Source organism: Lycium barbarum, chromosome 8 (assembly GCF_019175385.1).
Source record: "Lycium barbarum isolate Lr01 chromosome 8, ASM1917538v2, whole genome shotgun sequence".
In the NCBI taxonomy this organism is placed as follows: Eukaryota; Viridiplantae; Streptophyta; class Magnoliopsida; order Solanales; family Solanaceae; genus Lycium; species Lycium barbarum.
Window position 1 is genome coordinate 131,860,939 of NC_083344.1, and position 57,438 is coordinate 131,918,376.

Consider the following 57,438-nt stretch of genomic DNA (forward strand, 5'->3'; position numbering starts at 1 on the left):
TTTATGTTGGGAAAATGACGGAAAGTTGATGACAATAGGTTCCTAATATTATTAGTTTACTGCTTTCTCCCCAAACACAATTACGTACTCAAAAGTAATTGATTATGTTGGGATTACTTAGAATTAACAAATGACTGAAATGTCAACTTTTTGGCAATAGGTTATGGCACGAAACTGGCTTTGTATGTGCTTTTCCACTTTATTATCAAATTAAATTTGGAGATAGCAGTAAACTAATAATATTAGGGTAATGTAGTAAACTAAGAAGGGAGTCTTGTATTAACTAGTAAAGTTGTTGTCATGTGACCAGGAGGTCACGGGTTCAAGCCGTTGAAACAGCCTCTTGTAGAAATGCAGGATAAGGCTGCGAGCAATGAACTCTTATGGTACGGCCCTTTCTCGGAACCCGCGCATAGCGAGAGCTTAGTGCGCCGGACTGCCCTTTTATTAGTAATGTAGGAATTATTTATGTGGCTTTTTGTAATGCATGAATATGCAGTGATTAATACTGATTGAATAGTTACGCAATAATTATTAATAAAGGGAGTATACGTTAAACAAGAACTACTTATTTTAAGAGCTCTTTCATCTTTAAATAGTCTAATCCTCACATTGCTAATACATGTAATCTTACTTCACATTTTACCGCACTGAATCATTATCTTTGATCACATAATTTGGTGACTTTTTCAGACAGAATGTGGATTTACTACTCCTTTAGGTAATAAATCACAGAAATCTATCTACATAGAAGCTAATTATCAACTGGTGGATAATTTACAATTCTTTGATGTCTTGTCTCAAAACACATTTTGCCCAACATTATCATTTGGGAACTATGAAGGTCAAGTATGCTGCAAAGTCATTAACGGAAAAAGAAACTCATTGAGCAAACTTAGCTATGAAGCAAAACTTAACACATCATGGTGCATACCCCACATGATGTGTTAATAGCCATCTTAAAGCAAGAGGATATGTTTTAATGCACAATCCATACAAAGAAAGGCACTATTCTCCTCACAGCCCACACACACATTGCTCAGATAGAAACTATATTAAATACCACTGTTTGAAAGCTCATGAGTGCCAAGATATGCAGATATAAATGGTTCAGATTACTTGTTTAAGAGCATAACATAAAGCAAATAAATGACACTATAATCAAGCTTCTGCTAGTTTTAATCGCGGGACAATGTTCATTGATTGGAGCTCCTGGATTAGGAGTTTGCATGCATAAGGCAACTTCATCGTAGATATATTTTCTCCATTCTTGCACATAGAACAAATGCCAGTCTTCAGCTTGTAGTTGTAATACCCCAATAAACCACATTTTCGGCAAACCTGAACCTCAAATGGATCACTGGAAACCATTAAGCGCTCATATATCAACATACTGGCACCATATGCAATCAAACAATCACGTTCCATTTCTCCCACACGTAAACCTCCATTTCTACTCCTCCCTTCGGTAGGTTGTCTTGTCATCATAACACGAGGCCCACTCCCGCGAGCATGCATTTTGTCTAGGACCATGTGCTTAAGCTTTTGGTAATATATTGGCCCCATGAAGATGTATGCTTGTAGTGGCATACCAGTAATACCTGAATAAATAAAATCCTTGCCGTTGTAGCTAAAACCATGCTTTACCAGAGTTTCACTGATAGCATCAACCGTGTCTGCATGACCACTGGGTTCTCCGAAAGCACTGCCGTAATGAAACCTACCACATGAAACTCCAGCTTTACTTCCAAGAAGCTCTATCATCTTTCCCACTGTCATTCGGCTAGGAAATCCATGAGGATTCATAATAAGATCAGGGCAAATGCCACGTTCAGAGAATGGAAAATCTTCCTGTTGTACAATGGTGCCACAGACTCCTTTCTGCCCGTGTCTACTGCTGAACTTGTCACCAATCTCAGGCCTGCGGGTATGACGGATCATAAATTTGATGCTTAAATTGTTGTTTTTATCAGAGTAAAGAGCCACTCTATCAACGACAGCTGTCTCCCCTTCAGGGCCTTTATAAGTTTGTCTACTTGGCTTGTATGCACTATCCGGCAAGCCCATAGGAGACGTGATTGATGTCCTCGTGACTGTAGGGGACTCCTTGTTGATATAGATATCATGAGGTCGAATAATTTCTCCTGGAGCAGCCATTCCATCATCATCCAGAATCTGCATCCTGTCAGCTTCATATCCTTGACGCTGTGGTTTAATTATTCTATCTGATGTGCCGTTCTCATACTTCTGACATATGGCTGAGTATTTTTTCATCACTATGCAACGCCCAAAACCTCGATCCAAAGAAGACTTGTTCATTACTATTGCATCCTCAATGTCATAGCCACTATAACTCATCACAGCAACAGTGGCATTCTGACCAGCCCCTAGTTTATCATATCCAACCAGCTCGATCGTTCTTGTAGTCAGTAAAGGGCGTTGAGGATACACCAAAAAGTAGAGCAAACCATCCATGCGATTCAACTGGTTATAGGCAATATTTCCCATAGCTTGCTTACCCATAGCACATTGATAGGTATTCCTAGGGGACTGATTGTGATGAGGATAAGGTATCAAACCGGCACAAACACCTAAGATTGTGAGAGGCTCAATCTCAATATGTGTTGTCTCCGGTGTAGCCTCCTTTTCGTATAGAGCAATCTGAAAAACATGCATTTCTGCAGTCAGTACTAGTGTAATTAATACTCTAATCAAAATGCATAACATAAAATGAACTTCTCATTTGCTTGACACAGACCAATGTGTTGTTCTCCTCGTTGACATCAAGATATTCTATCAAACCATCCCTTAGAAAGCTGTCGAAGTCACGCACACCATCCTTAAAAAAAAAAAAAGATCAGACATGGAACTGATATGAAAACATACAGTTCAGAAGTAAGATCCATGTAAGATGAGTACCCTCAACTCTCTCATGTGGTGCTCCTTGATCCTGGAAACACCTTTGTCAGCAATGACAAGTGGACGACATACACGCCCACCATCTGAAGCAATGTAGACACAGCGCTGCAAGATATTTCCTCCAACTTTATATAAAATCATTCAAATTTACACTAATTATTCACCAGAAAATTTCAAATGACAACAGCAAAGAGGGATAACGTAAATATTTTGCCAACAGCATCACTATGGTGGAGCAATGCTAACCAAAAACTATCAGAGATATAAGAATTGTCTATATGGCTCCTGATACAGAAGGAACAATTTTCTCAGACCTTTGAATATCTATGTTCTTGAAAATTAACAGAATTTAACCAAATCCAAAGACATCGGATCCCCTATTCTTGAAAAAAAATCAACAGTTCCTCGGTTTCAGCCTCTCAAATTTCACTTGTCCTATTTTACAGTAAAACAAGCAAATGGCACCATACTGGAAGTCTTATCATCTTTCCTTCAGCATGAAAAGTAAGACTTCATACCCGTTGGTCGAAAAGTAAAAAATATAGTTGCCATATTCCCTTCGGTTAAGTACTAGAAGACCCCAAGGAAGTCTTTGGTCCCTTGAACCAAAAGGGACTTCAACCCCGAGGTAGTTTTAACAAGAAACAAAATCAATATTAGGATGACAATGCAAAAGAACCAACTGTCAAATTACCTGCTTTTCATTCACAAAGATGCTTACAAACTCCCCAATTTTACCAGCCCTTCGTAGCTTCCTCATTGCATTAGCAAATCGCTGATTGAAAGAACAGATTATTGGTGAAAGGTGAACAACAAGCCTATCTTAGAAATATAGTTGTTCCACTTCGAACATACCTGTGGACTCTTGTGCTTGCCTAGAATAAGTCCATTTAATGTGATAAGATAGGAACTTGGCATGTGAAGTTCTTCTGCCGAAAGCTGTTCCAAGTCCTCAACACCCAAGCAGTAGCACTGTTCCACCATGTAAAATTCAGTTACATGTCACAGAAATGAAGTAGCTTAAACTAGCACAAACTGAAAAGTTGGATTTTGTTATGGCTATTTAGAGCAAATACAACAAAATAGGAAGTCAACTATGTCTTAGATCAGGACCTTTTTGGGAACTGTTCCACCAAGTACTTATGACCTCTCACCATCATACCAGGTAAGTCGGTCCATTACGGGGACCTAAGGAGATGATAGCAGTCTCACTTTCTTTGAGATCGTCCTAATTTCCAGTTTCTATTGCATTTTTAAGCAAACACTTCAGTTAACAAGCCCATTTATTCTTTTCCTTTTTCAGATAAATCAACAGACCCATTTTCACATTAAGTGCAATATGAGCAACTGAAAACACTAGCCTAATATATATGCAAATTGGCAGCAGTATGTGGTGAAAATTGTTTTTCGGATTCTCTGTATAGTATTTTGTTTGTCTATTGCTTTTCTTTACTCTTTTTTTTTTTTGGGGGGGGGGGGAGGTGGGGCAGTACCAACAACACATTCCAACATCTATTTCTTTCTGTACACCAACTATTGGATACAGTTTCGATGTCCTCAATTTGGTGGATGACGAGGTCTTTCTCCTGGATTATAACAAATTAAGGAAAATGAAGCGGAGAATAAATAGCGCCTTCAAATGCAAGAAGAATGACAAAATTGTAGTATTGGGAGAGTAATAGAAGAGCTTTTGAAAAGAAGTTAGCTTTATTTTGTACATTTCAAGAATAGCTTCGTATCATTAATATCTTGTTGGTGTACCCACGTAGTTCCTATTGTACTGAAGGATGGGTACCATTTATTTTTTAGGTTCTTTATCCTTGGTATACTTCTTGTATATTGGAGGCTTTTCCCATCATCAATGAAAATTTAACATATTTGATTTAAAAAAAAAAAAAAACAGAATGGGAAAATTGTAATAACTGTGTGAAGCAGTAGCTATTTCACTTCCTCTGCACATCAGTAAAAGTCACCCCACTAAACACACTCTGTTTGAGCCCATCAGAATGATAAAAGAACTACTTCTACCCAGAAATGATTCTCCTCATTCCTTACCATTTCAGTCCATTTAGACCTGTCACATTCCAATATTCAAGACTACAAATTCTCAACACTTTCTACTAGCATACAATTCCAAAAGTTATTAAAATCACAGTACCAAAGCAATCCCTAAATAAGATATAGGACAATGATAGATGCTGTGATACCAACAAGTTTCAACATGTTGATCCTAAGAGCAAAACAGTTTCTAAAACATACAAAGCAACGATATGGAAAAGACAAAGATATGTGAAATCATTACAGAGCAAAAGATTACAATCAGCAAACTGCATTTCGGAAATTATAACCCCATCAATTTCCGCTAGACAAATTTTCAACAAGTAACAAGCTCATAGTCACATAGAAGAAATTATCATCCGCGTTTTTTTTTTTCTTTTGATTAATTTTTTTCTTATCAGAGTAGGAAAATAATCAGGGCTAAGATAAGAAGAATTTGATTGCTATACTATGTCTAGATTGCACATGAGAATATTCCCAAAGACTGTGCCATAATTAGAAATCCTAAGGATAAAACATTTCATATTTTCATCTACAAATCCTACATAAGGAGAAGGGGAGCCTTGGCGTAACCGGTAAAGTTACTGCCATGTGACCAGAAGGTCACAGGTTCGAGCCGTGGAAACAACCTCTTACAGAAATGCAGGTAAGGCTGCGTACAATAGACCCTTGTGGTGCAATCCTTCCCCGGACCCCACGCATAGCGGGAGCTTAGTGCACCGGGCTGTCCTTAAATCCTGCATAAGGAGCTGCCTGTATGTTGTGATCAGTAGTTCAATAAGAGTTCAATCTCTTCCATTACTTTTTTTTTTTTTGATGACATGGGAACCCGCAGCCGCTACCCTTTGGGTGCGCACAACCCAGCTCCTGTGCAAAAGTTCGCAAACCACACAGGAGAGGTAACCCGCACTAGGCAAGCCCCGTGCGATGAGCTCGACCCAGAAGGCAAATCCCCTGCTGTCGTAGGCAAGGGGTTTCGAACCTGAGACCTCCACTATAAAAGCCCCATCCTCAACCAACTGAGCCACCCTTGCAGGTTTCTCTTCCATTACTTGTTCCTCCTAGGAAAAAAAAAACAACTAATACGCAACATTACACAGGTAGATTGGTTTAGTTTTAATTTTTTATGTAGTAATACAGTAAAACATTGGGATCAAAAGAGTAACAAGGGTATAAACAATCACATTCCTGTGATTCCTTGTTCCAGTGAAAGCTTGTAAACATAATCCTCGACTTTTGGTTTTAACTTTTATAATGATCATAGTCAGCTTGTGATTTTGAGATCTATGATAATCAAGTGTAAAAGCTTAGTGTAGAAAAAGAAACAAACAAAAATTCAGGATACTACCTGTCCGACTTCATTACACACTTAAATACCAAGCGGGAGAAAGATTAAAAAAATAGAAGACTGTACCAGAGACATAATAGGGCGCTCATCTTCATCTGTCGTAACATGAGTCATCAAGGCCAAGTTTTTCACCAATCCACAAGCTTCACCTTCTGGGGTATCACAAGGGCAGAGCATGCCAAACTGGCTAGGTTGCAGTGCTCTAGGACCACTAACTTTTCTAGACTTTTCGAACTGTGGTGAGATCCTTGTCATGTGACCCAATGACCCAATGTATGATAACCTAGCAACAACCTGAGTCATGCCTTTCCTGTGCATCCTAAATCGTTTAACATCCCAATTGCCTGTAGATAGGGTTCTCTCCAGGCCCACAGTTATACTATCTTTAACTATGTATTGAGAAATGTCCAAACGACTGGAGCGACTAGGCCTGGCTAGAAGCGTATCAACTGTCTTCCTAGCTTCATCATTCATCGTCTTGAACAAATCCTCAAAAAGGAGAGATAGTAGCTGACCGGAGAGCTCCAATCGTTTGTTCCCCACATAATCCTTGTCATCCATTGCATCCTTGTTTAAGATTGCTTCCATCATGCGCCTCATCATTACTGCAACATATATGCATTTTTTGCGGAAATTATGCTGATGGACGGGAACATTTGCAAGAAATATGTCACGAAGAATACTCAAAGCTCGGGCTCCCTTCGTAACTGGACCAGTAGACCATGAAGGCATTTTAAGCATCTTGTCACTCTCGAGGAACTCCAATGCTGCTTGTTGTGTATACAACTTGAGATTTGCACACTCCTCGATTGATGGCAAAAGCAGATAACTAAACCGAGGATCTCTTCCTATCATTTGCACAACCTCTTGATCACTCTCCATACCCATGGCCTTCATGACAACCATTATGGGGACCTTGGTTTTGAACATATTCAACTCTAAGTATATCTTTTCTTTCTCCATTTTTATAATTGTTTTGCTCTTCGTTTTTTCTGTGCTGCTGGTAACAGATGCTTGTACACAACCTTTTTTATCTGTATCAATGATTATCCTGTTCTTTGAGAGCTGCTCTTGAATTAAAATTACCTTCTCAGTGCCTTTGATTACAAAATATCCTCCAGGATCAAGTGGGCATTCTCCAAGTCTTGCTAGTTCGTCTTCATCTTTTCCATATAGCACACAACAACTGCTTCTTAGCATAATTGGCATCCTTCCAATGATAACATTCTTCTTTGTGGACACTGATGTCTGCCCATGACTTCCCGTTGTGTATTCGATGTTGACATAAATTGGAGCCGCGTAGGTAATGTCTGAAAGCCGGCATTTCTGTGGACATAGTTTCTCCGTTACAGCATCAAAAATCACTGATGGTTCACCAATGTGGACATCCCTGTACCTAAGATAAATATTAGGGTCCAATGTCGATCTAATCTCCTGATTCGCTCGGACAATCTTCTTTATTTCAGTTCTAACAAAATAATTGAACGAGTCCAAGTGTTGCTTCACTAATCCTCTCACCTTTAGGAATTCTGGAACAAGCTGATACTTGTCCACCATATTCTTAATGGGAGAAGCAAGGTGCTGCTTGTCAATTCCATGGCTCAAGTCGTCTGTCGTATTGGACATGGTAGAATCACAACCTATACCAGCTGCCAATCACTTTTCCAGCAGAGCAAAACCAGAAAAAATGAGATAGTAGCAGCAGCAAGGATGGGAGTCAAAACAATGCAAGATATTTCTTTTCCCCTGCCACAAAAAGGTATATAAAACGATTAACGAGGAGCTAATTCAAGAACAATTACACACAAATATACAAGTAGAAGATGCAGGTACTCACGAGGATTGAGGGGCATTTGGCTTACAAATTTATGCTTTATTACAACCACAATTTAAGCTAATAATTTCACAACTGGCCATTCCAACACAATGCCATTTATGGTGTGTTTGGTATGACGGAAAATGTATTTCTCTTTTACCTTGTTTGGTTACACTAAATATCTTGAAAAAAAATTTCCTCAAAATAGGAAAAATCCCCCAACCCACCCCCGCACTTATCCACCACCTAACCCCCCCCCCTTCCCCGTGACCCCACCACATAGTTGCACTCCGAATTCAAAAACCTCATAGAGTTTGCTTTGAATATATGCAAATGCTCTTAAAATTACATTTTCCAACTTGTGAACCAAGCACAAGAAAATGAGTAGGAAAATCACTGATTTTCTGAGAGAATATTTTCTAGGAAAACATTTTCCGTCATACCAAACACACCCTTAGAGAATCATAGAATTTCTTCTTAACAATGATAAGTAATCAGAAAATCATAGTATTTGTTGGCATCTATCCACCTTCTACCATCCAGAAATACAACATTAAGTACACAGAAGAAAAACTAAAAACAAAATTTGCCTAGCATGCATGTACTTCTACAATATACTCAATTTCTTCTCTTTATAGTTCAGCTTTTCAATTTTTTTTTCTTTCCAATTTCAACACATTCTTTTTTCTCATCTCCAACAAAATTAAAGCATTAATAAAATTGATAATCAAGAATCAAAGCTCTAAACTTTAAACAACTGAAATAAAAGGAAACTAGCTTACAATTTCAAGCCCACTTTTTTTTTCTTTGAGGGAAAGCTAATAATTTGATAATAATGATATATTTGATTCTTTCTATCACATTCTCATATGTAACAGTGAAGTTAAAGTTCTTTCAAATGGTGTAAATCAAGAATCCACAAGTACCAAAACATCAACAAATTTAAAGAATTTTTTTTTGTATATTTACATGAGAAATTTAAAACCCAAAGATTGAAACAACTGAAAATAAAGGCAAAGAGACTTACTATTTTTGCACCTCTTATTTTCAGAGCTATGTTCTAAGGGTTTAATAAAACCCAGCCAAAAAGCGAAGGCAAAAGGGTAAGGGTTTTAGGGGGAAAAAGAAAGAAAGCAAAAAAAATACTATAAGGAAGGATTAAATAATTCTTAGGCCATAAACCAGTTGAGAAAATTAAGCAGTTTACCAAAAATAAAAGCATATTTTGATATTTACATAAGTTTATTTTTGCAAATCTAATTTATTATATTACTCACAAAATATGGCAACAAGATTAAATTATTTTAGTATAGCAATCGATATATTATTTTATAAGTACCTATTATAGCATGAAATTATAATAGTTGGATTAATTGATGGAACTTTAAATTTTGCCTGTTCCTCAAATCCATCATCAATGCCGTTTAGATTTTTCTTAAAGCTTAAAAAATGAACATATATTTGAAAAATTATTCCATATATCTCATATTAGTAAAATCTGATAAAAATAATCATGCATTAAAATTCATGTATTACTAATCTATGCACTACAATCCATATATGACTTATTTCTAAACAAAACAATCTCTGAGTGTGGTATAAAAATAATACCATTATTATTGTAGAAATAATCACAAAATTGCTAATACCAAAATAAAAAATTAAATCAAATGCGAGAAAAAACAATCCCACATTTTGGCTCTGGATTATCTCCCTTGTCCTTGCAACCAAACGCCCCATGGGCTATATTTTACAAAGAGTAACTCTTTCTGTTACAGTATATATGAGAATATTTCTTATTCGTTCATATCAAAAGAATGATACCTTTTTATATTTTAAAATAAATCAATAACAATTTTACATATTAATGAAAAAATTTTATAGCCACAAAAATGTTGTGGCGTGTTTAAGACCATAAGTTTCAAAATTCTTATAGCTACGGAAACGTTAGGGGGCATTTAAGGCCACAAATTTCAAATGCCTTTCCTTTTTTTCTTTTTCTTTTTTTTTCTATTGATTCAGACTATGTCACATTATTGAACGGTACGAGTATGTAACAAAAATCCCAACTCTGACTGGAAAATCCTTGAGTCCTTAGACTTAAAAGTTCTTTGCTGGTGTGCAAAATGAAGAACAAGGTCTCAAGAGATAAAATAGAGGAAGAATTTGTATAATCCTGGAGCTTGATTTCAAACTAAAAATTTGGTTAGGTGATGAAAACTATCAGAGTTTCTACATATTAGCTAGTTTCAATACACTAATGAAAAAGTGTTGAATGGATATATTAAACTATACAACATAAGAACTCTAATAAATTGATTTAATCCATCCTCTTGGGATTGAATCTTTCTGTGAATCACAGAATAAACTTAACAAATATCTCACTCCTATAACACAGCACACAAATAACAAAAGTTCTCAAGATTTCTTAAGTTTTTTTTTTTTCATTAGTAAATTTCCTGCTCAAGACTTGCTGCACTTTTATCAAGTTGAAAAGCCTTGGCAATAACCTCAATTGCTATATCTCCGATCCGTAAACTGAATCAGCTGTGATCTCTTTTTGTGGGCACAATCATCGACCTTTAAAGCCAAGCAATCTCAAAGATCTGAGCTTAAGATTAATCCTTCTTAAGCATCTTCCGGCTCAGTATCATCCACATCATCTAAGGGTATATCTTCACTATTGTAATCAAAGGAAGGGTCCCTTGATTCTGGCATTTTATTAAGAAGATACTCAAGTTCTAGAAACTGTAAAAGGGCTTCTGTCTGAGGGTTCTTATAGAAACCATTAGCAACAGGTTGAGAATTAGGATCATTGTAGCATGGTGCATTCTGAACAAATTCAAACGGCTTCTTGGATCCTCTTGTCGACACCTTATTTCTTACAAACTGGCGGAATTGTTCTATGTCAAGATGTACAATATTATTATAGTTGGCACTCCTCTTTGTCAAGGGCCGGACAGCATTATACTTTCTTGTGATAGCCAACCATTCTTCATCAAGTTGAAGTTCATGGGGTCCTGGTCTGGACTCAATATCAATAACCTGCAAAAACTTTATACCAGGGAGACACTCATCGAGGGCAAGAAATTTCGTGCAACGACCATCCGTCTCATCATGCTGAACTAAAGCGGAAAATTTGCAGTGCAGATGTGCAGAAAACCAGTAACAAGGCCTCAACTTTCACAGTAATTTTGCAGCAGGTTTGCTTCCCAGAGTTCCTTGCCGAATCTCTTTCTCAAAATAAGGTTTTTGATGAAGAAGAGCTATCAAGTCCCCACAGTCGGTGATGCCAACAGGCCAGTCATGTGAAAGAAAGATATCAATTGGTTCTTCAATTTGCAAGAGATTGTGGACATCATACTCGCGAACGTTATATATCGATCAAATATCCCCTTCATTATAAGGCAGCTTCTCATAGTGCCGTTGATCGTAATGATGTTTGTTATAAATTCCGGAAAGGCCACCAATACGAATGTTTCCAAACTTGATTACACCAGAAAATCCAAGGAAGTATATATTATTAGGTGCTGTCCATCCTCCATAATACAGTTCCCAATGGTAATTCGATGCATCGTGGTTTCCTCCGATAAATATAGTTGGAATTAGCTCTATTTATCTCCTGAGTAATAATTCCAGAAAGAGTTCATGCTCCGGTATTTAGATGGCACATGTAAGCAAACTAGATATTTCTCATTCCTAACAGCCTGAAAGTCGCCGCAACATAAAAGGAGATCAATCGTTATATTCTCAACTTCCTGCATATGCAATAAGGTGGGATACACATTATCCAATTCTCCAGCATAAACCCGTCTACTGCTATCCTCATCTTTGTTGCTGAATACGTTTCCACAAACTTGAACGACAAGGATGGCCACCAGCTCACTAGTAAAAAGTGAAGGAAAATATTTTAACTATTAACTCAATGAATCTCTCAATTCTCTCTACAATCTCCACAATATGAAAATAACTAGCAGTAGAGCTGTACAAATCAAATTGCTAAACTACACCAAACCGACAAAACGAACCAAACCGGAAAAAAAAAGGGACCATTATAGGGTTGGTTTGGTTTTAACTAAAAAGAAGTCAAACCTAACCCAAACCGACCCAATTATATGTATACTACTTTTAAATTATTTTATACATAAAAATATTTAATAGAATGTAATTTATTAATATTTTCTTAATTTTTTTAAAAAATTTCTGATTTTCATTGTATTTAATGAAAAGCACCATACAACAACATCTGCGTGATAATTTGCAAACTTCCCCCTCAAAACTACTTGAATACCATTTGGTAGATTATGCACGTTCGACACAAATTTATACGCGTAATGTATTTTCTTCTATTTATAAAGTTGCTAGGCTAAGACCATTCCCCGGTCTATATATGCATATCACAATAGTACTTAATTCAACAAGGCATCTAGAATCCTGCTCTTCACTTGTTCTTATCAATTTTCACATAAAAATTTGAAGCAAAGCACTTTGAACACCTCAACCACGCACTAATCGCAGATCATATTGCGATAAAGAGTTAAAGAGAATGCAAAAGTTACAGAATCTAATAATACAATATCCTAGTTTTATGTCTCTAATAATTCTAGTCTGTGTCCTTTGATATACATGAAACTACCTATGATATATCCTTAATAATATGCAGTCAAAGTTATTGCAAGAGCTGCCTGAGGATGTTTTGAATATTGCAGATTCTTGTTCTGAAACTGAACCTCTTTTCTTGTGTGCATGTGCTAATTAATGTGCTGCAAAAAATTCAATGATCAAGAACCAATGTCAGTTCAGACTGTCATATGAAATTAAAGCTCAATCTGTGATTTGGATATCTTGAAAGTTGCCAACATACAGAATTAGGACAATTGCTTGGACACAGAGCCAATACAATATCAGATTACTACCACGAAGCAAGCTGCTCCATACATTTTGCATCAGATACAGAGGCACCATTGTATCTTATGCTACATTAGAACAGAAACATGGTAATCATCGTCGCATAAAACAAAAAGTGATGTTATAAATAAAGAAAAAGAAAAAATATAGGCAATCAGAACAGAGAAACCTAAGAGGAAGCAGGGTAGAAAACAAAGGTCAATTGATAAGGTGCGACAAAAAATTAACGAGAAACTAATTATACTGCTACTTTCAGAGCGGAGGCCTAAGATAAATAGGAAGCATCATACTCGAAATACATACGACACTATAGTCAAGCTTCCGCTAGTTTTAATCGCGGGACAATATTCATTGATTGGAGCTCCTGGATTAGGAGTTTGCATGCATAAGGCAACTTCATTGTAGACATATTTTCCCCATTCTTGCACATGGAACAAAATCCACTCTTCAGCTTGTAGTTGTAGTATCCCAATAAACCACATTTTCGGCAAACCTGAACCTCGAACGGATCACTTGAAATCATCAAACGCTCGTATATCAACATACTTGCACCATATGCAATCAAGCAATCACGTTCCATTTCTCCCACACGTAAACCTCCATTTCTACTCCTTCCTTCGGTAGGTTGTCTCGTCATCATAACACGAGGCCCACTCCCCCGAGCATGCATTTTATCTATGACCATGTGTTTCAGCTTTTGGTAATATATTGGTCCCATGAAGATGTATGCTTGTAGTGGCATACCAGTAATACCTGAATAAAGAAAGTCCTTGCCATTATAGCTGTAGCCATGTTTTACGAGAGTTTCACTGATAGCTTCAACCGTGTCTGCATGACCACTGGGTTCTCCGAAAGCGCTGCCGTAATGAAACCTACCACATGAAACTGCAGCTTTACTTCCAAGAAGCTCTATCATCTTTCCCACTGTCATTCGGCTTGGAAATCCATGAGGATTCATAATAAGATCAGGGCAGATGCCACGTTCAGAAAACGGAAAATCTTCCTGTTGTACAATGGTGCCACAGACTCCTTTCTGCCCATGTCTACTGCTGAACTTGTCACCAATCTCAGGTCTGCGGGTATGACGGATCATAAATTTGATGCTTAAATTGTTGTTTTCATCTGAGTGAAGAGCCACTCTATCAACGACAGCTGTCTCCCCTTCAGGGCCTTTATAAGTTTGTCTACTTGGCTTGTATGCACTATCCGGCAAGCCCATAGGAGACGTGACTGGCGTCAGCGTGACTGTAGGGGACTCCTTGTTGATATAGATATCATGAGGTCGAATAATTTCTCCTGGAGCAGCCATTCCATCATCATCCAGAATCTGCATCCTGTCAGCTTCATATCCTTGACGCTGTGGTTTAATTATTCTATCTGATGTCCCATTCTTATATTTCTGACATAAGGCTGAGTATTTTTTCATCACTATGCAACGTCCAAAACCTCGATCCAAAGAAGACTTGTTCATTACTATTGCATCCTCAATGTCATAGCCACTATAACTCATCACAGCAACAGTGGCATTCTGACCAGCCCCTAGTTTATCATACCCAACCAGCTCGATAGTTCTTGTAGTCAGTAAAGGGCGTTGAGGATACACCAAAAAGTAGAGCAAACTGTCCATGCGATTCAACTGGTTATAGGCAATGTTTCCCATTGCCTGCTTGCCCATAGCACACTGATAGGTATTCCTAGGGGACTGATTGTGATGAGGATAAGGTATCAAACCGGCACAAACACCTAATATTGTGAAAGGCTCAATCTCAATATGAGTTGTCTCTGGTGTGGCCTCCTTTTCATATAGAGCAATCAATGAGTTGTTCTCCTCGTTGACATCAAGATATTCTATCAAACCATCCCTTAGAAAGCTGTTGAAGTCACGCACACCATCCCTCAACTCTTTCATGTGCTGCTCCTTGATCCTGGAAACACCTTTGTCAGCAATTACAAGTGGACGACAGACGCGTCCACCGTCTGAAGCAATGTAGATGCAACGCTGCTTTTCATTCACAAAGATGCTTACAAACTCCCCGATTTTACCAGCCCTCCGTAGCTTCCTCATTCCATTAGCAAATCGTTGTGGATACTTGTGCTTGCCTAGAATAAGTCCATTTAATATGATGAGATAAGAACTTGGCATGTGAAGTTCTTCTGCTGAAAGTTGTTCCAAGTCCTCAACACCCAAGCAGTAGCACAAAAAACTAATAGGGCGCTCATCCTCATCGGTCGTAACATGTGTCATCAAGGCCAGGTTTTTCACCAATCCACAAGCTTCACCTTCTGGGGTATCACAAGGGCAAAGCATGCCAAACTGGCTAGGTTGCAGTGCTCTAGGACCACTAACTTTTCTAGACTTTTCGAACTGTGGTGAGATCCTCGTCATGTGGCCCAACGTTCCGATGTATGATAACCTAGCAACTACCTGAGTCATGCCTTTCCTGTGCATCCTAAATCGTTTAACATCCCAGTTGCCTGTAGATAGGGTTCTCTCCAGGCCCTCAGTAATACCCTGATATCTGCCTATAAAACTTAAAATGTCCAAAGCATTGGGGCTAGCATCAAATTCCTTCCTAACTTGATCATTCATCGTCTTGAATAAATCCTCAAAAAGGAGAGACAGTAGCTGACCGGAGAGCTCCAATCGTTTGTTCCCCACATAGTCCTTGTCATCCATTGCATCCTTGTTTAAAATTGCTTCCATCAGGCGCCTCATCATTACTGCAACATAAATGCATTTTTTGCGGAAATTATCCTGATGGACTGGAACATTTGCAAGAAATATGTCACGAAGAATACTTAAAGCTCGGGCTCCCTTCTCAACTAGACCAGCAGAATATGAAAACATTTTAAGCATCTTATCACTCTCGAGGAACTCTAATGCTTGATGTTGCGCATACACGTTCAGATTTGCACACTCCTCGATTGATGGCAAAAGCAGAGCACTAAACCGAGGATCTCTTCCTATCATTTGTAGGACCTCTTGATCGCTCTCCATACCCATGGCCTTCATGACAACCATTATGGGGACCTTGGTTTTGAACATATTCAACTCTAAGTATATCTTTTCTTTCTCCATTTTTATAATTGTTTTGCTTTTTGTTTTTTCTGTGCTGCTGATAACAGATGCTTGTACACAACCTTTTTTATCTGTATCAATTATTATCCTGTTCTTTGAGAGCTGCTCTTGAATTAAAATTACCTTCTCGGTACCTTTGATAACAAAATATCCTCCTGGATCAAGTGGGCATTCTCCAAGTTTTGCTAGTTGTTCTTCATCTTTCCCATATAGCACACAACAACAACTTCTTAGCATAATAGGCATCCTTCCAATGATAACCTTCCTTGTTGCCAATGATAACTGCCCTTTTCCTTTCGTTGTGTAGTCAACTGTGACATAAATTGGAGCCGCATAGCTAAGGTTGGATAACCTGCATTTCTGTGGACTTAGTTTCTCAGTTACACCATCATAAATCATTGACGGTTCACCAATATGGACATCCCGGTACCTAACATAAATATTGGGGTCTCGTATCGATCTAATCTCATAATTCGCGCGGACAATCTTCTTTATTTCTGTCTTAACAAAGTAATCGAAGGAAGCCAAGTGTTGCTTCACCAATCCTCTCACCTTTAGGAATTCTGGAATAAGTTGATACTTGTCCACCATATTCTTAATGGGAGAAGCAAGGTACTGCTTGTCAATTCCGTGGCTCAAGTTATTTGTTGAATTGGACATAGTAGGATCGCAACCCGAACTCATTGTCAACCAATGGTCCTGCACGACAAACCAAAAACAATAAGTTTGTGGCAGCAAAGAGGATCAGAGTCAACAATGCAACATGATATCTTTTCACCCTGCCAAAACAAGGTATAGAGCACAATGAATAGGGGGCTAATTCAAGAGCAATCACAAGCAAATCTATAAGTACAACCATTGATCATCACTAGCAGCTTGTATCGAGAAAGCAGTTATACACAAGAATCCACGATTTGAAATTTATGGGTTCTTACAACGAACTTAAGTTAATATACAATAATAAGTAAGTTCACATACAAATATTTCTAGATATTTAGTGGATATTTTAATACACATACAGGATTTGAGCAATAGTTACTGGTCCCATGAACCCGCACGTAACCCTCTGGGTCCACCCCTAACAAGCATGAGTAGCATTTTTATTTAAAAAAATTGCTTTATTACAACCTCAATTCAAGCCTAAAATTTAATAGCTGGCCAATCCAACATTGTACTATCAAGAGAATCATAGAATTTGTTGGCATCTCTACTTATTATTCTAACATCTAGAAATACAACTCAAGTACATAGCACGCATGTATTATTTTGATAAGGTACTCAATTTCTTCTCTTTGTGGGATTACACTGGGTAGTGACCAAGACTCAATTTCTTCTCTTTGTAGTTGAACTTTTAAATTTTTCTTCTTCTTCCAATTTCAAGACATTATTCTTCTCATCTCCAAAACATGGGCTGAGCTAGGGTACCACAAGGGGATTCGAAACCCCCTCATTGAAAAACTACATTATATATACGAGGTTTTTTTCTATAGATAGTAAATGTTGAATCCCTTCCCTCTTCATATCTTTATATTTGAATTCCTTTAGTAAAATTTCAACTCTGCCACTATTCCAAAATTGTGAATAAATGAAATAAAAGGAAATTAGCTTACAATTTCAAGCCCTAATTTTGCCTCCAATAGCTGGCTATGGTCTAGTGGTAAGAGCGCAACATCAAGTGCACACGTCATGGGTTCAAACCGTGCTATACACAAACATATTTAATTTTTAAAATCAGTAAGCCGATGTACGGTTCAGCTGACCAATAGTTTCAGTTCAAACCCTTATTCATATTAAGAAATTCATTAAAAAAAAAATCAGAACCCAATTAATAATACATAATGTCACTATCCTTATATTTAGAATTCTTCATAAAGTTCAAATCATGGTTTCGCCTCTGATTGAAGTTGAAGTTCTTTCTTATGAGTTATGACAATGTTGATTCATTCAACTTGCAAATCTTATGAATTTTATGTTTAGATGAGAAATAAACTGAAATTAAAGAGGAAAGAAGCTTACAATTTAAAGCGCTTTGGTCTACGTGATGATGTGAAGAGGCGCCGCATAAAAGAAGACAAAAGAAAAAGTATCAACTGGGGAATCGATCTTGGTTTCTTAGGTTAAAGAAACTTAAGATTAACCAATTGTGCTATTTAACCTTATTGAAATATTGGGCCCAAAAACTACTATTAATACTCGTTCTATAAAATATGTATATAAAATATCTAATTTTACGACAAGATCATGAGTTCACGTGCATCATATTTAAGTAAATATATCCAGTGATATATAAGACAAAGTTTATATTTAAGGGAAGAAAAAAGAGAAGACCGAGCTCTATAAGTTTGATATTTATATTTGGCCAAGCTTTTGGGAGAAAATAAGTGTTTCTTATAAGCTAAAAAAGTAGTGATTCCCCCAAAACACTTTTTTGAAAATTACTTTACAGAAAATACATTTGGAAGCAATTTTTAATAACTTGGCCAAACACTAATTGCTACTCAAAAGTATTTTTTAAATTAATTGATCAAACACAAATTATTCTCACTAAAAGTACTTTTTTATAAATAATTTAAAAATAAGTTGATTTTAAAAATTTGGCCAAACAGACTTTTAAGCAAAAGTTTGATATATAAGAGAAGAAGAATAGAAGACCGAATTCTATTAGGCATTGAATTTCCAACTCGTCCACTATTAATTTATAGTTTCAAGTCCTAATTGTGGATTGAGGCAAACATTCATGCGTTTGGAGAGAGAGAAAAAACTAAAATATGTAGTCCACTATTATTATTATTCTTTGCACATAGATTTAGTTGATTTATGCAAAAATATTTTTAGTTCACTACTCAGATTTGAGCAACTTACACAAATGATTACATTTTGGGGGGTTTTTTTTAGGCATAGCTATACTTTTGCTAATTATATTTCGTAGCTACAGTAATGTGTATTTAAATTCGGTTGTATTTCGCTATATTCAATTCAATTCAGTTGTATTCATTCGTAACTACTTTTACACTATATTCAATTTATTGTATTTAAATTCGGTTGTATTCAAACAACATAAATGCAAAAAAATACAAGGATATTCAACTATATACAAAATTCACTGTATTCATTTGTTTACAAAAAAAAAAAAAAAATCTCCTTCAAAATACAAGAGAAAAATACATAAAGAAACATTGTATTTTATACTACAAAAAAATGATGCACTCAAAATACACTCGGATTTGACATACAAGAAATAAAATACACTTCAAATTTACTATATTCATTTGTATACAAAAAGATCTCCTTCGAAATACAAGCGAAAAACACAAAATACACTTTAGATCTCTGACGAAATACAAAATACACTGTATGTATACAACAATACAGTGTATTTTCCGGTCAGATCTGGGCCTTACCGATCTAATCCTTTTTCGATTAGTGTGTGGCGGCGGCAGTTAGAACTCGGCGGAGAAGATGGAGAGAACACGATGACTCTGCCATTGATGAAGAAGACGAGGTCATATCCATTCAAATCAACACAAATCCACACAAAAATCAAATTAACTATTAACAATCCAAAACCCTAGGGTTACGAAGTGGACATGTAGATACACAATATACAACGAATATATGTGTATATATGTGTGTGTACGACGACGGAGACGGTATTTAAGGGTGGTTCGACGGCGATGACGGCGGCCATTAGACTCGCCGGAGAAGATGGAGAGGAACACAGAACCAGCCGTTAGAGAGAGAGAGAGAGAGAGAGACTAGACGATGAGGGAAGAACTAGAGTTAGAGAATGAGAGAGAGAGTTCCAGACATTAGAGAGAGACAGAGAGTGTTACACTCACTTACACCTTAGATGAATCTCATAAGAAGAGGAAGGTGAAGAATTTTAGAAGGTATAACAGAATTGTCAAATTTAACACAATTCATATGATATGTGCGCTTCCCAACGATAACATAGCTTAAAAGACAAATTAAACCGTTAAGTTTTGTTAAAGCAAGGCGCACAATGAGTATAATGAGCTTGAATCGTAATAACTACTAGGGCTGTGCATGTTAACGGTTAAACCAATAACCCGAACCGATTATTAAGTTATTGGGTTAATGGTTCGGGTTAATGGATTACCGGTTCGGGTACCGGATGGTGTTTTTGGGTTATTGGCTTATTGGGTCGGGTTGCGGGTTGACCATTTTTGTTAACGGGTTACCCGATAACCCGATAACAATTTAATTAATTACACTTCTACCCTTTCATATATATTAAGTCACTTACACTACAATTAGGGTTACTTCATTTCATTTCATAAAACGCCTCTCTTTAAGCCTCTCTTACATCTTACTCATTCATGATGATTCTCAAGCCCCTCAAGCAGATTTGCTTGTACACTGTGATCTTGGATCTAGGCTGTTTATTAGGTGAATAAAGTTACTTTCTTGATTTATTTGATTCGGTATTGCAGTGCTTCTTTCTAAATACTGAAAGGTAATTTCCCAGTTTCCATTATGACTTCCTGATTTGCCTTGCAAATTGCAATCAGTGTGATGACACTATCAGCCTTCTATTTACTCCCTTCTCTCCGTTCTTTTGTTGTGTGAAATCTTAACGGTTAAACCGATAACCGAACCGATAACATACAACAACCGATTAACCGATAACCCATTAACCGATATTTTAACGATTCTTTATCGGTTTAATATGTCTACAAACCGATAACCATTAAGTTAAACCGATAATTTTAAAATCCGAACCGAACCGAACGATATGCAGCCCTAATAACTACCACTAGTTCTATATGTTCCACGCATACTGGAATTTATCGATAATATCCATGTCATAGATATTTTCATATATACTTCCTTTTTTTCGCTTTGGTGCTACCCTGAATCTGTTGAAGAGATATATAATCTCCTGTGATTAATTATAATTTTAATATCAAAAAATAATTCTATAAAATTTGACTTAATTATTAACCGACTTTTATGTTGTTTCATGATTTTTTTTGTTTAAAAGGGTCATGACTAAAATTAAAGAGCAATAGTACTTCATAATCATTGGGTTTTTTTTTTCCAGTAACGTTAAATTGTTTATGCCACTAATCTTACTTTTAGTCCGCGTAAACTGTAATGAACTTTTCTCGCTTTAATTTAAAAGTCAATATTTTGATTGAGTAATTATTGGAATTAACTAGTTTCGACCTTGTGTTGTGTCTTTAAATTTCAAAAATCATCATCGGAAAGGTCTTTGTGCCACACTAATTTTGGCCACAATGGCCCAAATGAGGGTAGTTCAATAAATTCACATGAATATCTAGGTTAAATTAAATAATTTATGCTTGATCTATGTCATTTCTACCCTTTCCTCCCAAAGTTCATTAATTCAAAATTTGCATGGAAATTCTACAAGTAAAGATTATGATGGTCTTTATATAGGTGTGGCCAAATTTGGGCCAAATTAATGTGATAATTTAGCAGCTCTCTTTTTATTAAATTTCATGCTGATTATGTCACATAAATAATTAAGATGAACGAGGCTGTAATTAGTGTGCTAATTACAGGATGGAAAAGGCTTCTCAACTTTTTATATACTGGATAAGCAAGAATAAATTAAAAATGTTTGTATACAAAGTTACTGCTATTAATTAAGGAAAAATACATAAATTCCCCAACGTATACTCGGATTAATTATATTTATGACGCACCCAACCTTTGCAAGCGACCTATTACCCCTCCCCCCCCCCCCCCCCCCGGCCCCGGACTTATTTTTTCTGTATTTTTGTACCATTTACGACTGACGTGGCAAAAAAAAATTATGGCGAGTGAAAGCAATAAAAATATTTTTTATATTTTAATAAAAAATAATTTTTAAAAATTTATTTATATTTTATCCTCTCACCCACCTCCACCCTCCCTTTCTTCCACATTTCAATTGTTAAGTGAAATTTATTTTTCTCTTTCTTCTTCTTTCTCTTTTTTCTCTTTCTTCTTCTTTCTCCTCAACCACTGCCGCCGCCGCCCCGCCGCAGCAGCAGCAGCAACAGCACCAATATGAAAATGGGTCTGACCCATTAAAACATAATGCCATTTCGGTGGAGGAGATATTTTGGTGTTTGATTTGCCTTCAAATGAATGTGTGTGTTAATGGAGGAAAAAAATGAGTTGAATGCGTGTGTGTTAATGGAGGAAGAAAATGAGTTTTAATGGAGGAAGAAAATGGGTTGAATGTTTCTTGAAAATAAGATCTTTATGATTGATGATTAATTTTGTCTGACTTGCTTGAGGACAAGCAAAGATCCTAAGTTGGGGGTATTGATGTGCCGCGGATTTGTGCCACATTTGACGCTTTTTTACTATGAAGTTTGGTTGTTTTCAAGTAAGTCTGGTTCTTGTTAATATGTTTTGTTGTGTTTTAGGTAAACAATGGCCCAAAAGCAAAAAGCAAAGAACAACAGAAAAATCTGCCAGAAATGAGAATCGACGGTCCGTCGATCAGTCGACGAACCGTCCTTTGAATCGTCGACAAGCCTGATTTTCCAGTGATGACAAGTTGAAGACGACAAAGGACGGAGGCATCGACGAAGCGTCGAACTGATTGACATTTCGTCGTTTGTGTCGTCAAGAAGAATCTCTCAACAGAGGAGAAAAGACGGAATACTCGACGGAGCGTCGAACTGGTCGACGGCACCATCGAACGGTACACAGTGCTGAAGTTACAAAAGACAAATAAATCGACGGATCGTCGAATGATCGACGGTCCGTCGATCTTGCTATCGGGGCACTTTTGTCAGTTTTCTGTTGTGCGTTTTTTAAGCCTATTTAAAGAACTTTTTGCTTTTGGGCCATTGTTTACCTAAAACACAACAAAACATATTAACGAGAACCAGACTTACTTGAAAACAACCAAAATTCTTAGTAAAAAAACGTCAAATGTGCCACAAATCTGTGGCACATCAATTAAATTGAATGTGTGTGTTAATGGAGGAAGAAAATGGGTTGAATGTGTGTGTGTTAATGGAGGAAGAAAATGAGTTAAAAAAATGGGTTGAATGTGTGTTGTTAATGGAGGAAGAAAATAGGTTGAATGTGTGTGTATGTATATTAATGGAGGAAGAAAATGGGTTGAATGTGTGTGTGCTAATGGAGGAAGAAAATGGGTTGATGCATTTCTTGAAATGAAGAAGAAGAAGAAGGGTTTAGTGATGAAGAAGAAGAGTTTAGTAATGAAGAAGACAAAAATTAATGGTTTAATGGTTAATTAGTGTAAATATAATTAATAAAAGAAAAAATAAATGAAAACAAAAAAGGAAAAGTGGCAGTACCGTGGCATCAGCGTGGCACCAATGTGGCGGAGAGTGTGTGTCACGACCCGCCCAGTGGGCAATGACGGACACCCGGAGCTGACTACCGAGCACCACGCATCATGCTACTATCGTCTTAACCTGTACACGTATAAACTCCATAAAACATGTCCACATATATATATATACATAAGCCCTCGCGACGGCAAAAGAATAATATACAGAATGTACAATGAGGGTTACACAACATCCACTACCCACACATGAGTGTCTACGAGCCTCTAACTAAAATTCTGAAGTCATGAAGACGGGACAGGACCCCATCATATCCAAGTATGAACACAAAAGAATACATCAGAAACTGCACCTCCGGAGTATGGAAGTGCTCCGGTACAAGCTGGTCTGGCTCCTAGGAAGCTGAATCGTCTCCCTGTCTACCTGTGGGCATGAACACAACATCCAAGAAGGAAAGGGACGTCAGTACGAGCAATGTACTGAGTATGTAAGGCATGCATCATAAAATACAAGAGAACAGGAAAATAAAATAAAGATAAGAAGATAACCGGCGACTGCTTGCCTCTTAAGGCGGAGTCATGCATGCAAGCTCGTAAAAATGTCACCATATCATGTATTGCTGCGGAACGTGCAGCCCGATCCATATATCATCATATATCAATAATTTGCCGCGGAACGAACGGCCCCATCCATTACCCATATATCCCGCGTCCGGGCATCCCGCGTCCGGGATGATATCATAAGATACCAACTGATCAGGTGGTTATGCGTCTATAGCGCCTCACCTTTCCCCATATCCCCTATATAAATATACATATCATATACACATATAATATACGTAGCATGCATGAGAGCCCAAACAAAAATGCACTTTATCAGAGTGACGTAAGGTCGTGAACCTCCGATTACATTATGGCGTCGTCCTCACCGTAAGTCTCACCTTGAAAGAACTAATATTTTGAGGTGAGGCAACAAGGACAAATAGTATCAATGAAATCATAAGCATAGAAATATCTACATCATGAAGTCATCATTGTCGTATTTATCGTTATGGAACGTAACTCGTAAGAAGTTCTCAAAGTTCTTCAAACTTCATCTTTAGGGATGTAAGGTCATGGAAGTATAGGGAAGAAATTATGAAACAAGAGTCATGCCTTTGAAGGAAAGGGAATAGCCTTACATACCTTTTTCGTTTAACTAATCTATCGCTTGCTTATTCTCCTTTGATGCTCACGTTTCTACCTTCAAGAGAAGTCGTATGAACATTAGCCAATCGATTACTTAAATGTGCTTACTAAAGCTAAAGAAAATTGGGCAGCATTTCCTTTGTTTATACTACTTTCCCCATATTCTATATCAACTCCCAAACGTTCATAACAACATTCACAATATAATAGACAAAAATCATCATTCATCTACATTATCCGCATTTCACAATTCGTCTTCAATTTCTCCATAATTGTGGTTATAGTTCACTATCACGTTTTCCCATATATAATACTTATTTCATGGTCTAAATGTCATTCACAACATACTTACAACCACAACATACGAATATTCATAATTCGATCCAAACCTTTACCCAATAATGTCACTATTCACACATTCATGACCCATTTCCTATATTTTTCTACAATCCATGTGTTTTTAACTTTCACCACCTTAAACAACCAAGAATGATCATAAAACTCACCTTAGATAATGGATGAATAAACCTTGAGTGGGAATTTCTCTTTTTGTATAAAAAACCCCAGTCTACCTCCTTTGAGATTTCTTGGTGTAGATAAACTTTTATTAGGTTTCATACACTTGATTTCGTGGTTTTGGTGTAGTTGATCATGGATTTCCCTTGGTTTCTTGTGGATGAATAATGGAGAGTGTTCTAGAGGTTTCTATGACCAAAATGGTGAAAATATGATTTTTGGGTCGAGTTTGTCTATATATAGTGGTCCAGAAAATTCTGGACCGACACAACATGCGGCAAGCTTTGCTAGACGCAAAGCATGCTTTGCGAGCCGCATGTTGTGTCGCAGACCGCGCACAACACCAATTTTCATTGTCACACTTTGATGTGCAACTGCGTGGCCGCAAAGCGTATTTGCTGCTCGCATGTTGCGCCGCAAAGTGCGCCAGAATGTGATATTTTACCCAACTTCCACCGAAACTTAACTCCGATGATCCGACAAGTCTTAAACCTTCCCGAGGCTTACTAAACATGGTTTTTCTCCATTATATACCCAAGATGGACATATCTAACCCCATGGCCTCGAAAAAAAATTATCCTACTTCCCAAGGCTAGGACAATTAGCATTCGGCGAAACTCAACGTATGAAAATGAGAGGTGTAACAGTGTGCAACACTCTCCACTGTGCAACTGGGCTTCAATTTTTTTTTTTTTGCCACGTCAGTAAAAAAATTGTACAAAAATACAGAAAAAATAAGGTCAGGGGAGTAATAGGTCGCCCGCAAAGGTTAGGTGCGACATAATTAATCCGAGTATACGTTGGGGTTTTTTTTTTATGTATTTTCCCTATTAATTAACATGCATTTGTATTATTCACTTGGAAACTTTAAAAAACATACTTGACTCTTTTTATGAAATTCGTACTGTATATTCATTGTTAGAGTAAATACAAAAGTACAAGTTATCTTGTTGTGTTAAGATCATAAATTTGTGATCTTTGGAAAATCAAACAATTAGTCAAATAGGGTAATAAAAAGTGTGAACCTCAAATCTATCTTTTTAACTTAATCTTAATTTTAGTTATTTCTTTACCGCGTTATAATCATCAACAACAGTTTTATTGTCGGAAGGAACCAAGAAGGTCCACATGTTGATTTTCCTTTAATTATAGAGAACCTTTCAATACTTTATGCTAAATTGTTAAATCAAATATGGAATTTCTTTGATGTGTAAAGCTGGTTTCAGCTGAAACTTTTAATTTCAGGAAGTTGTTTCATAAAATTGATTTAACTTGAAATCAAGAAATTTGAAGAATTCTGTTAAGGTGTTACTTTATGTTGAATAGTTGTCAAATGTCTATACTACATTTGTTTTCTTGCCTTTGCTTAAGAAAAAAACAATATTGTTGGTGAATTAGTTGTAGTTGCTTCCAGTGTCACGAGAGATACAGTAGAGAAAGAAAAACATCCTGAGACCACTAATTTCCTTTTTTGATTATGACGTCTGAAACTAAGGACAAATTATAATGGCTGATTTAGAATTTCAAATTATGAGTTTTTATAGTTTTTTCAAATTAATATATAATAATAATTATAATATTTGATAGATCTCTTAACGCATATACATGATCTCGACAAAAGTTATTGAGTTCACGTTAACTAGTATGTGTCATATGCTAGCTCCCCACTATCTGAAATTGTCCATAAAAAATAAAAAAATAAAAAAATTAAGCATGCACTTTTTTTCAAAGAGTGTAATATTTATGCACTGATACTATAAAATAATTGGTACTCGTTCGTATTTAATAAGTGGACTTAATTAGTGATATGCTAAGTAAGATAGAGTATTACATGTTAAACACACTAATAATTGTCTAAGGAAAGTCAATTGATACTCCTTCCCCATAAAATTATACTGATTAAATAGATCAAAAATATTTTTTCAGTATTATATACTTATATGTGAAATCTTCTTGACACTTTGTATATATATTTCTTTACATTTTGACTCCCCTCGATAAAAATTCTGACTCTGCTACAGAATAATATGTTAAAATTACATTGATACTGTAAAAATTTACACATTTGCATTACACATAAGCTAAATCCTTTCCCTATATATTGAGTGCTTAGATCTCTAGCTAGTTATCGAACGAAGCAAAAAGTTATCTAGCTTTAAGAAAACCAAACAAAAATGTTTTCTTCTTCTTCTTCTTTTAATTTCTTAGCAGCAGTATTCTCTTTGCTTGTAGTTTTCAGCTTTTTCACCAAATCAAATGCTCAGTTGAATTCTGATTTTTATTCATGTACATGTCCAAATGTTTCCAACATTGTCCGAAGTGTACTTCAGCAAGCTTTGAAATCTGATGCACGGATTGGTGCTAGCCTCATTCGACTTCATTTCCATGATTGTTTTGTTAATGTAATGTTGCCAATATTTTCTTGTCAATTTTCTAATTCTTTCTCATTGGCAGTGACGGATAAGTAAGATATATACACATTTTAGAACTCATTCTCTAACCTGGGGCTAGAGCCATCGTTACGCAGTTACGAGTTCAGTAGAACTCAGTCGTTTTGACTCAAATTCTGCATTTATGTTTAAAAATTCATTTATATGCATTAACTCATATTCTATCCAGAAGTTAGTAAGCAAAAAAAATTATGATCCAGAACCTATAAACTAAAAATTCTAAACCTGCTTGTGCTCAAAACCCGTACGATGTTTGAATTCTGAATCCGCCACTACTTTTTATATGATCTTGAAACTTGAGCTGATTTCTAAGGAGATTAATCTTCTTTTTTTTCCCTCCTTTTTTGTTAACGAGCAGGGATGTGATGCATCAATATTGTTGGATAATAATGCAACAGCCAAAATAGTGAGTGAGAAAGATGCAGCTCCAAATGCTAATTCCCTGAGAGGTTTCAATGTTGTTGACAAAATTAAGACTGCAGTTGAGAATTGTTGCCCCGGTGTTGTCTCTTGTGCTGACATTCTTGCACTTGCTGCTGAAGCCTCAGTTTCTCTGGTAGGTGACATTATTCACTTATTAGTAATAATTTTGGATGTTTAATTTTGTCATGACATAACATGCAAATACTAAAAATCATTATTTACAAGTTGAAGTTCAGCGTGCTTTGCTTTACTATGTTATATGAACTTTTCAAAAATGTTGTTATATTCGTGACAAATTTTTCAAAAAATACACTATTTTTCCAGGATTACTATACACTTTCATCGATATTTCGGGAGAGTCCGAGCAACATCGTTTGCAGATACTGAACTTTACTATGTATTTGAAACACTAATGAAATATTAAAGAACTTGCTTGCTTAAGGACTACGGAGACGAAACTAAGGCCCCGTTTGTCCATAGATACCAAAAAAAATTCACTTTTTTTTTGGAATTTTGGAGTTGAAGTTGTGTTTGGCCATAGTTTTTGAACTTGTAGTTTTTGGTGAAATATAGTTGTAAAAAGGCGAAAAAAGTGAATTTTTTTCTGAAAAAACAAGTTTTTTGAGTTTTCATGGCCAAACGCTGATTTCGGAAAAAAGTGAAAAAAAATACAGAATAAAGTGAATAATTTTTATGGCCAAACGGGGGCTAAAATTTTGAAATTAAAAAAAGGCAGCTTACTAGTTATTGGATTCTAGATAAATAATTTATACATATTAAATGATTTTTTTAAATACAAATACAGAATCTGAACCAAAGTTACTAATTTTGGTCAAATCGGTAAACACACAGATAGTTCTGTCCCTGTTAAGGAGTTTATTTCAAGTTGAATAGTTATTTCACTTGCAAAACTTCAACTTTTATTTCCAAATAAAAGTTACAACCTAATAATGAAACAAATCTTTTTTCAACCATGTACGACCAAATATTGTCCAAACGATTATCATCTTTTTCTTTTAAAATGTTAAGAAGAGCTATAAAGTCTTTTTTTTTTTTTTTTTTTTTTAAATCTCATTATTTTAATGGGGTGCAGGCAGGTGGTCCTTCATGGAATGTGTTACTGGGAAGAAGAGACAGCAAAATTGCAAATCAAGCCGGAGCTAATACTTCTATTCCTTCTCCTTTTGAAGACATAAACAACATTACTACAAAGTTTTCTGCCGTTGGGCTTAATATTACTGATTTAGTCGCTTTATCAGGTATTACGGTTTTATAATATCAAGTTATCCAAAAAATAATTAAAATAAATGTACATAAAAAATGAGATTATAGCATAAAGCAGCTTACCAGGTACAACAAATTATAATATTATTGATACTGATAAATTAAATCAATGTATAAGGGGGTGTTCGGTGTGATGAAAGTTATCTTTTCAGGAAAATGTTCTCTGTTAGGAAATAACTTTTGGGTATTCAATTATCACAACATTTTCTATCAAAACACTCTTTAATTTGTTCAAATTCTTATCAACTTTTCCTGTATGTTTCATAAATAAATATTTTTCTGATCACTAACCAAACACCGAAAAATACTTTTTATGGAAAACATTTGACATGAAAATAACTTCCGACACACTCTCAGAATATCAACGAGCGATATTTCAGGCATTAGCAATATAGGTTGACTATATGAATCATCAACTGTATAACTACAAGAAAAAAAGTATTAATGATAATATTAGTCATTAATTTGTCGTTAAATAGTCCATAGCTAATAATTTTCGTTAATCTGCCCCCTGGATTAACTACGAACTTTTGCTATTCAGCGATAAAATTTGTATGTATTAATATACAATTTTGTTGACATTATGTTTTTCCCTGCATTAGGTGCTCACACATTTGGACGTGCAGAATGTCGTGTATTCAGTGTGCGGCTTTACAATTTCAGTGGCACTGGAAATCCTGATCCCACATTAAACAAAGCTTACTTAGCCAAATTATTGAAAATATGTCCACAAAATGGAAGTCCAACTGCTTTGGCAAATCTTGATCTTACAACTCCAAATAAATTCGACAACAATTATTTTGCAAATTTGCAGAATAACAAAGGTCTTTTGCAGTCAGATCAAGAGTTATTTTCAGCAAATGGTGCATCAGCAGTTTCCACTATTGTTATCACATTTAGCACTAACAAAAATGCCTTTTTTCAGAGCTTTGTGGAGTCAATGATTAATATGGGGAATATTAGTCCATTAACAGGGACTAATGGAGAAATTAGATCAGACTGTAAGAGAGTCAATTGAAGGAAGTTTTATTTGTTTAGATTAATTATTAGTGCATTCCGTTATTTCATCTTATTGTAACATAATTATTAATAACTATTTGAGGATTGGGATTTTAATTTGATGGGTTTGGCCTCTATGCTCTTATGAATTATGATCACTGAATTTTTACACTTTTGAAATTATGTATTAACAATTTCATATACATTGAAATTTTAGTGATTTTTGATTTATCCAAACCATTGTTTTAAAAGGCAGTGTCAGGACTCGCTCCGGGGCTCGCCTCGGGGCAGGGCAGTGGCAAAACGCCCTGGGGCTAACGTGCGGGGCTTAGTTCCTATGAGGCTTACGCCCTAAGCGCCCAATCGTACGCCCTAAACACGCCTAACGCCCAATGCCCAGGGCTCGCCTAACAGTTCTTACACAAATTATATTTTAAATTCCTTAATTAAAATCATTCACCCTCATAATTGTTTAACAAAATAATGATACTTAATAGTTTTTCATCTATAGAAATAGAAGATTGGGTGTAACTCATATAACAAGTCGTAGTATTAGATATTTACTATTTGAGAACATCGTGAGGGTGAATATCACTTAATTTAAAAAAAAAAAAAAACACATAGCGGAATTGTACATTTTCACTTGTCATTGGTCATAAGTCCTATGTATCAGAATTATCATATAATTTTATTTTTTGTTCATGAAGAAGTTATGTTTTAATTGTAATATTGATAAATTTTATTGATTATTTGCTTATAGGGAGATAAAATGAATAGTATGATAGTAATAGTGTTTTAAGAAACTGTGTTTTTTTCCGTGTTTGAAAGTTAAAATGTTAGAATTGTTTTTCATTTCATAATAGCTTCTATTTCATTGTATTGTTTATACTTGTAAAATTATGTTATATATAATTACAAGTTATAGGCGGTGTATAATGGATTGCTTTGATCATTTTTTTGTGAGGATCAAGCGCGCGCGCGCGCGCTCACACACACACACACACATACATACATACATACATATATATATATATATATATATATATATATATATATATATATCATTTATTTACAGTTTTCTTTTATTTTTTATGTAATTTTACCTATTTAAAAATATTTGTTGTAATTATATTATTTTAAGAAATACTAAAAATTAAATACCCATGGGGCTTACGTCTCGTCGAGGCGTATGTAAAACGCCCCCGCCTTTTAAAACACTGATCCAGACGTCGCGTCAAAAATGTTGGGTTTGGTTGAACCCAATAACTACGCTCTCCATCGCCACTATTTGAGGAGTCAAACATTTTATTCTTTGACAATAATCTCCTCAACTATATTATGTATCACTGAACTATTACACGTTTAGAATTATATAGTCAAAATAGGATACCATATCGAAGATATCGGGTTCGATCAAATCCTACAGTAATTACTCTCTCCGTCCGCCACTATATGTTAAGTCAAATTGTTTTTTCTCTGTAATTATTGACCAGCGCAAAACACAGTATAATTTCCTTAACCACTTCGCTAGTCAAAAATAATATAGTTTAAGATCATACATATATATATATATATCGACGTCGCGAAAATGTTGGATTTAGCTGAAGTGCTGAACCCACTAAATTTCTCAACTGGACTATGTACAACTGATCTGAAGCCCAATAATTGGGGGCTTAGCAGCTTCATGCATCTTACAATTTTCCAAGTTATTGTGCGTCAACGTCTGTACAAAACCATATGTCAAAGACTTTAGCATTGTAAATCATTATCTCTCTTGCTGACTTATAAAAGAGGGTGGATACAAGGAAATGTGATGTTTTGATTATAACTTATTTTCTTGGGAACTTTAGTTTAAATTTGACTCATCAGATTCAGTTCTTACCATAACCTTTTCTTAATCCCGTTTTTAGTAATAGCAATAACTTTAATTTTCAAATTGAGAATTAGAAATCTGAACCCTAATCTTGCCATTCATCGATAGTCTACACTATCACTGAGCTTGATACATGTCACATTCTTCTTTTGATATTATTTACACTTTGAAGAATTTTCGATATAACAAGGCTCGAGTCAATAAAAGTTTTTTTTTTTTATATCGGTCTAAAATGGCTTATGTAACATAATGTGATATCATTGGCTTTCTATCAAGTTCACCTGATTTTTTTAGAAGATCTTTTCTTTTCAACTATCAATAAGAAAATTTTATTTGCGCACCCAATAATCTCTCACTCAAAATTTTCACGTGGCCATTAAATTCATGGATCTGAAGATTCACTGTATACCACCCACTTCATCCCGAGTATTTCCCTCCATCAAAGTCCACAAACTTTTTTTTGTATGTGTCTCAAGTAAAGATAGTTATAAACTGGCTACAGACAGTCAATGACAGTAAATCGAGTCCCACACCGTCACTCTGTCGTCTCCATACTTATCTCGCCTAATCATTGAATCTTATACCAGTTGTTTGACTAAAACAACTCAAAAAATACTCTTAACATGGTGCATGTAATGTCCATCATCATTAAAGGCCGCAACTTTAAAACATTTTAAAGTCCATTTTTCAGAAGTTCTCTCACCATTTGAAGTATACCTACGCTTTACATATAGAGCCCGTTTGGATTGGCTTATAAGTTGCTTATAAGCTGTTTTCAGCTTTTTGAGTGTTTGATTGGCCAGCTTAAAGTCATTTGTGCTTAAAATAAGCTCAAAAAAATAATTGAGCCCATTTGACTTAGCTTATCTAAAGCAGCTTATAAGCTGAAAACAGCTTATAAGCCAAAAAAAATAAGTTAGACTACCCAACTTATTTTTTTAGCTTACAAAATGCAAACAGCTTATAGGCTTGCCCATCCAAACAGGATCATACTAATTTTTTTTTGTCCAACTGGACCCACTGGCCTACTTGGATGATGACGTGGCATGAATCCAGACCCACACAAACCCTTTGAGAAAGTGAGAAAATTACCAAAAAAATTGCTTACGTGTACCTATAGACAATTCCCGCTTTCTCTGTATCTGAGCTGGTTCTCTCGGGTCAAAATTAAACCCGTATTATTATTATTATTATTATTATTATTATTATTATTTTATTACTACACACAAAATCTCTTTCTAGTGGACCAGATCCCTAATTCACTCAAAAATGAAAATTCCACTAAAAATTGCTCTAATCTCATTGCAATTATAGCCAAATTATGCTGATTTCTTTCATCAAAATCCAATCTTGGTAACTCAAAGGTCTTTTCTTTCACTCTATCTTTATTCTTGTTTACTTTGTTAAACAAAAAAACCCTAAATTTAAATTGATTTTAATTTTGGAAAAATGAGTTCTAAATTGTGGGTTTTCAATTGATTGTTGAATTTCTCATCTGGGTTCATAATCTTGGTGACCCTTTTGGATTTTTTTTTCATTTTCTTGTGATAAATTGGTGGTTTTTTGTTCTTAATTTGATTTACCTAAAAAAGATTGTAACTTTATTAGAATTGTTGGTCTACTTGGTGTTGGTTTTGATTTATAAATTATTTGGGTTTTTTTCAATTTTTTTTTTGTCTGACCTGAGAAAAATTAGGGTTTCTGCTCAAATTTAGCTGATTGAATTTGGGTTTGATTTTTCTTGAGTTGGTAAGTAGTAGAAGTTATTGGATGAATGTGAAGATTGAAGGTTTTTAATAAAAGGGAATCTTGATTTTCATTTGGTATAGTGGGAAAGCTTGAGTCTTTGGAGCTTCTTGTATTTTATTTTGTATTGGTTGAATTGATATGGGGGATAGTACACCGAATACGATGAATCTTGATCTGAATTTGGGACCTGTTGAAAGTCCTACTGATGATTCTGAGCCTGTTCCTGCTTCATTTCCCATTGAGGATATGAATTTAGAGGATTTGTTAGATGGCTATCGGTTTAGGGAAGTTGTTAGGCAAAGGAGGAGTAGATGGCGTTCAGCCTTGAGGAACATACCCGTCCCTGCAGAAGCGAGAAATATTGCGATGGAATTCATTGGTAGGAGTGAATCACAAACAGGTGATGTTGATGTTGTTCCCGAGGAGAGACCAACTGAAGTGGAAAATACATGTGATAACAATAACGGGTATTTGAATGATGAGATTCTGGGGAAAAAAGAAGACAATGAAAAAGGTAATAGTGAGGAAGGGGGAAGCTTTTTTGATTGCAATATATGCTTGGACTTGTCTAAAGAACCTGTTGTTACTTGTTGTGGTCACTTGTTTTGTTGGCCGTGTCTTTATCGTTGGCTACATCTCCATTCGGATGCGAAGGAATGCCCTGTTTGTAAAGGGGAAGTGACTATGAAGAATGTAATCCCAATTTATGGCCGGGGAACTGGTGTACGTGACCCACCTGAAGAGGATTCGAATCTGAAAATCCCTCATAGGCCTCAAGCAAGGCGTGTCGAGAGCTGGAGGCAAACTATTCAAAGGACAGCATTTACTATTCCTATGGAAGAAATGATTCGCCGTCTTGGAAATAGATTTGATTTGTCTCAGCTGCAGCAGAATAATCCGGAAGGTTCTCATGAATTACCTGAGCGAAGCAGCTCACTGCTCAACCGTATTCTTACTTCCAGGGGACTTCGCAGAGAACAGAATCCCGTGATTCCTTCTGATGACGTGGTTGACTTGACACAGACGAGTCCGACTAACTCAGACGTGTGGGAAAGTCGTCGTCTTTCCTCTTTATTACTCCGTAGATCGAATTCACATCGAGCTGCTAATTATGCCAATATTGCTTCCGCTTTTGGTTCTGGTGGTAGGCTGGTTGAACCATACTTCCGTGGTAATACTGTGGAGAGGAATCAGGAGCAGCAGCCTTTACCAGTTGATGATAGAGATTCTGTTTCGAGTATTGCTGCTGTTATACACTCAGAGAGTCAAACAGTGGATACTGCTGCTGAAATAGATTCTAGGGTTTCCCTTTCTACATCATCTTCCAGAAGAAGAAATGATGCTTCCAGAATTTCAGATGTGGATAGTGGAGATTCACGTGCACCTAGGAGGAGGCGGCTAAATTGATTAGTGTTCTTCTTATGCCCCCCTTCCCCCGTATGGTATTGATATTCCTGAGCTTTTTCGTTAGGCATATTCGGTAGGAAATGTACTCTTTTCCTTGAGTTTCAAAATACCTTTTCCAGTTTGCTGCTTAGTCTTCTACCATTAGTTCCCTTATCCGGCTGGTCCAAGCTTTCAAGTTGCAAGTCATATGAAAAAACTTGCTTAAATAATCACGCTTATTTGTCTTGACCTCTGTAAATAACCATGCAAGTGGTAGTTCTATTGGTATACCAGCTTTTGATGTCCTCAATAAATTGAATTTTGTTCCATATGATTCTTTCCAGTGGCTTACTTGGTTTGGTATTTCTGTGAGCATTGAAATGTTACTAATTGCCATTCAAATTCTCTGGTTATTGGTATTGATAATGTTTTTGGATGTCACTAGCTTAAGGATAAATCATCAGTGTGTTTTGAAGTTAACCTCCTTTCATAAGTACAGAAACTCTTTATATTCTTCAATAATTGAAGAAGTCTTCTATGTTGTTCTGCATCTAATAGTATATGTGGCTTGGACTCTTCAAAAAAGCCGTCAGATGTGTGTTAGATCCTTCAAAAGTAGTGCAGTTTTGGAGGATCCGATATAGGTACTACAGTAGTTTTGGAGAGTCCGAGTAACATTGCCCGCAGTATAAAGCTTAAGAGCGTTTGGACTTTACAACAACAACTATGCCTGCTTTTGGACTTTGACCGGATAAATTTAATCTAAGACCTGAACAGCATTCATTTGCTTCTCTGTTTCAGAACCTCTCTGTTATCTTGCATTATTGAATATTCCTTTTGTCCCAATTTATGTGACACGTCTTTCTTTTTAGTTTGTCCCAAAAAGAATGTCACCTTTCTATATTTAAAAGCAATTTAACTTTATGTGATGATTTACAACCACACAAATATTTAAGGCTTGGTTTGGACCACAAATTTCAAAAGTCCTCCTTTCTTTTTTAAAACTCCTAGTCAAGTCAAATGGTGTCACATAAATTGGGACGGAGGGAGTACTAAGTTAATTGCAGAGTACCTACCATGTTCTATGCCTTAAATCTTTGTTTGTTTCATGCTCTTTTGTTAGATCTCAAATGCTCACACGAAGCTGTTCCTAGTTTCTTTCTTATTCTTGTTTGAATTGGGAAAAGCATTTTAGAAGCTTCAATTCATGTGAGTAAGAAGGTGCATTTCTAGACATTTGATTTGTGAATACTAATAAGATTATTCTTGATGTTTCTCTCTTTCTGTGGTTCTTGTTCAACAACATACCAAGTGTAATCCAATCAGTGGGGTCTGGGAGAGTAGTGTGTACGCAGACCTTGCTCCAACCTTTTGCTCATTTACCAAAAAAGATCCTTTTATGAAGTCTTGTACTAAATGGTACCTATTAGCTTGTGAATTTGATGAGATCTTCCAATATAACTGGTTCTTTCATTCTAGATATTTGCATAAGATATTTGAGCTGAGGGTCTATTGAAAACAATTTTTCTATCCCACAAAGATAGGGGTAAGGTCTGGACGTTCTTCAAATATCCTCATCTTTTTAAGTTAGGATGGGTTTGAAAGAACCTCCTTTATGAGGGTTTGCAGTTTGAAAGGCGTTTTAGGAGGTTTCTTAGAGTTGTTGATCGGGTCATTGGCACTTATGTCCTATTTTGTGCTGGTCTTTAATTTTTGCTCCTCATAACAAATACATTTTTTCGTGAGACATAAGTTTATATTTTCACATCATAATATCAACAAGTTATGCCCCGACTGTTGAACTTATGCAGCAAGGCATAAATTCGACTGTTAAAGGGCAAAATTAAAGACCAACCCATTTGAAGGACAAAAACCAAAGAGCAACTCATTTGATGGGAGTTCGTGCAATTTCTTCTGATTGACCATTTGCAACCTTTGGATAATTTTCCCATCAAATATGTACTTCCTTTTGAAAAAAGTTGTAATTAGGGTAATTTTACCCGTGGAATCAAAGTAGATGAGAAGAATTCATCTTGTGTCGTCTTTATTTTCAAAATTGTTGCTCGGCTTCTTTGACTACTCTATCACCCCTTTTGAATAGGCATGTGATGTCTTTCTTCTTCTTTTTTTATTGGCAAATCATGCTTGAGCTAATCCACCCTAAGATAAGATTCAAAGAGTAGATTAGCCTTGAACGGATGACTAATTGTTCAATATAACTTCTATAAGGAATTCTCTCTCCTTTTCTCCCATATAAATGTGACACCCATTATGAAGTGTTGATCGATGAGGGCAATTCGAAGAGAAGGGTTGGCAGTCTAAACTTCTGAAAAAGTGGTAAATGTTACTTCTTAGTCGAATCCCCTATTGCAATGAACAGAAGAATGAAAAGCTTTACAAGGCATAATATAAGTTTACTTGGTACGTACGCTTTTGTGCTCGATGATGACATAGCCCGAGGAACAAATTTGTCAAGTATGTTGAGCTAAAGCAAACAATATGTGCCATGAGCTTCGGTCGTGATAAATATGGCATTAGAGTCTGACCCTCCCTCGGCACGAAAGGCAAACCTCAGTGGGGGATATTGAGTCCCCACTCGAGTACACATGACGCCTTATGACCGAAGGCAAGTTGAAGAGAAGAACTAACATACCTCTAGGCTGGCAAATCCTTTCACAGAATGAGCTAAAAAGTGGAGGGTTTTATATTGCATAATACAAGTTGACATGGTACGTGTTTCGACTCGAAGATAGCATAGCCTAAACGACAAATATGAGTTATTTGGGGTGAAACCGAACTTTTAAGTAACAGAGGCTTGGATCATGACAATTTGAATCCAAAAACAAACAAACAAAACAGAAAAGAGATGTTTGATGATAGTCGATAGATACGTTGTCTAAGCAAGATTTATGACCAATTAACCGCATTCAATTGTATGGTCCCTTGTGAACTAATCAATTGAAATTGAACAATTGGACCACTCTTTCTAATATTGTTGAAGACGGCCCATAAATGACTCAATAATAATTGAAACTTGAAAGGGTTATTCTGTCAACTCCCTACTACTACCCATTTGGTCCAAAACACCTAGCATTAAAAAGTAAAGGAGTGTATTTCCATGAAATGTCCCCAAAATTCAAATATAGAAAACAAAATCATGACCCTTTCAGTAAGCACTCAATCTGCCAGAAGTTTATCACATTTTGAACAAAGGTCTTGAACCACAGAAAACATAATAGTTAGAAAGAATTTAAATGTATGAATTGATAGCAAAAAGTTTACGCGATCCGTATAATTGACTATTCAATTTTCAAGTGGATGTATCAGACTTGTATAACGAGTAACTTGTTTATTTCAATTTAATTTAATAGTGCGAAAAATCTACACTCAATGTACAAGACTTGAACTCTACTAAAAATAGAGTACAAATCACCATCTTTGATCAATTTTCTATCTTTCTGGGGGAATAATACTTAAAACACATTTAAATATCGACTTTTTTTTTACAAATATATAAAATGGTGTTAGAATAGTAGCGTCTTTTTGAAGATTTTTTGGGTGTTTTATGAGTAAACATGTTTCTTCTACCTTCCTTCATTAAAGAAATGCTAAAACGTTTTGAAAAAATTTAGAGAAAAAAAAAATGTTTTTCAAAATAGTTAATAGAAAACCTTAAGAAAAGTTTCCACATGTAAATGCAACTTTAAGAAGATAGAACGTGACCTAAAGTGATTGCTTCAGATCCAAGAACCCAAAAACATAAAATTAACTAGAAATATTCAGGAGGTTAAGCCACAATCACATGTCAAAATCATGTTCCCATCTTAATTAGTTCAAGTCCATCATTGTACATATACCCTTGACAAAACACAATTGCCATACATGCCGACATTGTACAATTCACGTGGAACGAATAACGTAAGTTATATACCATAATAATGAAAATAAATTTACACTATTAGTATAATCTAATCTGCAATAGCATGTTAATTAAACACCGAATTTAAGAAGAGAAGGGAGACTTTTGAATCTTATGTACATGTGGGATGTTGTGCTAAAAAATTACTAAATATAGAGAGTGACATTCATTTTGGAGCTTATTAAAAATGAAAGTAAGACACATTGAAACATATGAATATCAAATTATGAATTAACGCTTATCATAAAGATTTGCATGTAATTATGTTATAAGTGGTCTGATTGTACATATATTGTATACAGTATACACCGTTAACAGAAGCGGGTTTAAGATTTAAGTTTGATGAATTCGACCTTTAAATTCTAGCATTTTAATTTTGAAATTAAGAGATAAAGTGTAGAAATACCGGATTCAATTAAGCCAGTAGCTTATAATAAGCTACATCTGGCATTGATGGTAATGCATGCATAGAGTTTAAACTCAATAGAATACTTAAAAAACATAGTAAAACAACCCATGTGTAGAAGACTTTATAAGACATTAAAATACTAAATGGAGTACTTAACCAAACTGTCCCTAAATAGTCCAAGACGACAAGCTTCTTATCAAAAGCATGAAACAGCAAATTTCATAATCAAGCAGAGATGTCATGTGTAACATGGACAAAGATCCCCTAATTACGCACAAGAATTAAGAAAACGCTATGTCACAAACAATAATTTTGTAATAAAAATTTAAAAGCTCAACCACATCTTTGACTAATGATGTACACAAAACCCTGATACAACAAACACAACTATATAGTATATGATTCATTAACTAGTTCAAAATAAATAATGTAAATAATTAAGAAATATCATTTACAATGTCGTCTCTCAAGACTCTGAAAAATATTTGGAAGCAATGACAGGGACTTACAACTGTTCGTTTATAAATAAAAATCCCTTTGTCACTCTCTTATGAAATACACAAAAAAAGAAGAAAAATACATTACTACCAAGTATAAATCTCTCTCCTAAGGTAACTTTCTCTATTCTCGCATATATAGTTTACACTATAAACATACTTTTTATCCCCCTTTTTTCTATAATCTAGAAATTCTGGAGGATCCGTGATGCACAATTCGAAACTCAGTGGATAACTATGTCGCTTGAACTCTCTAAAATGTTGTTGCACCCGAGTCAGATCTTCCAAAAATGCACAACTTTTGGAAAATCCAACACGCTCACGACAACATTTTTTAAGAGTCCGAGCAAGACAGGTGGATAATGAGCTCAACCCTCTATGACTTTTTGTCTTCTTGTTGTTTTTGGTGTTGATTTACTAAAATTTTAGCATATAGCAACTCATTCCAAGCATCAGGTACACCAGGGAGGCACCAATGACTACAATCTTGGAACAACAATGGTGTTTTCTTTTCCTCATTGGTGAAATGTTGTTTCCTATATATTGATGGGTGCCCATCTTTTCTAAAATCTGTCATTCTTGTGACATTGAGATAAGAGACTTGAGTTTTCATCCCTTTCAAGACTCTTTCTAATACATTCATCTTGGATGGATATGGAGTAAGATATGTAGTGTTCTTGATCGGCTCTGTTTCATGGTCACATGCTCCACCTGAATTCCATTGTCCACCACTGTAAAAAAGAAGATGAAGATATTTTAAGCAAAAAATATGATGAAAATAATGATATGATAATTAATTGGCTAGAGAACAAATAGGTTATGGATAAATACCGGTTAATTTCACATATTCAGGTTAAACTTTATCCACACATACATAACTTTTTTTGTCACATTAAAGTTTACTGAACTATGTCTGAATTGCTCAAAAACTATAAATGACCAGAAGGTTTTCGGCACAAAAAATGTATGTATGATAGAAAATAGAATGAATCCATCGTGTAAAAATTCCGTCTACATATATTTTATGAAGCAAAACACAGTTAAAAAGATATATTGAAATGAAACAAAAAGGAGGAAAAAACATTAGCCGATGCTTGCTATCTGACCTTCTGGTCATTGTTTGAACAATTTACACATAGTTCAATTACTTTAATGCAACAAAAGATTATTTTGTGATTTTACTGTTATAGTAGATAAAGTTCAGCGATCATACGTGAAACTAACGGATGAACAACGATACAACTACAGAGAAGAGAACTCGAGCTATTACCTAAAATGAGATGCAGAATAACCTCTGAAGAGAACAAATGTTTTCTTAGGATTTACATGGGAATCAACCCATCTTCCCCATGTTGTTAAAGCTTTTCGAAATGCCTCAAGAACATCTAATTCGCTGTACACGTGACTTCCTTCTTGATAATAGTCCTTCCTGTAAAATGCAGGATAATGCAAAAAAAAATCTTTAAGCATAAACAACTATAGTATAAGATAATACAAATTGAAAGAAAAAAAAGAAACAATAAGTTTTACCCTAAGGAAGTTTTCTCGTGAGTCCACCAGTGGCCAGTGTTGAAGACTAAGATATCTGCATTTTTATATTTATCAGCAGACTGTCCAATTAAATCAAGTCTAAGAGTTTCCTTCTTTGCTCCTTTTTTATCTGCAACTTCCCATTCTTGAACCAAGAATGGAGATACAAAGAATTCCACTCTGCTATTATACTCCTGAAAATAAAAATGTCATTAGATTATGAACATATAATGATGAAGTCTAATAGTGTCTATGTTGCTCGGACTCTTCGAAAACGTCATCGAGTGCGTGTAGGATTCTCCAAAAGACCGCATTTTTGAAAGATCCAACACATGCATGGTAGCATTTTGGAGAGTTCGAGCAACACAAAATACTCAGTTATTAGTCCAGCAAAAATTAGATATCTTACTTCAAATAGAAATGAATATGAAGCTTCTGATCTGAAATGGTGTCTCCCAGATTCTTCATAAACTTTTTTCTTATCTTTCACAGAGTTTCTAAGAATGCAAACAAGTGATTCCCACATATTCCTATTGAGAGAATCACCGACGAATACTAATCGCTTTCCTCTCAATAACTCGAGCATATGAGTGCCATTCAATCTGGCAACAAGTTCCCAAAAAAAAAAAAAAATCAATTGTTAGAAGACTTAAATACTATGGAAGTATAAAGATTCTGATTTAATCCCAAAGAAGCAAAACAAGAACAAATAGCCTGTTATAAGATCTGCTTGAAATGTAATTGATGCAACATATAAACTTTAATATAAAGGAATCATGGTTTAATCAGTTAACTAGATCAAATCTGACAGATAATGAACAAAGTTGGAACTTTTTGAGTGATTGAAAATTGAGGAAGCATAGGATCCTTGAAGCCTCTAATTTGGAGCTGATAACAACAACAACATCGCTTCAGTCCCACACAAGTTGAACTCGGCCTAATTTGGAGATCATAAACAAGTTAGGGTCGGCTATATGATTCCTCACTGCTTCAGTTAAGCTCAACTCATATGAATTTGGAGTTCAAACAACAACAATAACTACTGTGTCTCAGTCCCAAACAAGTCGAAGTCGGCTATATGAATCCTCAGTTATTCATCTAAGCTCATAGATCAGATAAAATTGTTTATATTAGATGTTTCAGCATAACTAGCAAAAAGATTACCTTGGAAGAGAGCAAGCATTTGGCTTCCATTTCATCTTCATGTGATTATTATCAGGTCTACCATTGAGAAAACAGTTAAATTGTTCATCAATCAGAGAACAAGAACCAGGTTTATACAAAGGATAAGACTCATCTTTCACCCAATTCCCATCAAAGAAATCACAACTCAACAAAGACTTAACCAAATCTTCATCTTTCTTCTTTGCCAACACATCTAAATTTTTCACAAATGAAGAAGTGAAATTACTCTTCACTCCCTTATCTTCAATTTCTTTCTCTTTACTGCCACTAGCAGACTTTGTTGCTGAATTTGTGCTATGATTCTCACTTGCAGGTGACTTTTCTGATGTATTTTTGCTCTGATTTGCCTTCAAGTTTCCAACTTTATCATCAAAATCTTTACTGTGGGGCTGATTTTTTACACTTGATGATTCTTGATTCACCCCAGATGAAGATTTTGGTGCTGAATTTACTGTCTCATTCACAGTTTCTGATGCATTTTTGCTTTGATTTGCCTTAAAGACTCCAACTTTATCATCAAAATCTTTACTTTTTGGCTGATCTTTTACACTTGATGGTTCTTGATTCAACTCAGATGAAGATATTGGTGTTGTCACATTCACATTAGGCTTCAAGGGGTTTTTCAAGACTTCATTTCTATCATCAAAATCTTTACTTTGGGTCTGATTTTTCACATTTGATGATTCTTGATTCAAACCAGATGAAGATATTGGTGTTACTACTGTGGGGTTTTTCAAGATTTCAACTTTATCATGTGAATCATTCTTCAAAGTCTCATTTTTACCAATACCCAAATCTTTTTTTTCCAAATTGGGAGGCTCAAAAGTGGAATTTTGGGATGTGGGGTTAGTAAAGTTTTGAACTTGCTGTGATGAATTAGGGAAAAAATAAGAGTACATTGAAGAAAAATGAGATCTATACGATTCATCAGAATAAGTTACAGTATTACTACTAGTACTGCTACTGCTTAAAGAGAAAATATTTGTAAAAGGAGAGGAAGAGTTAGAGGAAGGACTAAAAGCTAAGAAAAAGGTAACAAGAATGAAAACAAACATAAACCCATATGCACAAGTGACAGTTCTTTTGGTTTTAAGAAAAGACAAGTGAGTTTTCAGGTCAGTAATGAGAGTTTTTCCACCATTAATGGGTGTATATTTTGCTGTATCAGCCATTTTGCCTAGTAGCTGTTTTTTTTTTTTTTTTTTAGAAGTTTCTGGAGAGAAACACAAATTATAGACAAAAGTTCAGCTGTTGAAAACAAGAAGAGAGAAGAATGATAGGCCTTGAGATGTGAGAAGAAGAAAAACAGCAAATGGCAATGGAGAGAAAAGAGGAATAGGGTAAGTTAGCTGTATATGGCTATAAGCGTGTTGTGTGAAGTGTGGACTCTTTAATGTGTGCTTATGTGTGAGAGAGAGTGTGTGGAAAGAGAGAGAGAGATATTTCGTTCCAAGGGAAAAAACATCAAATGTACCCTGAGAGAGAGTGAGTTCAGAGGGAAAAACATCAAATGTACCTTAAGTTCCGTTTGGATATGATTTGAAATTATGATTTAAAATTTAAAATCATGCATTTTTAATTGATTTGAAGTTTAATCTCATGACATGAAATCATGAGATGAAATCGCATGTCCAAACGCTAATTTAATCTCATTGGTTCAAATCGCATGTCCAAACGCCTACTAAATTGAATACACACTCTTACTAATCGGACGATTTAATATCGACTTATTCACTTTGAAGAAATTTTAGGTCGCTCGATTAGTTAAAATTAAAATGCGTATTTGACTTAGCCGAACAACTTTAGAGTGCATTTCCTTGATACAACTTCTGCAGTTATACTATGTAGTCCATTTGCATGGCGATGAGTTTTGGCCCAACTCAGCTCCAAAATCCAACTCAATGTGAGAGTAGTCAAAAACACATAAAAAGAACATTTCATCCCTAGAAAGTCAAAAACTCAGCATCCATCACCTGTTTAGGTCTACCAATTGGATCGTTGGATAATATGGAGGTCCGATATCAAATAAATCGACATGATGCATATGAATTGAATCGTAGACAATATGAAATCCTGTCGATTAAGTGGATAATATAATGTGGAGGCTCAACATATCATGTAAATGAATAAATTAAAACGAATTTAATAATTTTAGATAATATATATAATGAAATGGAATGGACTTCGAGCTTAATTCAATCGCCTCAAAAGTTACTTCATAAATAAGGATAGTTCAAAAATCAAAATTATATAAACATGCAATATCATCCCTAAGGATTTCAATGTGGGAACTCAATAATAACTTAACTTAAAAATAAGACAAGTAACTTAATACAATATGATGTTAATTAAATATATTAAGAATAAAAGATTTACACTATTAGGTATTTAACTTAAACTTACTTACAAATATAGATTCAACAATCAAGTAAAATATTGACGAAATAATCATGTTCACTGAAAGATAATTAGTTTTCAGAAACTTTTTTTCTAAATAAAATGCATGTCTTCAGCATCACCCATGTTTCTACCAATGATTACTTACTAACGATGAACCAATTATTTTAAATCAGAAGAGGTAATTACTCTAAGTATGTATTAAAGTAAACAAGTTGCTTTAATTAAAGTAAAGAAGCTGCTTCAAATAGCATACTCATTAGTTAATTCTTTCTTAAGAAAGTTTTAAAGAAGCAGAGATTTCAAGTAACACATTGCCATAGTGGACTCAAAAAAGTTAAAAAGTTTAATTTACCTTTTTGAACTTTGTCAATGTTGTGTTGACACTTTTGGGTGTGAAAATGACATTTGTTTTTGAGTTTATTAGCAAGATTGCCACTGCCTTGGTATTGCCAGAGAGAATATAGGAGATAGATGACAAACGACGGAGAAGCTTCCACGTGTACACGGATTCATGTGCCTCTTTGTCTGTCCATGTGTAGCGTAAACATTAATTAGAATGTTTGTTTTTTTTAACTAGTTTTTTGGTGCACTTGTTTTTTTTTTTTTTTTTTAACTAGTACAAAGTTAAAAAGTGTATACCTTATAAATTTGTTTGACTACATATATAATGTCGGTGAAGGTGATCTGTATTCAGGTGATGTAGTTTTCTTTTTAATTTATTCTAATGATAGTTTTTATGTTTTAATATATGTAAATCTATGAAAATATAGAATTTTAATTCTTATAAGTTCTCTCATTAAAGATTAAAAAAATAAAGTTATATTATTTTTAAATATAGAAAAATGGCATCTTTTTTAGAGAAATTTGAACGAAAAATATGACTACAAAGAAATAGAACTTTTAAATTTTAAATTTTGCGTTTACTCTAATGAGATGATTTATAACTATGCAAATATCAATGACATGGTTTTAACGTAAATATTATAGACCTTTTTTTCTTTTTTAAACTCCATACTTAATCGATGGAGGAAATAAGATCTCTTGACCTCTTACAATTTGAATAGAAGATTTTTTAGATCTCTTATGAGTAAAAAATGAAGATCTCTTGTAAAAAATCATAAAACTAAAAAAAAATTTGTAAAATACCAAAAATTCATTTAAGACAATGAACAGTGGATTCTCGAAAAAACTATAGTACCATTAACATCTTAAGATAAAGATATTAGAAAATCTTAATAATCTAGTTAATTAGCTATTTAAATTTTCACCTTATCGGTAAGAATTTGATCTCTGTCTAAGTCTTGTAATCCCTTTCTTATTTCCTTTTCCTTCCGCCTAATTTTTTTTTTTTCTTCCGCCTAAATGTTTTTATTTTTTTTTTAAACGAAGGTGTTAGGAAATTATGTTTCCAGAAAAATTCATATTTTAATAAGTTGAACTCCACGTACCCATAGACCGTAGTATTGACTCCTTAAGATCCAATCTAATGCTAATACACATTTGAGTCCGTACATTTAATAAGTACATGTTGTCACCAGCTTCTTTGCTGCACCTTTATTTAAAAAAAAATAAAAAAATTAAGCATAATGTTATAAATATTATTATAATATCGACAAACGCTTAAATATGCCCCTGAACTATACGAAATTGCACATATTTGTCCGTCGTTAAAAGGTTGGTGCAAAGATGCCCCTAACATTTTTTTTTTGGCTATATATGCCCTTGAGTTAACGGAAAATATTGGAGGGCATATTTGTTCAGTTTCGCATAGTATAAGGGCATATTTGATCCATTGAAATTCGTGAATATTATGGCACAAATAGTTCTCGGATTTTTTTGTAGTGCACTTTATGCTAGCCAATGATTTATTCAACTGCATTTTGAAACTCCAGACTTATCGTACAAGCCCTCACTTTTCTCTCTTTTTCTTTCACTTGTTTATGAAATGTCGGAAGTTTCGAGTTCTTTAAATAGTTGTGGAAGGGTTTGTGGATGTGGAGTTGTGGAAGGGTTTGTGGACGTGGAGTTACTGCACTCCATCTCACTTATGGACTTCAAATAATTCTACTAAATTTCGATTATACGTGAAATTCGCAAAAGGGCCAAACCACATTGAATGTTATGTAAGAAACTGTATAAATGCTTAAAATGTGATACTCTTTCTATTATTATTATAAAAAAATTTAGCACTGCGGGAGACATTTTTTCACGTGTCATAAGTCTAATGTAAGTTATCTCCTATTTTATATTTATGTTTTATTGCGGCAATTGTTGCATCCATTATCGTGTAGATATTGGGACTGAGAAGACGAAAAATATCCAGAAAGAACTATCCAGATCATCAACAAATTGAAAAATAAAAATGGTATTATCATTAGTAAAAAAATCTTTTGAAAAGGGGAAATGGTGCTCTTGTTTGTGAAAACAGTCTTTAAAAGATGGTTGTAATTGCATCTGATCTTTTAGTTGTATAATTTTGATGTAATGCAATGGTGGATGGATTGTAATTACAAATGTTTTTTTATGTTTTGGAATGCAATGATATTTTGTACCATAATATTCACGGATTTCAATGGATCAAATATGCCCCTATACTATGCGAAACTAAATAAATATGCCCTCCAATATTTTCCGTTAACTCAAGGGCATATATAGCAAAAAAAAAACGTTAGGGACATCTTTGCACCAACCTTTTAACGACGGGCAAATATGTGCAATTTCGTATAGTTCAGGGGCATATTTGAGCCTTTGCCGTTATAATATTGTGATGTCTATCTTTAGGAGGGGTTTTAGGGTTTGTGACTTTGGCACCAAGTCAATTCTCTCCTATAAATAGAGATGTTCTCTTCATTGTATTTCATCTCTCATAAGAAATAAGAACCCTCTTCTCTCTTTGTCTACAATATTGTTCTTGCTTGTTTTATTATTTTATAACGCGTCATCAACACGAGTCTCTAATAGTTTGTTAAAGTTTAGTCCACATAAATATTATCATCTTTGAGAGCTTTATGGCACCATCCGTATCTTGTTAGAAATCAAGAGGAAAAGTAAGTGATTCGTATGTATTCAATTCTTCATGAGATCTGTAACTCTAGTATGCTATATTACATGGAAAAGGTAAGGTGGCCAATACAGGTAAGTAATTGGGGCTTTCTGCTTCCTTTTGATTTAATATTCTTTTTTATTATTCAGTTGGTTACGGGATATATGTATGACTTAGTATACAACAGTTGTTTTGGTACTCATTACCATAAAATAATCATCTTAATGAAAAGATTATAAATTGGACAACAATCTTAGGTTTGTTCCAACTTCAGTAGAGTTTGCCATAAATTATGCGGTCACCCGTAGTGACAATATTTTCGAAGTCTTGTTATGGTTAGATTTATTTATGCATAATCATCAGAAGTGGTAATATTTTCATAGATTTGCTGTGATTACAAATGAAGATATGTTAGAGAAAAATACTCTAATACTTTGATTTGCTCCTGAAGTAGCAACATCTTAAAAGAGATATTAAGCTATCATAAATTGATATGCTCAGAACACGTAGAGATGATTCTGTTTCATTCCTGAATAATGAGAACTTTTGATAAATGTTACAAATACAGATCCATTCCTTGAAATGAATGTAGTCTGTAATAAAACTTATAAACGTGTTTTTGATTATGAAGATAGCACGATTCACCTCCAGAAGAGGTAGAATAAGTGAGAAAAATTATTCTAAATATTCTATGATTTACTCTTGAAATAGTAAACTTTAATTTTTCTCCCAAAGTAGTAAATTTGAAATTTTCTCCTGAAACATTAAATCGAAACTTACTCCCGAAGTAGTAAGACTCAAAAAATAAAGCGGATAAATATTATCCTATTTTTGTACCTGTTTTTACTTTGGAAACGAATTGTCAAGTACTAATCTTGGTTGAATTTAGACGTACTGGACCTAATATCAAACTATGGAAGTCGTAGGACAAAGTACATGCCATTGAAATATATCATGGTTGAAAGTGTCCAAACGTTTCAATTCAATATCTTCATATCAATTGTAATTCTCAAAATCCTTTGGTTTCAAACGTCAAATTTATACTATATTTGGAACTTGCTAAGGGTTTTATGTGTAATTTTTTAAATTGATGTAATATCAATATTTGTTAAAAGGGAAAGGAATCTGATTAGCCTTAATTTTATTTGCAGTGGAACTCATAAATTGTCTTCTTTCACTATATTAAGCAGGAATATATTTTTGTCCCTTCCCTTTGCTAGTTTGGTCATATTATGAGAACTTATTCCTGTTGATCATTAATTTGGTATTATATGCATGTTTAGGAAAGTAAGTTGTTAGCAATTTGTGGCGGATATAATTAGTTAACTAGAGATTTTAAAGTTGTCAGCATTCGGAAATTACTAACATGTCTTGGTATTACGTAACTTACTACTAAGGAATTGTTCTATATGTATTTTGGTGGTCTAGAAGTATTGGTATAACTTTTGACAAGTAGAAAAAGTTTGGGAAATATATTAAAGCGTTGTTTTCTTGTGACGCGGAGAAATAATGAGCTATTGAAAATTATGTGTAAAGCTCATCTAAATTACCAAGTTTCATTCCCTGAAGTGAATAAAGAAATACCACAACACACCTTTTGAAGAGATAAAATAACAAAGGATATAAATGTTATTTTTTGGTATAAAGGTCATTGCTACACATACCTGTCGTACGTCTAATCATATTGGATGTTTTTATTATGTATCATTAGGAAAAAGGATGTACATTTTGTAGAATACTTTCTACTATAACCACATTAATATATTATGTTTACTTGCTGATTTTCTAGAAGGAAATAACAATTCATACAAAAAATTTCCTGAAGAAAGAAACAACTATGTGTTGTTGCTTTGATATAAAATATTCGGATGTTAGTGGGTATTCTCCCTGAAGGAGATACTTACCATAGAAGTTGATGATATAAGTACCAAAGACTGTATAACTTAATGTTTATGTTTGTCATGTATGAATTTAAGAATGTCATTATAATAATCATTTGGTTACAACGTTTTTCTTTCATGACACCAGCAGTGTCTAACAAAATCAATTAAGGGCTCCAAAAGAGCATAATTGTTTGTATACAAGAATTATGGCATCAGTAGTGCCCAAACAATATCTGATTATGGGGAATAAATTAAAAGCTCCTGAAGAGCCGATATATTATTATGTCATTCGTTCGTGATTGTAATATACGAAGTTGTTATGATTGAAACACAAGCTGTAGTAAACCCGAAGTTTAATAAAGTAAATGACTATCATATTGAAGCTATAAATGATTGGAGGATTAATTATCTTCAAAATCATAGTGGGTAAGAATTATATATGTGAATGGTTTGTAACACCTCGAGCATTTGGGCTAAGATTTGACTCATAAGACGGGGTATAATGAACCCAATTTGAGTAGTGTATAAATGGTGTTTGAAACCCAATCAATACATGAGAAGAGTCCTTGAGCAAAGGAAAGTCGGAAGCTACCCTACGGAGCGTGTTTTCAAGTGAGTTTGCACCATGTCTCAATTAAAATGCGTATTCGAAAAATTATGTAAGGAATTTGAAAAAAATTCCTTCTTGAAAGTTGTATATCTTTGAAATACCTTTCCAACCGTATATTATGCAGGTCAAACAGACATCTGTACAAAGAGTTATGCCCGTTTTACTAAAACAGTGTTTTGCCATTTTACGGTGGAACATACGGGCCGTAAAAATTATACGGGCCATATATTCCAGCCGTAAAATTGGTCCAGAAAGCCCAAATCACTGTAATTGATTTACGGTGAGATATACGGTCCGTAAAACTTTTATGGACCGTAAAATAGGGCGTAAAATGGGTCCGACAGCAATTTTAAAACTTTGTTTTAAGGCTTTTTCACTTCATTCTTCACACCCCCAAGCCCTAGAACAACCTTCTATTCTCTCCCATCATCAAGAACACTAAGGTAAGTCTTTTATAATCATTCCAAGTCAATTCTAATATATATCCTTGTAATCTAAATAAGAATCATCATTCCTAACCTAGGGTTTTCAAAAAAACCCATCTCAAAGTTCAAGATTCAAGATTTTGGAAATCTTCTTCAAAGTTAAAGTCTTTAATTCAAGTTTGGAGCATTACCAAGTATGTAGAGTTACTATCTACGTGTGGGAACATCATTGTTCTTCCCTATGCCTCATAATCCATAAATTATGATTCTTTACGAAAACTAGGGTTTCTATACCATGCTCATGATAACCCTAGGTCCATGCCTATGATTATATTATGTATGAATTGTTATAATTCCATCATTGAGTTCTTAATATTTCTTTATGATTATTAAGAATATGTCTGTAATCTATGAAAAATCTATATATCTCATTCCATGGGTTCATGCATGCTAATTTATGATATATTATGCTATTTTTAAGAAAATACTATACATGTTTTACAAGTTCACGCAAGCAAGCTATAATTTATGATATCCATATACAAGCAAGTTATATTCATGAAAACCATGGGCAGCAAGTGCCACTTATTTTACATGTTCATGATTTTAGGAGTTGCTTTAATTACCGAGGAAGGCTTCAGATAGCCTGAAACTACGTAGCCACCGTAGGATGAGGATTGCTCCACCCATGTCCCGGACGATCTCTCATAATGACTGGATCCTTTCATATTTTATTAAATCTCATGTTCCCTGGCAAGGACTGAGTGTTCTGCTGGCGGGACGCAAGCACCAGACCATGGATCGGTTATAAGTTATTGCTCTCCCTACCGATAATATTTTTACCATGTTATAGATAAATATATGTATTCATGTTCATGACCAAGTTTCAGTCCTTATCATTATTATTTCATATCCCATGTTATTTCTTTCAGTCGCTTTACATACCAGTACATTCAATGTGTTGACGTCCCCTTTTATTGCCCGGGGGCCTGCATTTCACGATGCAGGTACGGATTTACAGGACGACGCCTCTGTTTATTAGGATCTGCACGTACCAGCTTATTGGTGAGCCCCATCTCATTCGGGGTTTAGACATTGTCTTTCTTTATTTAGTTTTGCATCTAAAGGTATGCTGGGGGCCTTGTCCCAGTAAGTATGTTTTCCAGTCAGACTCATGATAGAGGTTTCATAGACTAGACAAGTCAGCTATGTTATGTCACCATTTTGGCTCATTCATGTTATTTTCGCACTCATGTTTAAATAAGTATTTTTATTAAGTATTATGACTTACTACGTGCTATAAAGGCTCATCATGCATTCACGTTATATTCCACTCATGTTATGCCTCATGATGATTCAGCAAGCCATGTGGTTCGCTCGGTCACAAGCAGCAAGGCACCGAGTGTCGTGTTTCGCCCAGGCCATGGTTTGGGGCGTGACATGGTTACCCTCTTTATTCTCCAAATTATGCTACACAAATATAAGCATGATGAAATCACATGTCACGGTAACCAGAAGTTTATTGGCAAAAAAAATAAATCATGTCATAGTAAAACAGAAGTTTACTAAAACAAATAGCACATGGCATGGTAAACTTGAAGTTTACTAGTATAAATAATTTTATTATTCGGCATGAGCGGTATGACTATCCCGATTCAAATATGATGTGCAGATTGAATATTTGACATATGTTGAAGAACTAGAAGATTCTTGAAGAAATTATTTTTGTTGCTTGTTTTCAGGATAAGTTGATTATGCTGGCTAATGTTGGGATTGAATTCCCTAATTCTGAAAAAATATAAAAGGTGAATATGGGCCCGTTCACCTGTTATGTGATATCTTAAATAGATGCATCGATAAGACAGTCACATGTGCGTTTATTGTCAACCTGCAGTTTGACATATGCAAAGTTACTTGCTCAAAATGATTGAGTTGAGACCGCAATTTTCAGATTATGTAATCAAGACAATCCATCTTGATAATGTTGGTTTATATATCCAAGCTGGTTTGGCGTTAAATACCTCCATTAAATAACCAAATCATTGCTTATGAGAATAAAGCTTCATGTGCTGGTCTGAGATATGATATATTGTATATAACATCACTTGTATGCTTCAGACCAATAGATTATGATAAATTCTCCCCCCACAATTGGTTCAGGGTTAGGAACCAGTTATTTCCATCTAACAGTTTTTTATGTGTGGTATATGATTAATTAATCTACCATGATGCACAAAGATGGATTCCCCCAAAGAAGATGCGATATATGTTAGTTTTTCTAACATAAGGGGGAGAGACTAAGTAGCTGAGAAATATGTTATGAATTATCATTAGTATGATCCTCATTAAAAGGATAATTCAACTCAAATGCTAGTAGCATTTGCTGACCCAAAATTAATTTCTAATTTCAGCTGCAAAATGCTCCTATAAAATTCATGTCCCTGAAGGACAGAGTCTACAACATGCATGAAGCATGGTAGACTAATCGGTTCCAAACGCAATAATCGTTGAAAAGAAAGAGGAGCAAATGATCAATGATCATTATAAGGAGGCAATGTGCTCTTGAAGAGCCTACGACATAACACTTCATAAAACCTCATGAGAGGTTTAGGTACCTAAAAATAATGAAAGTGATGAGATCTCAATAAGTTATGTCACATTGCGAACCGATACAAATGATATATCGTCGACGATATCTTTGGTACAATATAGTGCAATATTGTAAAAGATTATGAGGATCTGAATTCTACGTATATAAAGCATGCTAACGTAGAAATTATTATCGAGTGAAATGACGCACCTTGGTTAGCGTAAAGCTTATTGGACCTGCTGTCCGGACACCAAAAGATGTCACATATTTAAATAGAGATAGATGTTGTCACAACTAGGGCTGGGCATAAATACCGAAAACCGAAAAATCGAACCGAAACTTCAACAAACCGAACCGAACTGAACTAGTTTGGTTCAGTGTTTGGTGTCCATCGTCAAAAAAACAAAACCGAAATAGCCGAACCGAAGTTTGATAAAACTGAACCGAAAAACCGAACGCGCACCGAAATTTAATACATTACCCAAAAAAATTAAAATAGTCCAAGCCCATTAAGTTTAAAGCAAAAAAAAAAACCCAACTGTAATAAGTCCTCTTTTGCATTTCTATCCCTAGTTTTCCACTTCAATTGAAAAAATCAAATATCCTTAACAAAGAAAGGTAACTAGGATGTCTCTTTAGGATTAATGTATGTCCTTTATGTGTTTTCTTAATTATTCTTACGGTATGTATCTAACACCTAGTAATCCTATGTCATGATTATAGTTTTCTGTTCTTGTGTATCCTGTTTGTTTGATTTTGATTTCAATTTATCAGTTTTATGTTTTATTGCTTTTGAGAATATGAATTAGTGTCAATGGAATCGCTTCTAATATTATATTAAAAAAACCGAATTGAAAAAACCGAAACCGAACCGAACCGAACTTTAAAAAACCGAAACCGAAATAACCGAACCGAACTAGTTTGGTTCGGTGTTTGGTGTCCACCTTCAAAAGACCGAACTCGAAATAGCCAAACCGAAATTTGGTAAAACCGAACCGAAAAACCGAACGCCCACCCCTAGTCACAGCCAATATGAATTACTTGACAAAATTATATGAAAATTCTTGAAGAATTTTAAATGCCTGAAGCATATACAAGTTGTAGAAATTTGTTCATAATTCTTATATGAATTAAGTGAAGCAAGGTGAACGCGATTTTATCACCTTAATGGATATTTACTGACTAAGGGCACAAATGACTCTATTTATCCTCACGTCTTTGTGAAAATCAAAATATGTCATATTGTGGGTGCAAGTTGATTACTTGAATATTATTGAAACTCTTGAAGAGTTCTCAAAAACAGTATATTATCTGTTGAAAGAAGTTGAAATGAGAAACTTACAGAATATTTTGGTCCTGAAGTGCCATATCTTTATGCAATTGATACATTTATATATTTTGCGATGATGTTGGTCTACATGACAATCAAATCATATAAAGATAACATCTGTTTATAAAGCAATTCAAGAATGCACTTGGAGTGATTTCAACAATATTATATGTTGATGCAACTCTATCCAAAGACTGAAGATGTAGCAACATACATACCCCAACTAAAGAGTGGATTCATAAAAGGATAAAGCTTATTTCACAAAAGTTGTTCTTCACACACAAGCTCCAGAAGAATGGTGATATCAACGTGCAAGAGATGTGTTCGAGCGATAATATGGCTGATTTATTCACCAAGTCTCTACAAACTAAAACTTTCAAGAAGATGGTGCACAAGATTAGAATGCGGAAATTCAAGTTTTGGAGTGATGTACCCATCAGGGGGTGTTAATACGTGTTGTATTCTTTTTCCCTTAGCCAAGGTTTTGTCCCAATTGGGTTTTCCTTGCAAGGTTTTTAATGAGGCAACCAAATGGCGTATTATTAAAAATATGTACTCTTTTTCCTTCATTAGAATTTTTTCCACTGGGTTTTTTTCTAGTAAGGTTTTAATGAGGCATATTATATATCGAAATAGACATCAAGGGGGAGTGTTATCCAATCCATTCGAAGGGGGAGCAGAGCATAGTCAACAAGACGTACGTAAGTCGACATAGCTCCCTCACCTCTGAAACTCGGCAAAGCTGCCTGCGTATAAATATTATTATAATATTGTGATGTCTATCTTTAGGAGAGATTTTAGGATTTGTGACTTTGACACCAAGTCAATTCTCTCCTATAAATAGAGATGTTTTCTTCATTGTATTTCATCCCTCATAGGAAATAAGAACTCTCTTCTCTCTTTGTCTACAATATTGTTCTTGCTTGTTTTATTATTTTATAACACATAACTTGTACTTCATTCATTTTATCTTCTTTTTTCGGTTTAAAGCGAAATGACATATTCCCTCCGGATAAAAAAAAATCCACTTAGCCTTTTTTTATTGGATCAAAAAAAGAATTCAGTTAGCAAATCAAGAAAGAATTAACCTTATTTTTTCATATTTGTCCCTATTAAGTGTTATATGATCAAATCACAATGCCTATTTAATTAGGGATAGTTTAGTCAAATTACCTATATTTGTCTAGAAGTTAGTATTTTCTTAAGGGGTGTGTAAATGCCTAGTGGACTCTTTTTTTGTTTCGGAGGGAGTACCGCTTTTATATTTAATTTTAATAAGACTAGATTTAAGAGAGAAGACTGGGTCTTCCGATTTTGATTTTTTCTTTTTTTGGTGATGTGTCTTTTTCTTATTGGTTTTACTTGTCACGTTGCCAGAGAGTGATATACACTCACTTCAGTTTGCTTGGAGTTGCAAAATATGTCAATAGAAACAAGGTTAAATTCAGGTGTTTAAATAAAAAAATTGGACAAATTAAAGGGTTTGTATATGTATTAGGCCTCATATTAAATTATATACTTAAGTCAAAAAATGTCTGTTAATTGTCCATGGAGACTCATTATCAACCTAAATATAGTGTCAACAGTGGTGGAGCCTGAAGTTTTATTAAGGGGGTTCAAAATATAAAGAAGTAACATGTGAAGAAGTTAAGGAGGTTCAACGTCTACCTTATATACATAAAAGATAATTTAAACCTTAGACATATAGTGTAAATTTTCGCCGATGCTCCGCCCCTGAGTGTCAACATGAGTTAGGGGTTTGTGGTTTGCAAAGAAGAAAAAGAAGAGCTGACGCATTGTCCTGTAAGTCTGCTGTAGAAAAGTTGCCCTCCAATGATTCTAATTTTTGTACTACTCCATCCGTCCCGTTACATTTTAATTGTTATTTTAGTTTTTTTCATATTCATTAAAAAATAATTAATACAAGATGACTAAGTTATCTCTATTAATTAGATACTTTTGAGAGTCGAATAATATTAAAAATGACTAATTCTTTAATGCTAAGGGTATAGTTGAAAATAATTATCAATCATAATCTTGAGTTTCTAAAGTTACACTTATTTTTTAACAATCTTTTAAACTAAAGCAACAGTTAAATTGGGACAGAGGAAGTTGTAAATTCATATATGTTGGATACATTTTAATATTTCGATGGATTATGGCTTCAAGAAGAATGTGCTTTACTTTTCCCTTTCGACTTCAAGTTACCCTTATTTTTTTTTATTTTTTTTTTGCTTTTAAAAATACCAAGCAGAATTGTGATAGGTTGATAATCTACATAAAATTAATCAATCTTTGATGATGTTTATTAATGCATA

The 57,438-nt window shown here is 34.8% G+C and overlaps 5 protein-coding genes and 1 pseudogene across 5 annotated transcripts; 2 read left to right on the plus strand and 4 right to left on the minus strand.

Moving 5' to 3' along the window:
* Positions 1–1,035: 1,035 nt before the first annotated feature.
* Positions 1,036–9,363, minus strand: LOC132607523 (DNA-directed RNA polymerase III subunit 2-like). Its single transcript, XM_060321534.1, has 7 exons — positions 9,169–9,363; positions 6,392–8,071; positions 3,775–3,891; positions 3,614–3,694; positions 2,920–3,024; positions 2,759–2,839; positions 1,036–2,661 (listed from the first exon to the last, which is right to left on the minus strand). Exons 2-7 carry the CDS (start codon positions 7,949–7,951, stop codon positions 1,162–1,164), a joined length of 3,444 nt encoding a protein of 1,147 aa, XP_060177517.1. The 5' UTR covers positions 7,952–8,071; positions 9,169–9,363; the 3' UTR covers positions 1,036–1,161.
* Positions 9,364–10,114: 751 nt separating this feature from the next.
* LOC132605510 (lariat debranching enzyme-like) lies at positions 10,115–11,970 on the minus strand (annotated as a pseudogene).
* Positions 11,971–13,148: 1,178 nt separating this feature from the next.
* On the minus strand, positions 13,149–18,255 carry LOC132607524 (DNA-directed RNA polymerase III subunit 2-like). The gene is made up of 2 exons (XM_060321535.1): positions 18,145–18,255; positions 13,149–16,827 (listed from the first exon to the last, which is right to left on the minus strand). The coding sequence occupies exon 2, from the start codon at positions 16,810–16,812 to the stop codon at positions 13,363–13,365; it is 3,450 nt and encodes a 1,149-aa protein (XP_060177518.1). The 5' UTR covers positions 16,813–16,827; positions 18,145–18,255; the 3' UTR covers positions 13,149–13,362.
* Positions 18,256–27,245: 8,990 nt separating this feature from the next.
* LOC132607525 (peroxidase A2-like) lies at positions 27,246–30,413 on the plus strand. The gene is made up of 4 exons (XM_060321536.1): positions 27,246–27,537; positions 27,944–28,141; positions 29,102–29,267; positions 29,895–30,413. Exons 1-4 carry the CDS (start codon positions 27,310–27,312, stop codon positions 30,308–30,310), a joined length of 1,008 nt encoding a protein of 335 aa, XP_060177519.1. The 5' UTR covers positions 27,246–27,309; the 3' UTR covers positions 30,311–30,413.
* Positions 30,414–33,388: 2,975 nt separating this feature from the next.
* LOC132607526 (uncharacterized) lies at positions 33,389–35,628 on the plus strand. Its single transcript, XM_060321537.1, has one exon. The coding sequence runs from the start codon at positions 34,052–34,054 to the stop codon at positions 35,318–35,320; it is 1,269 nt and encodes a 422-aa protein (XP_060177520.1). The 5' UTR covers positions 33,389–34,051; the 3' UTR covers positions 35,321–35,628.
* A 4,410-nt stretch (positions 35,629–40,038) lies between these two features.
* Positions 40,039–44,288, minus strand: LOC132607528 (protein trichome birefringence-like). Its single transcript, XM_060321538.1, has 5 exons — positions 42,819–44,288; positions 42,064–42,256; positions 41,655–41,848; positions 41,395–41,553; positions 40,039–40,855 (listed from the first exon to the last, which is right to left on the minus strand). Exons 1-5 carry the CDS (start codon positions 44,009–44,011, stop codon positions 40,501–40,503), a joined length of 2,094 nt encoding a protein of 697 aa, XP_060177521.1. The 5' UTR covers positions 44,012–44,288; the 3' UTR covers positions 40,039–40,500.
* Between the last annotated feature and the right edge of the window lie 13,150 nt (positions 44,289–57,438).

Excerpts from the sequence above, each read along its gene's own strand:
- LOC132607523 (XM_060321534.1), bottom strand. The coding sequence starts at position 7,951 with ATGTCCAATACGACAGACGACTTGAGCCATGGAATTGACAAGCAGCAC. Across the intron at positions 3,025-3,613 it reads TCTTTGTGAATGAAAAGCAG|CGCTGTGTCTACATTGCTTC; the intron begins GTAATTTGACAG and ends AATATCTTGCAG. Across the intron at positions 2,662-2,758 it reads ACGAGGAGAACAACACATTG|ATTGCTCTATACGAAAAGGA; the intron begins GTCTGTGTCAAG and ends CATGTTTTTCAG.
- LOC132607524 (XM_060321535.1), bottom strand. The coding sequence starts at position 16,812 with ATGAGTTCGGGTTGCGATCCTACTATGTCCAATTCAACAAATAACTTG.
- LOC132607525 (XM_060321536.1), top strand. The coding sequence starts at position 27,310 with ATGTTTTCTTCTTCTTCTTCTTTTAATTTCTTAGCAGCAGTATTCTCT. Across the intron at positions 28,142-29,101 it reads CTGAAGCCTCAGTTTCTCTG|GCAGGTGGTCCTTCATGGAA; the intron begins GTAGGTGACATT and ends AATGGGGTGCAG. Across the intron at positions 29,268-29,894 it reads TGATTTAGTCGCTTTATCAG|GTGCTCACACATTTGGACGT; the intron begins GTATTACGGTTT and ends TCCCTGCATTAG.
- LOC132607526 (XM_060321537.1), top strand. The coding sequence starts at position 34,052 with ATGGGGGATAGTACACCGAATACGATGAATCTTGATCTGAATTTGGGA.
- LOC132607528 (XM_060321538.1), bottom strand. The coding sequence starts at position 44,011 with ATGGCTGATACAGCAAAATATACACCCATTAATGGTGGAAAAACTCTC. Across the intron at positions 42,257-42,818 it reads AATGCTTGCTCTCTTCCAAG|ATTGAATGGCACTCATATGC; the intron begins GTAATCTTTTTG and ends ACTTGTTGCCAG. Across the intron at positions 41,849-42,063 it reads CATATTCATTTCTATTTGAA|GAGTATAATAGCAGAGTGGA; the intron begins GTAAGATATCTA and ends TTTTATTTTCAG.